General features: G+C 41.9%; 2 protein-coding genes across 3 annotated transcripts in view; both read left to right on the top strand.

Annotated features, from left to right (window-relative positions):
• Positions 1 to 2,069: 2,069 nt before the first annotated feature.
• pank4 (pantothenate kinase 4 (inactive)) lies at positions 2,070 to 38,936 on the top strand. 2 transcript variants are annotated; one of them, XM_088339084.1, is made up of 19 exons: positions 2,070 to 2,215; positions 2,473 to 2,555; positions 5,664 to 5,872; positions 10,320 to 10,503; positions 12,537 to 12,629; positions 15,467 to 15,620; positions 17,379 to 17,560; positions 19,983 to 20,064; positions 20,932 to 21,032; positions 24,830 to 24,985; positions 27,417 to 27,529; positions 31,728 to 31,815; positions 31,895 to 32,046; positions 33,081 to 33,136; positions 33,213 to 33,262; positions 33,369 to 33,473; positions 35,854 to 35,954; positions 36,029 to 36,097; positions 38,329 to 38,936. In XM_088339084.1, exons 1-19 carry the CDS (start codon positions 2,086 to 2,088, stop codon positions 38,576 to 38,578), a joined length of 2,358 nt encoding a protein of 785 aa, XP_088195210.1. In that variant the 5' UTR covers positions 2,070 to 2,085; the 3' UTR covers positions 38,579 to 38,936. The 2 variants fall into 2 exon arrangements, with proteins under 2 accessions (XP_088195210.1, XP_088195211.1); XM_088339085.1 differs by lacking the exons at positions 31,728 to 31,815; positions 31,895 to 32,046.
• Positions 38,937 to 46,563: 7,627 nt separating this feature from the next.
• draxina (dorsal inhibitory axon guidance protein a) overlaps positions 46,564 to 60,948 on the top strand; it is a 25,280-nt gene continuing 10,895 nt past the window's right edge. The window contains exon 1 of the mRNA XM_088339083.1: positions 46,564 to 46,682. The gene's annotated coding sequence lies outside the window, so the exon portion shown is untranslated. The remainder of the gene's footprint in view (positions 46,683 to 60,948) is intronic.

Here is a 60,948-nt window from a genome sequence, read left to right as displayed (position 1 = left end):
AAAGGTTCGTGCATTCTTTTCATTTTGATATTCCACCCCAAAAGCGTGACTTTGTTATCTTCAGGGTTGGGTAGGGTTACTTAAACTGGATTACTTTCAATTACTTTTGGATTACTCCAATACCAAATATGCTAATAAAAAACAAAATAATCTAAATATGAATAAAATGACTCAATTTTGAGCAGGGTTGGGGAGTAACGGAATACATGGAACGGCAAAAATGATGTTTGGATTGATTTTCATTTTGTTTCTGTGGCATTTTATGTTCGTTTTGCCGGAGATCAAAGAGATCAAAGCCAGGAGAGAAAGATTACCACGTGTTGTGAGTCATCATTTGATTCCTATTTAGTTTTTTTTGTCTTTTATTAGCATATTTGGTATTGGAGTCATCCAAAAGTCATTGAAAGTAATCCGGTTAAAGTAACCCTACCCAACCCTGGAACTTATCTCGTGTAGCCAAATGCTGCTCACCACTATTTGATAACAACAGAAGGTTGTTGCTGAACTTGGTTACGTCAGAACTGTAGTTGGAAAATATACATTTGGATTTAACTGTTCTAACATTGGTAATAAACCATGTTCACATATTGTTTATATGCAGATAGAGCACCTTGTGTATCTTATCATGAGCAGGCTCTATATTTTCTAGACTTTCCTTGCGTAAAGGTAATTTATTTTCACATTTGTCCCTGGAGCGAATAAAGCAAGTATATTCCCGATAAAAATGTAATTCCTTTGAACATTATAAACATCAACAATTTTATAGGGCTGGTAGTGACTTAGTGAGCTCATAAAAATACGTATGGTAAAATCATATAAAATATACAAAAACAAGTGTAAAAATGGTATTTACATTCAAATGTCAATGATTTGTAATCCTATAACCGAAATCACAATATAAATTCATGACGAAGACTATTTTTAACGTGCAGGACCCCGCCCACCAGCAGTGATGGGAATTCCGGATTTTTTTGCAGAACGGCTTTTTCAGCTCGGCTTTCAAAAAAGACTGGCTCTTTTGGCTCCCTAACGACTCTTCTTCTTCTTTTAAAGAGAGAGAGAGAGAGAGAGAGAGAGAGGAGAGAGAGAGAGAGAGAGAGAGAGAGAGAGAGAGAGAGAGAGAGAGAGAGAGAGAGAGAGAGAAAGAGAGAGAGAGAGAGAGAAAGAGTGAGCGAGTGAGAGAGAAAAAGAATGACGAAGAAGGTGGGTGACAAAAGAAAGAGGGAGACAGAAAAATAGGGAGGGATTGATAGAGAGAGAGGGAGATAGAAAAAGGGAGAGGGTAAAAGAGAGTAAGGAAGAGAGTGGGAAAAAGAGACAGAACAATAGAAACAGAGAGAGAGAGAAAAGGAGAGAAAGTGCAAAAGAGAGAGAGAGAGAGAAAGATATAGATATAGAGAAAAAGATGGCGAAAGAGAGAGAGGGATATGGAAATTGAAACAGAGTGGGGAGTGAGAGAGAAAGAGCAAGTCGGAGATAGAGAACGGTAGAGGGTACAATGGAGAGTAAAAGAGACAGAGAGAAAGAGACAAAACAATAGAAACAGAGAGAGAGAATAGAGAGATAAAGAGAAAAAAAGATAGAGAGACAGAAAGCCATTCAATGAGAGAGAAGGAATAGAGAGTGAGAATGTGAGAAAGAGAGTTAGGGAAAGAAACTGACGGCGAGAGAAAGAGAGAGCGAGTGAGAAAGAGAGAGATTGTGAGAGGGACACAGAGAGAGGAGAGAGTGCAGAAAAGAGAGAGAGAGAAAATGAGAGAGGGCAAGAAATAGCGAGAGAGTGGAAAGTGGGAGAAATAGGGAGTGGGAGAAAAAGAGCGATAGAGAAAAATAGAAAGAGGGGCTAAAAGAGAAAGAGAGAGTAAGCAAGAGAGAAAGTGATGAGAGAGCAAAAGAGGGAGAGAGAAGAGAAAGAGAGGGAAAGAAAGACAGAGAGTCTTTCGAAAGCAGCCGTCTCTCGTCGCTCACTTCAAAGAGTTGGCTTATAGAGCCTATTTCTTCGCGAACGTCCCACTATAACCTGCGTCTTCGCTGATTGGCGGAGCCAACTTAGACCTTCCTGTCGACGTAAGCACGTGCTCGACTATGGCGGAATGTAACCAAACTGTCATCATGGACGCCCGCCGTCATCATACCATGGATAAAAGCATCACTCTCCCTCCGGACGAAATATTCCGAAATCTGGAGAACGCCAAGCGTTTCGCCATAGATATAGGTACTTAAAAATCACTATGTTTATTAGGCGTACTCACTGTTAGGCTACAAAGACAGACCACATAATAAGCGGTGTTGCGTTCAAAGACTGCGGGTATGCACACTAGTCTACTTGAGGAGATTATGTTTACCCGATTTGTTTGGTAAACTAATCACAGAGGTTAGCGGCTGAAGCTAGTTAGTGCTATGTTTCTAGTGACGACGAGACTCAATTCCTAAACTGGTTGCATGATTCAGCTCTTGACTTTTTCCCCACAGGAGGATCTCTTACCAAACTTGCCTACTATTCTACAGTTCAGCACAAAGTGGCCAAAGTTCGCTCGTTTGACCACTCTGCAAAGGTACTTATATTTCCTGCACACTATTTGGTAAACAGTTCTTGTTCTTGCCTTTGTAGAGCCTAATTTCACAATTACCGTATTTTCCGCTCTATAAGGCGCACCTAAAAGCCTTTATTTGTATCGATCACTATTTGCTAAAGTTACTCGGAGGTAAAGGGGGCGGATCCTTTTTATCATTTACAGGCTGGCATAGGCTAAAGGGGCAAAACAAAGTCTGCAATTGGCCGAAAAAGATGAATGTGAATAGCATGTTGGGTTGACGGCATAGAGACAGTATTTTGCTATTCTGTATTGTATTTGTAAATATTTTACTCTCCTGGATTTACTACACTCACGGATATAAGAGGACCATGGTTGCACATTATTATTGAACACAACGACTTCGGTGAGTTACTCCGGCTATATATTTTCCCTGTATCTTGTTTCAGACTGAACTCTATGTTTCTGTGATAAGCGGTGCAGATAATGGATGGAATGGAGTGTCTATTTTTAAATTAAACTCAATTCCACGTGTTTATTGTCATATGCACAGTAAAGTTGTGAGCTATAAAGAAAATAGAAACTAAGGAATGGTTGGCATTTTTGAATCCCAAGACTTGAACCTTCCGAATGATATTTGGAACGATGCATTTGAGTGACATCGTACGGACACCGCATCCGCACGTGTCTACGACACGTATTTGCTTCTTTGCAAGCTTTTGGAATGTTAAGGGGGTAATCGGTTGGACTCAACTATCTGACTGTTTTGCCCACGTTCCCATTGTGAAATGATGACTCACAACACGTGATAAGCTTTCTCTCCTGGCTTTGATCTCTTTGATCGCCGGCAAAACGAACATAAAACGCGACAGAAACAAAACGAAAATGAATCCAAACAGCTTGCCAACATCATTTTTGCCGTTCCATGTATTCCGTTACTCCCCAAGCCTGCAAAAAAATTGAGTCATTTTATTCCTATTTAGTTTCTTTTGTCTTTTATTAGCATATTTGGTATTAGAGTCATCCAAAAGTAATTGTAAGTAATCCAGTTAAAGTTACCCTACCCAACCCTGCCTGTACAGTACTTGGTAAACAGTTCTTGTTCTTGCCTTTGTGGAGCCTTATTTCACAATTACCTTAAAATCTGTCGATAGTTTTTTTCCCTTTTTATTTTCTTTGTTATTGTATGTGTTTGTCTTGCTGTGGGTCACCCCTCTTGAGGGATATGACCAAGGTAGATAGATAGATAGGTCAACCACCAAAACATTCATTATCTGTACCACTCATCCTCAGTAGGGTCGCGGGGTTCTGAACCCCATCCCAGGTATCTTCAGGCACTGGGCAGGGGACACCCTGAACTCGTTGCTAGCCAGTCGCAGGGCACATTGAGACAGACAACTCACTCGCTCATTCACACCAACGGACAATTTGGACCGACCGATTAACCTGACATGTTTTTGGAATGTGGGAGGAAGTGCCCAGAGACAACCCACGCAAGCACAGGGAGAACATGTAAACTCCACACAGGAAGGTTCGATCCCATGACCTCAGAACTGTGCCGTACACGTGCTAACCACTGCGCTGCCGTGCTCACCAAAAAATGTTAGTTAGAAATCAAATTCACTAGAAAATTGCAATGAACCATCACTGGTAGGTTGTTGTCACAACCTTTTTTGTGGGCTGCCCGAGGGCACCGCGTTGGAGACCCCAATTTTAGATGATGGCATGCATAAGGTACAGGTCCTGGTCTAATGGCTCAGAACGCATGCACCATGCAAAACCCAGGTTCGTCCTTCTACTTTAAGGACAACAAAGGTATGAGGACAAAATCACTTACAGGCTATAGAATATGAGTGTGCCATAAGTCTGGATTTAAACATTTTAACTGATGTTGCAGATCTTCTCTCAGAGGGCAGAGCATTCCACAGCTCCCAAATGGCGAACACTCTTGAACCTGCAGATTTTTTCTTGGCTCTTGGAATCACTAGTCGACCAGCATTTTCTGAGTAGAGGCTCCGAGCAGGAACATGCAGGGTGCAATCAAATCAGAAAAATAAGCGGGCAAAAGTTTAAAAAATTGCATTATCGTGACCATTTACATTGGCAACGTAATTCCTGGATAAATGATTCAAGTAGCGTTTTTATTGAATTAGTGTCAAATAAAGTACAATTCAAAAGTATTAGTCAACATTTAGCTTTCTAGAGTCAAGTCAAGTCATTTTCATTTGTATAGCCCTTAATCACAAAGAGTCTCAAAGGGCTGCACAGTTTATTGCACAGACTATTATTATACCATCCCCTGATCTGAAACCAACATGAGGGCAAGGAAAAACTCAAAAACCTCAACATGAGGAAAATGAAAACCTTAAGAATGGACCGCACATGTGGCATCCCCCTTTCAGGATTACCAGATAGCAATGGATGTTGCAAATACAAATAGTACAGAGATATTGTCAACAAAAAAATCTAGGTTATACATATGCTATAGAGTAGAAGTGTGTTTAAATCTTAGATTTAAACAGTTCCACTGAGGTTGCAGATCGAATCTGAGAGGGAAGAGCATTCCACAGCACCGGTGCCCGGATGGAGAACGCTCTCGATCCTCCGGATTTCTTCTTGGTTCTTGGGATTATAAGTGGACCAGCATTTTCAGAACGAAGGCTTGGGACCGCAACATAAGGGGAAATCAAATCTGAAAGATATGAGGGAGCAAGTCCATGTATGATTTTGTACAATAATACCAGGAGAACCTTGAAATCACATCTTAGGCTAACAGGGAGCCAATGCAGGTTGGCCAAAATCGGCGTAATGTGATCGGACTTCTTGTCTTAGTTAAAAGCCTCGCTGCAGCATTTTGTACCAGCTGAAGACTCTTGATTCTGAATTCGGGAGACCGGAGAGTAGTGCATTACAGTCATCGAGACGGGAGGTCACCAACGCGTGATTTATAATCTCCGCATCCGACTGAGACGGCATAGTGCGAATTTTAGCAATGTTGCCAAGATGGCGTTTTAATGTTGAAAAAGGTAGTTTGAAGACAGTGATAAAGTTGTAAGTGCTGCGTTATATTGACATTTTATTTAGGATTTAATATTTGAAATGTATTTGTTTTTTCTTTTTGTCTCCCAGGAAGCGGCCGATGATAAACTTTACGAAATCTCGGTTCAAGAGGAGGTGACGGCCCGCCTGCACTTCATCAAGTTTGAAAATGCGTACATCGAAACCTGCTTGGATTTTATCAAAGACCACCTGGTCAACACCGACACCAAAGTCATTAAGGCCACGGGCGGAGGGGCGCACAAATTCAAAGAACTGCTGGAAAGAAAACTCCGACTCAAGTGAGTTTATTGATATAAAAAGTTTCTTCCAGGCTCATCGTGACGCTTATTGTGTTGAATGTAAGCAAACCATGATAGTGCTGCCATGTTGGGGTTTTAAATTTGGATTTCAAATTGGGGTTAGGGCAGGGGTCTCCAAATTTTTTCAAGCTGAGAGCTATGTTTTGTTACCAATTAGCGCAAAGGCAACACCCTTTTATATGCATTCACATCTGATCATGCTACAGTGGAACCTCGTTTTTCGAACGCCTCTCAGTTCGAACGAATGGGAGTCCGACGAAACATTTCGAGAAATTCTTGCTTCCCTGTTCGGTCAAAAAATCGGAGTTCGAACGCCGGTAATGCGTGAGTGCGTACGCTAGGGTGCCATGCTGAGCGGCGTACGGGTGTTTTAGCCCCTTATTATGCCTCCGAAGAAAGTCAGTGCAAGCAGCAAAGTTGCTCCAGGTAAAAAAAGAAAAGTAGTGCATTTAAGAAAGAAATAATAGCCAAATCTGAAGGAGGTGTGCGAGCGCCTTCTGCTGACCACCACAATGGTAAGAAATCCTATTCAAAAGATTACGATAACGCGAACGTACGATTAGCTTGGGTTAGCTTTATGTGGGTGTTGGAACGGAGCCCCCTTTCCAATGAACCGCTCACCACTTGTTGCGGAGACCCGTGTGCTAAATGACTTGTAAACGACCTGATTTTTTTATTTTTACACGTTCATGTTAGCGTCATCTTTCATACGGAAGATTATTATCTCAATACATAGCACTTTTCATTCGGAAGATTACGATAACGCGAACGTACGATTAGCCTGGGTTAGCTTTATGTTTACGTTAAACATTCATGGTAAACATTCAGGGTGTTGGAACGGATTAAAACGATTTACATTATTTTTAATGGGAAAAAAATGATTTCCGTGATCGAACAAATCGGACCAGGGTTCTGGAGTGGATTATGGTCGAGAACTGAGGTTCCACTGTATTACTATGTCACTACTAAACGCGCTATATAAATGCAAACCATTTACCAAAGGAAGTCGGGTTTAATAGTCAACAACTTCAACAATAATATAAACTAACAATGTCCCAAGTTCCCAACACTGTTGAGCAAAACAAGTCCGCTGGACCCTTAGCAGTCCTAAGGGGCCACCATGTTGGAGACCCCTCGGTTAGGTTATTAAACCAACTTTATGTTTCAATGTAGAGTTTTAAGGTAAATTCAGTTTTTTTCTAGTAAGGGGTTCATATGTGATGGTTTATACTGTTTTTAATATTGGACACTTGCTAAAGAGATTGCATAGGATGCCAGTCAGTTATGTTGACTCTTTTTTTCCTCACCGTTGTCAGTTAATTATGACATTTATGAACTGTTTACATCATTGTCACTATCGTCCGATAATGTTGCTATTCTTTGATTTCCTACATCAGGGGTCAGATATAGAATAGAATAGAATAGAATAGAATATACCTTTATTGTATATGGCTCTTTTCATGAGTACATCTGGTTCGGAGATAAAACAAGGATCAGAAAAATCTTCTCTGCAACTTTCCAATTTGAGTGTTCGTAAAGTCGAAGCAACGCGGTCTGTCCGGTCCAAAATTTAGATGGCAAAATTTCAATTACAGTTTACACCTTCTGTGTTACACCTATGGGTCCCCAAAATTGAGTGTTATCGGGGTTGAAATTGTAAATCGGCGACAAATATATAATCTATATATTCCTTCAGTTTTAATCATCACAGTTTATTGGTAATACGAAGCAGTTATCACTTCAGATTTTTCAGTTCACAAAAATATTGTACATTATACAAAATAACATTGCTGAATTATTAGTCCATATATTCTTGCAGTTTTAATCATCACAGTTCATTGGTAATACAAAGCAAGTTATCACTTCAGATTTTTTAGTTCATATATTCTTCGTAGTTTGCTGTCCCGCCACAGTTGTAATGCCTTCTCAAGGTCCAATTGTTCGGCATGATGTATTATTTTGTTTATTTTCTTTTGTTGAATTGTTGGCTTCAACACACGTGTTTTCCTTGCCTCTGCGATCTTCCGAAGAATTTCTCCGCCGTTTTTTCGTGCCGGAATTATTGCCCTTGTTATCACTTTCTGCATTATGTTTCGACTTATTACTGACACTGAAGAAATTACCATTTTTGTGTTGATTTTCACTTAATACTAACTGTTTTATCGGAGGCATACTTAACCTTCACCACAACAATGACGTCATCTCGAAGCAACGAGATCTCGTTTGCTGAGATCGGCGTGCGGACGAAAACTCGAACCGCGTGACCAAAACAACAATGGCAGATCTGCCTGATCAAAAGTTTGGAGTGCGGTAAATCTTTGTTAAAAAATGTAATCGGGTAATACTGAAAATTTTGTGTCCCGGGGACGCACGTTGATTTGACTCTATGCGTCCCCAGCAAAGATCATGCGTCCAGGACGCGGGCAAACGAGAACACTGCAAGTCACGATATATTATATGCAAATAATATTTCTGGTTTATTTGTTTGTTTTAATTGTCCTGTTTTGTCGCCTAGGTCTTAAATTTCATTTCAAAAGGCATTAAAACGTCTTAAAAAGTCTTGAATTTAGCTTGCCTTATGTTGTAGGAACTCTGTGTGTAACCTAGCGATTACAATGATCTGTTTATCAGTCGACATCGATACAAGTGCAAAGTGCTAGGAGTGTTTTACAGCTGGAGCAATGGCAAATACAAGTCGAAATACTTAACGAGAATGTGAAAGTAAGTGTGAAAGACTCTGGCCAAAGGGTCTTTCATGAAGATCGATATTCATTTGGCAAATCACGCAAAACTACTGGATTACTTTCTGACATGAGATTTTGTTTTGCCTGAGTAGGGCACAATTGTATTTGCTTGCAGTGGAGCAACTTCAAATTCCTTCTCAAAGACACACTTTGACCCCGTTTTATGGTTTACTGCTACATCTGTTTGTATATGTTATGCTATGCTAGTCAAGTCATTTTTATTTGTGACGCCCTTAATCACAAAGAGTCTCAAAGAGCTGCACAGGTTATTGCACAGACTATTATTTCAGACTATTATGACACCATCCCCTGATCTGAAACCAACATGAGGGCAAGGAAATACTCAAAAACCTCAACATGAGGAAAATGGAAAAACCTTGAGAATGGACCACACATGAGGTAATCCCCCTTTCAGGATGACCAGGCCAAAATGGATGTTGCAATAACAAATAGTAGAGATATTGTTAACAAAAAATCTAGGTTATTCATATGTTATAGAGTAGAAGTGTGTTTTAAGCTTGGATTTAAACATTTGATCACCCCTGAAAAATCTATCAAACCTAGACTTCCACTCTTATATTATGCCAAAAAGCCCCTTTAATATTGTTTTTAACGATTTGTATTATACTTATTTGTTAGTTTTCCAGTCCTAAAAAAACAATTATTGCCAGATAAAGGTAAAAGAAAATGGCCAAATCGCTGTTAGTATGGGACCAGGCAAATGCTGATACAAGAGTTATTGGTGCTGACACCAGGCTTTTTTTAAGGTGCCTGTGCCCTAGACTGTCTTCTTGTCACTATGTAATACATCGGTAGCACGAAATTAAAGGAATGGTAAATATCCTTAAATAATTGCAATTTTGACACCATCCCCTGATCTAAAACCTACACGAGGACAAAGGAAAACTCAAAAACCTCAAGTCAAGTCCTGTTTATTTGTTTGGCCCTAATCACAAAGAGTCTCAAAGGGCTGCACAGATCAAAGACTATTGCAAACTCCAGACTATTATGAGACCATCCTCTGATCTAAAACCTACATGAGGGAAAATTATACACATATTATCCACATAAAACATAGGCTATTCATATGATATGGAGTAGAAGTGTGTTTTAAGTTTAGATTGAAACATTTCCACTAAGGTTGCAGATCGAATCTCAGGGGGAAGAGCATTCCACAGCACCGGGGCCCCCAATGGAAAACACTGCCGGATTTCTTCTTGGCTCTTGGGATCACGAGTAGACCGGCGTTTTCAGAGCAAAGACTCCGAACCGGAACATAGGGGGAAATTCAATCTGAGGGAGCAAGTCCATTCATGATTTAGTATACTACCAAGAGAACCTTCAAATCACATCTTAAGCGAACAGGGAGCCAATGCAGGTTAGCTCAAATCGAGGTCATGTCATCAAACTTTCTTGTCTTAGTTAAAAGCCTGGCTCCCCAAGCCTGCACAAAATTTAGTAATTGTATTCCTATTGAGTTTCTTTTGTCTTTTATTAGCATATTTGGTATTGGAGTCATCCAAAAGTCATTGAAAGTAATCCAGTTAAAGTAACCCTACCCAACCTTATTCTTATGAAGGCACCTGATTCAAAAAGTTGCACTGTATCTGTCTACTGTTGGGTAGCTTCATGAAAAAAAATCCAAAAGGACGAAGCCTAAGTGTTTGCTTTTGTGGTGTGAGAGTGGACAAGGAGGACGAGATGACGTGTCTGATCAAGGGCTGCAACTTTGTGCTGAGGAACATCCCCCACGAAGCCTTCGTCTACGCCAAGCACGCCGACTCCGAGTTCCGCTTCCAGACCACTCAGCCGGACATCTTCCCCTATCTGCTGGTTAACATCGGCTCCGGGGTCTCCATCGTCAAAGTAAGAGTGCTTCACCGGCCGTTCAAATGCTCTGAGCTCGCATTGCGCGACTCGGAGGAAAATTTCACTAGACCTTGGGGGGGGCATTGAAAGCCAAAATGGTTTGAAATGGCTGAATTTTCCTCAAGTGCTGGTAAATGCTTGAAATTGTTGCCATGTTTATTGGCAGTCTGACTCAGAGCTAAGATTGGGGCCTGAAAGATCCAACCCGAGCAATGTTCCCTGTCATTTTCCTTCCGGGTCTGAGCGTTGACACAAAGTCGGTGAGCAACGCTTGAAACAACAGTGAGCCACCATAATCCCAAGTGTGGCAAGATAATTCATTATCAAACATGTCCAAATTTTGACATCAAGTTACATTTTGCTGAGTTTCCGGCAATGCAAAATGATTTTTCTCTTTTGAATGAATTGACTCATGTACGATTGTAAAGGTTGCAGGGCCTACAAACGTCATTTGTTTTTACAATTCTTTCACAAGATTTCCATTTCTTTTATTCCTGGTATCTTTTCATACTAACATTTTTGGGGGCTTATCTAGTTGGTTGCACGATACAGAACTGTATTTAATCACATTTTTTAGTGGAAGTACAATGTTGGCAACAAGATTGACTTGGTATAATCCGAAATTATTTGAATGCAACACAAATTTGTTCTTCTTTTTCCCTGTTTATTTCTGTTTTTTTTTTTAATTCCTTTAAAATAATCTCATTGTGTTTATTTTTTCCGAGCTGTTACTTTTTTCTTTTTATTCTCTATTTACTTTTTTTCCTTTGTTTATTTTTCTTTTCTTTTTTTGGGGCTTTTTTCTCAATGTTTCCTTCTTTTTTCTCTTCCTTTTTCTTTTTTTCTCAGCTTTTCACTACTTTTTCATTCTGGTATTTTTTTCTTTTTTGTTCTATTCCCCCCTTTCCTTTAAGTCATTTTGTGCACAATTTTACATAATATTCGGTCGTGTAGGGATGAAATAAGCAAAAACAACCTAAAGAGCCTTCTATGACCCGAATGAGCCGGTTCCTTTTAGTGAGCCGAGCCGAAGAAGCCGGTTCTCGACAAACTCTACTAACTTTTACTCAACTTTGTTCTACTTCGACTCGACTTCAAAATACCGCATTTAGGACACAACGCCAGGGGAACCCTTGTACTCTTACCTTCATGCACTGTAACTTTGACTTAATTTGCTTCTTAATTTGCAATTTCGAGCCCTGATTTTTGTGAGCTGGCTCGATTTTCTTGTGCGCGGAAAAGCTCTGTGTAGTGCACAATTACGCACACACACAGCTTAGAGGGAACATTGAGCCTGACCCAGCCCGTGCCAGACCAATTAACTTGATTTGCAAGACTGAGCCTGAAACCACAATTTATTTTATTTTTGAGGACTCTGGAGGAGGAGAGGTGATTTATGTTAAAAAATTAAAACAAAAGCTAAGTAAGACAAGACTACATATCTTACAGCTCTATATTTCTGTGTCTGCAGAGGTTACATGAACTCAATTTTCCATCAATGACGTTTTTTTTTAAAGAGCTGAAGGGGAAAATGTTAAGATCTTCCATAATTTCGGCGGGTTGAAAATTAAGATGCAAATCATGGCAGCGGTACGTCCTTAAGAATATAGCGTAGCACTTTGAGAGAAAGAGAGGCAAAGAGACAGAGGGGAACCATGAATGGCAAAGCGTAAAGGTTTTTTTTTTTTTTTAATTTGGTATTCACTCAATAGTTTTAGTTTACATTTTTCCAAACAAATTTATTTCAAAAACATTTCAGCCAGAGAGGAGCTCTGCCCTACCCAGACGTAATGATTGACATTTTCAACCAAAAACTCAAGTCGGCTCGGACTCACGTTTGGGCTTAAGATCTTACCTCTGCGTTAAAAAAGTGCCTATATTTGGCCGTTAAAAAGGTGTAGAGACCCTGCAAAATGAAAGTCTCGTGAATTTTCTAAAATTGGATGGATTTATTTTGAAAAAACACATTCTCTGTACTGATAATTATGCATGTAGCTAGCTTACCTATTACTGTCTTGTCCCACTGACAGGTGGAGTCGGAGGACAAATTTGAGCGTATTGGAGGAAGCTCGATCGGTGGAGGGACCTTCTGGGGCCTTGGGGCCTTACTTACTCAAACTAAGGTATTTTCTTGTTTTAAAACTCAAACAAGAGATAGCTCACCTATCTAGTAGGGGGTGGGTGGATCGATGAAAATATCGATATTATTGAAACTATGCAAGTACTTGGATAGGATTGATACTACTGTAACCCGCCACCAATTTCCTTAAAGCCCCCCTTTTATATGTAGATAGTTGACCCACTCTTTAAGCCATTCTCTAAGTTTATGTGTGACTGAAATACTTGTAGCAGCTTCCCCTACCAGGCCTGCTATTGTATTCTGTCTGCCAAGGAGAAAAGAGGGTCGAATCGATGTGCCAACCCATACCAGAACCTAAAAATGACAGAGGCAAACAGGAATGACTTTTTTTCAACTACTGAAAAGCACAATGCCAGGTGTAATTTGTGTGTAAAGTGGTCTGCTACTTGGGCAACACAGCGAATTTACATAAACACATGAAAAAACTCCCCTTAATGAAAGCAAAAAGGAGACAATCAACACTTTATTTGCATTACTGATTTTATTTTCAAAATATTGTCAAAGGATTTTTTTTTTTACTTCTATAGCTAACATTGTGATTCAATGTTTTTGTTACATTGCTACTTTTTGGGTTTGACTCTCTTGGCCTTTGTTCTGAGTTATAATAGAAATATTTAAATTATTTTTTATGCGATTAAAGTTTGCAATGTAGTTATGTAACAAATTATGAAACATTTTAAATGACTTAAATTTATCGTCATTATAAACTATCACAATGGGGGAGGGTTTAATTATTCAACAATCATGACATTTCCAAGCAAAATGTATCAGATCGGTATCGATTGAAATACATTTCATTTTATGTGTTGCGTTTTTTCTTTTCAGCCACAAAAAATAAATATCTAAAACATAAACAAACCTACTTCTCCAAATTTGTCAACAAATTGTTTTTTTTGGGGTTAAATCTTGGAATATGATAAACATTCCCAATATGAAAATGATATAGGCTCAAGAATCTGCCCCTTCTGTAGAGTTCAACTTTTTTTCTTTTGAATTTTTACTTATTTATTTTATTTTCAGTTTTTTCTCTCTGCAGTACTGTCCCTTCCCCCGAATATTGTTAACTTTGTTTTGTGATAAAACGGTCAAAAACTACAAAGTTGAAACTTTCATGCCAAATTTAGATTTAATGTGGCATTGTTAAATATTTTGAATTTTTAAAATGTAAGATAACCTTTTAGAAAAACGGCCTTGGAGCTGTCTGCAGGACCAAAGCGGTACTGCAACTCCCACAGTCACAACGGGATAGTGAGCGCTTATTGTATTGATTCAAACACTAAGTGGCTCATAAATCGCGTGATACAACGAAACCATGATCAAATAATGATTTAATCATCCATTTAAACCGATTTTATCGATTAGTTGTTGCAACCCTGGTGTCAATCCTGTGGCCCGACTTTTGGAAAATTTGCCAAAAGGATTCAAGAAAAAAATTTGAATTTTCGAAGTAATTGATAAAATCAATTCATAACTGTAATCATCCAAACTCCAGAAAGATTTTCTTTTCTAAGCCTTTCAAACGGCAGATGCCACTTTATGTATAAAGCGATTTTCCACCCAACTCGGCCCTCAAAGCTCTTAACATTTGACTACTCATTTACCACCGATATCGCCGTATCAGGAACAACTCAGGGTTATGTACCATGCTCAAGGATACTTGGTCATGGTCACAGTAGCAGCCTGGGAATAGAATCAAAATTCTCCGTTAAGATCAGGCTTAGCACTGAGCCACTCCACAATATCAGAATAAAAATCTGGTTGTTCCTGTTCATTGGATAAACAAAGCAACTATCCAGCTAAGTCGGGTGGGCAAACCTTTTTTTAATACACCATATTTCCAGGGTTGGGTAGGGTTACTTTAACTGGATTACTTTCAATTACTTTTGGATTACTCCAATACCAAATGTGCCAATAAAAGACAAAAGAAACTAAATATGAGTAAAATGACTACATTTTGTGCAGGCTTGGGGAGTAACAGAACACACGGAAGAGCAAAAATGATGTTGGCAAGCTGTTTGTATTTATTTTCATTTTGTTTCTGTCGCATTGTAGCCTAGATGGTAAAGCGCCCGCTTTGAGACTGGGAGGTCGGTGGTTCGCGCCCCGGCCGAGTCATTCCTAAGACTTAAAAAGTGGTCGGCGGCGCCCTCTGTTGGCTGCGGCTGCATCGGCTCGCTACAACGGGTCAGGTGCAATCGACATTTCGTTCTGTGTACATTGTTACACAGAATGACAATACAAGGAAATTATTATTATTATTATTATTATTATTTTATGTTCGTTTTGCCGGAGATCAAAGAGATCAAAGCCAGGAGAGAAAGTTTACCACGTGTTGTGAGTCCTCATTTTATTCATATTTAGTTTCTCATCTCATCTCATTAGCTGCACTGCTTATCCTCAGTAAGGTCGCGGGGGTGCTGGAGCCCATCCCAGCAATCTCCGGGCAGTGGGCAGGGGACACCCTGAACTGGTCGCCAGCCAATCGCAGGGCACACAGGGACAGACAACTCGCTCATTCACACCTAGGGACAATTTGGACCGGCCAATCCACCTGAAATGCATGTCTTTGGAATGTGGAAGGAAACCGGAGTGCCCGGAGGAAACCCACGCAAGCACAGGGAGAACATACAAACTCCGCACAGGAAGTCCGGTAGCTGGATTTGAACCCACACAGGAGGTTCCCAAGACCTTAAAACTGTGCCGCACACGCCCTTTCTTTTGTCTTTTCTTAGCATATTTGGTATTGGAGTCATCCAAAAGTAATGGAAAGTAATCAAGTTAAAGTAACCCTACCCAACCTCGCATATTTCATTCTTGCAGAGGTTCGACGAGCTGCTTCAACTGGCCTCAAAAGGCCAGCACACGAGCGTGGACATGCTGGTCAAAGACATTTATGGCGGATCCTACGGCTCGCTTGGCCTTACCGGCGACTTGATCGCCAGCAGTTTTGGGAAGTCCGCCACGGCCGACAAAGGTGAAGCGCCCACTCCTCATTTTACAGCCCTCGCATATCCAAGGCTAGGCTCACACTGCTGAGGAATTTGATTTTCTTTACACAGACGCAACCTGTATCCGATCTGTTAAAGTCTGCTTTTTTCCCACCGGACCCAGGCCACTTTCATATGTGGTCCTAAATCCAATGCATATCTGATCTTTAGGAATGTGACTTCTCTGTGAACGTTCGAGGCGCTGAAAGCAGATCATTCAACAACCACGGCGGACAAAAACACGGAGTGTTATGACATCCTGGAGTGGTAGTTAACAATGTTTAAATTGCACTCAGTTCGGTGAAAACAAGGCTTTGGATTCAATTAATATTTGGGGGGGACAACACTCTGCCGTTAACATCCATGAGTACTTTCTTAATCATGAGCGCATTTTTTCTGACGTCATGTGTCTTGATTTGCGCATGCGGACAAGTTGTGGTGTTCAACCAGGAAGGTCAAGTGGCTTACAAGTAGTGTTCCCTCTTACCTGCAAGTGTGCGCAATGGCGCGCTTTCCAGAGCTTTTCCGCGCACAAGAAAATCTTGCCAGCGCACAAAAATCAGGTCTCGAAATTGGTAATTAAAAAGCGAATTAAGTCGAAGTTACAGTGCATGAAGGTGAAAATACACGGGTTCCCCTGATGTTGTGTTCTAAATGTGGTATTTGGGAGTCAAGGTCGAAGTAGAACAAAGTTGAGTCAAGTCAGTAGAGTTTTTCGAGAACCGGCTTCTTCGGCTCGGCTCACTAAAAGGAACCAGCTCTTTCGGGTTGTTTTTGCTTCGTTCATCCTTATATGACCAAATATTATGTAAAATTATGCATAAAATGACTTAAAGGAAGGGGGAATACAACAAAAAAGAAAAAAATACCAAAATGAAAAAGTAGTGAAATGCTGAGAAAAAAGGAAACAAATGGAAGAGAAAAAAGAAGGAAAAATGAAGAAAAAAAGCCAGAAAAAAATCCAGAAAAAAAGAAAAGAAAGAAACAAAGGAAAAAAAGTAAATAGAGAACAAAAAGAAAAAAGTAACAGCTATGAAAAAATAAGCACAATAAAAGTAACAGCTATGAAAAAATAAACACAATGAGATTTTTTTTAAAGGAATTACATAAAAAAATAGAAAAAAACAGGGAAAAAGAAGAAAATGTTTGTGTTGCATTCAAATAATTTCCAAATATATCAAGTGAATCTTGTTGCCAACATTGTACCTCCACTAAAAATGTAATTAAATACAGTTGTGTATCGTGCAAGCGACTCAATAAGCCCCCAAAAATGTTAGTATTATGCCACAAAAGATATCAGGAAAAAGAAGAAATGGAAATCTTGTGAAAGAATTGTTGTAAAAACAAACGACGTTTGTAGGCCGTACAACTTTTGCAATAATACATGAGTCAAATCATTCAAAAATGAAAAAAAAAAAAGTGCATTGCCGGAAACTCGGCAAAATGTAACGTGATGTCAAGTTTTGGACATGTTTGATGATTAATTATCTTGCCACACTTGGGGTTGCCGTTGCTCACTGTTGTTTCAAGCGTTGCTCACCGACTTTGTGTGAACGCTCAGACCCGTAAGGAAATCGACAGGGAACATTGCATATAAGTCGCATTTAGTTGGAAATGTGAACGATCTCAGAAAAACATGGGATTTCACCCCCAAAAATCTAAAAGAAGAATTAAGCTTTTCTCTGTGAACCTAGCCTAATGTTTTGTCCTATTGAGTTTAGCGCTCGTTTATAATGCGCTTTCAGAGTTTTCCAAAGAAGACATGGCAAAGAGTCTACTCCACATGATCAGCAACGACATCGGGCAGCTGGCTTGCCTGTATGCCAAACTTCACCAGCTGTCACGGGTATATTTTGGTGGATTCTTCATCAGAGGGCACCCGGTCACCATGCACACCATCACCTACAGCATCAACTTTTTCACTAAGGCAAGGACTCTTCTTAGAAATCTCGTCCCGAATCAATTGAAACACCGAAGATTGGAGCAGACAATAAAACAATAGGGCAGCTGCTGGAAAAGGCAGCCGCTCGTGGCAGCGCCGCTTTGATGATAATATACTGATTAAAAGGGATCACCACAAACCTGTTTTTTTTTCATTTTCTCCTTTTATACTTCCTTTTTTCTTAACTTCTTTATACAACATCATCATTCGTAATATATTGCATCAAAGATAGTGAGCCGTTGGAGAGACGGCTCTTTAATGAGTTGAGCCGAAAAAGCCGGTTCTCTAAAAAGAGACGGACTTTCACTACAAAACTCGAACTGGAGATCGGCTTGCGGACGAAAACTCGAACCGCGAGACCAAAACAACAATGGCGGATCTGCCTGATGAAAAGTTTGGAGTGCGGTAAATCTTTGTTAAAAAATGATGATGACAATTTGGTGTCAAAAAAGTTGCGTCCCGGGGACACACGTTGATTTGAGACTATGCGTCCCCAGCAAAAATCATGCGTCTAGGACGCACGGACGCGGGCAAACCAGAACACTGGCAGAGACATTCGTAGTTAGAGGTACCACTGCTCTCAAGCTTGGTTGCGTGCCATTTGCATTCAAAATTTCTGCAAACTTCATTGAAGTGATCTTGTCTCTTCAGTTGCCCTCGAAACCTAAACCCAGCAGCCGGGTACACTTTCACTGCCCCTTTAATGTGGGGTTTTGAAATGATTATCATTTTATTTATCTTATTACTCTATTATTATGTTCAAATACTGTTTGAATGTGTTTTAGTGATCAGGAAGATGTGTTTTATAGCTATTTAGGGTTTACTTGGATGTCACTAGGAGGCCAGGAACAGATTACCGTATTTTCCGCACTATAAGGCGCACCGGGTTATAGGGCGCACCCCCAAAAAATAGTTTTTGGTCCTATATTTTCCATACATAAGGCGCACCGCATTATAAGGCGCTACAATGGGAATGTCGACAAAACAGTCGGATAGTTCAGTCCAACTGATTACCCCCTTAACATTCTGAAAGCTTGCAAAGAAGCAAATACTTGTCGTAGACACGTGCGGATGCGGTGTCCGTACGATGTCACCAAACAAACATTTCTTAGTTTCCATTTTATTTTTTGCTGGCTACTGTGTGGACAGCAAAGTAAGAATTTTATTGTGCAGGGAAACAGGGTTCTTTACCGTGCATATGACGATAAACACTTTGAATTGAATTGAGTTTAAGAATAGACTCATCATAGAAACATCAAGATGGTTCTAAAACAAGATACCGGGAAAATATAAAGCCGCATAGCTCACCTAAGTTCCCTTGCAGCCTTCACGTTCATTAATGATACGTAACCATGGTCTTCTTACCACCGTGAGTGTAGTAAATCCAGGAGAGTATAATATTTACAAATACAGAATAGTAAAACATGTTTTCTCTATGCCGTAGCGCAACCCAACATGTGATTCACGTTCATCTTTTTCAGCCAATCGCAGTCTTTGTTTCGCTTCTTTAGCCTATGCGAGCCTGTAAATGATAAAAAGGATCCGCCCCCTTGACCTCCGAATGACTTTAGCCAATAGTGACTGATTCAAATGATGATTGACACATTGGTTAGGAAATGAAACGCCGGTATATAAATCCCAGCACACATCGCGGACGACTTCTCTTTCGGGGGAAAATCGAGTCGGCGGCTGCTTGCCTTAGTTGCAAGACTTTGCGACTTAATATTGATCCATATATAAGGCGCACTGTATTATAAGGCGCATGGTCAGCTTTTGAAAAAAATAAAGGCTTTTAGGTGCGCCTTATAGTGCGGAAAATACGGTAATTGGTTTTTAGTTATTTCATATAGAGAAAATTCGCTCGAAAGACGAGAGATTTTAATTGTGAGCACAATCCGAGAACACGTGAACCTCATCTAGAGGTATCACTGTACTTCAACTGCATTCCTCACGATTGGTATTCGAAAACCAATGGTTAGCGCCCAAATTAAAAAAAAAAAAAAACATGTGTTTATATTTTTCTTATTACACGCTTCAGCTGCAGTTTTTAAGACACACAAACTTTTCGAATGAAATAAGCAGGCTCTGGCAAACATTCTCATCAAAAAGGAGAAGAAACAGAAAAACGCTTCTTAATCTCAGGGCACTGAAGTTGTCATTTGGAGTAGTGTTCCTCCGTTTTGTTGGTTTACATAAATTGGAAAATATTGAAATTCATGTTTATCTTTGTTATAATTGCACCGTTGTTACAAACCGCATGTGTATAAATCCTAGTGACTGTAAAAATATTGAAAAAAACGATGCTTCTATTATCGTTTCATAATCAGAATTGTGAATTGTAGTCTAATCATGAGGTACTTAAAGATGGCCACTCTTATTTAAAATGTAATATTCTGTGTGTGAGCAGGGCGAGGTGCAAGCCTTGTTCTTGAGGCATGAAGGCTATCTGGGCGCCATCGGGGCTTTTCTCAAAGGAGCAGAGGAAGACAGTAAGAGCTTCACACTCACTTTTCTACTATTTGAATTGTCTTTATTGTTGTCTGTTACTCTGGGGAAATACACGTCATAAGTACCGAAAAGAGAGTAAATTATAAAAGAAAGCAAAAGAGTGTCAAAGCAGTGCCTAAAGTCTGGCCTAACTTAAGAGTGCAATAACGATCAGCAGCAACATAAATTCCCAAATAAATAAATTAGAGTACCCATTTTTCCAATCAACTAGCAAGTTATATGATTTTCACAGTTTTGCTCGCTCATTAAGGGTGGTGATGGCGCTGGGGAAAAAGCTGTTTTTTAGCCTGTTCTCTCTTTTTAGAGAACCCGTAGCGTCTTCTAGAGGGCAAAAGTCAAAAGTGGTTGGGACCAGGGTGGGAGGAGTCTCCTATAACATTCTTGGCTCTAGTGCGGTATCGCAAGCTAGCAATGTCCTCCAGACTGGGCAGAGAGCAGCCAGTTATTTTCTGGGCTGTGTTGATTGCTTTCTGTATGGGTTTTCCGTCCAGTTTAACGGATATCTGCGTTAAAGGAGGTTCCCACGACCTCAGAACTGTGCCGCACACGCGCTAACCACTGCCCCGCCGTGCTGCCCTCCGGCATATATATATATATATATATATATATATATATATATATACAATTAAAGTATAAACTGCTTGATGAGGGTATGAAAAAAGTTCTTTTCCTCCACCAACACTAATCCTCATCAAATCCAACTGAAAAGTATTTTTCAAAAAGTCGGTCCAGTTTCTAATGCAGTATTGTGTAAATAAGGCACCTTAAAGTGAGTGTTGAGTGACGTTGCCACACACTGACATTGTCCAAAATCCGAAAACACAAATTTTTGTATTTCTTGGCTGCAGATCCAAACCAGTACAGCTGGGGTGAGAATTACGCCGGAAGTTCGGGCCTGATGAGTATTTCCCCGGAAATGAATCCCATGCAAAGAGCACGGAGCGGAACGGTGAGAACTTCCCACAAAAGCAATCTAAATCACTCTCCATTTTCGCAAATCAGACTGAGTTTAAAATCCCCGAATGTCAAGATTGATTTACCTGAGCGTATGATTTCATCCTTCCTCATCATCACATCATCTTTTCTTTTCGCCTACCTTCTCTTCTGTTTCTCTAACCTTCAGTTTGTCGTAAGTACCTCCGCCGGGATTTGCCTTTAAGCTCTGCTGCCTTCTCTTGCACATGGCAGAAGACAATCTCACATTTTTGGCTTTGTTACTTCTTAGTTCTGTGTGCTACATTTTAGGCATTCTGCGTTAACTATCTAACACGTTTTCCTGCCTTGTGCTGTTTTCCTTTCAAAAGAAACATCTACTGTAAATTCCGGACTATAGAGCGCACCTGACTATAAGCCGCACCCACCACTTTATAGGTAATTTTCAACTTTTGTACTTACGCAAGCCGCACCCATGTATAAGCCGCGTGCGCCCGCATTAAAACTTGTGACACAATCACAAGTTTAACCCGGACCAGCCTGTAAGGTCCACAATTTTAACTACGGGGGTTTTTAAGGGTTATTGTTCTATCTTCGTTATTCATTATCCATTATCCGTTATCGGTCAGTTCATAATACGCTACAAAGCCTAGGAGCCGGGACACTTACTCTCAGCCAAAAGGCCAAGCTAAGAGCCTAGCCCTAAAGCCTTGCTGCGATCATTGCGAATGCACCGTTCCCGGCAATACCGGGCCGATGCGTAGGCCAAGCTAAGGACCTAGCATCAAACTACACAGAGTGTACACAATCTTAGAACCACAGTTGGCATCACAAATTGAAAATGATACCCGTAATTAGCGTATGATGCAGACTTGTAAAGTCTGGGTCCCGTTGAAAGTAATCCAAGGAAACAAAATGTATATTTCCAAATTTAAGGGTGGGAAAAATATATATCCACTATTGTCCGCTGCGACAACAGACAGATCTACCGGTAACTCAGCTTTACCCCACTTCCCATCAGCCCGCGTTTGCTCCGCCCCTTCTTTTTGATTTGTCCGTAGAACACATAACAGAATGAATCTCTAAAAGAAACACATTACCAAAATATACAGTTGCAAATACATATTATACATGGTTACACATATTTTCGAAGAAAGACGGTACACCGAGAGAGTTTTCAAAGCTTTAATAATAATAATATAACTTTTTCCCCAAACCATGCCTTTGAAAGGTACCAATACGCTAGTTAGGATCCCGCTCGCAATGTATCAAACGTGCCTGTTAAAAAAAAGCATCCGGTAATTGTGAAATTCACGGTAGATCGTCTTCAACTTCCTCCTCATAACTATCGCCATCAAGGGCGTCTTCCTCATTACTGAACGAATCTTAACTTTACAGCTTAAACTTAGAGGTTGCAGTCTTTCTTGGCGCACATATTCTACTGGTCTTAATCTTACCTTTTATACTCCAGCGCCGCCGGTGGCCGGTAGAAAAATTCCATAAATTGGCCGCTTCACTGAATAAGCCGCAGGGCTGAACATTTGGGAAAAAAATAACGGCTTATAGTCCGGAATTGACGGTATTTCAAAGGTTATGTGAACCGTGTAGGCATTAGTTTGGGTGCCTTTTAATTTTAAAAAGTACCCCCTCAAATGAAAGTCAACCAAGGCATTTTTAAAGGGACGGTGTTTCTTATTTGACCATTAGATGTTGCTGTATTGGGTAGTGCAACCCAAAACGGGCGCTATAAATCACAGGGAAGAATCCAAACTCGAGAGACTCAAGGTCCAAAGAACACAATTTTTCTTCTCAAGGTTTTTGGTTTCTCTGGTTCCCGTAGCAGGGAGCTGTCGAACAATTATGCCAACTACCTCTAGGCGAGGCTGATGTTATGTGAAATAAAAGCCAATTTCTCGACCTTTGAGTATTTAAAAACAATCGGACATTTATATGATAGGTTGTATAATTTTGCTTATTGTTTAAATCAATATTGTTTTTTCTCATGGATTAAGTTTTTGTTCATGAATAGGAGGCGCTAAACAATACATCATTTCCCTCTAAGAACAAATTGTTCATATGCCTCAACTCTTCCAGAGAGTTTGATCCAAACTGTTTAATTTCAATTAGAATTTCAATGAGAAGCAAAATCCAACTGTTTGTACACTTCTCAGTGTTGCTACTTGCTGTCCAATGAAAATGACACCTATTTGTCTCAAGCCTCAGGTGACCAATCATAACTGTGAAACGTGGCCAATGGGTAGCAAAAATGCAGCCCACTGAGATAGATTAAAGACTGGTGGTTATTGCTTCTTAATGATCCTATTTTACAAACTCAATATTCATCAAAATGCCATGTTGGGGCCTACAGAACATATTATAGGCAATGTTCCCTCTAAGCACATTCTCAGCGCACAAGAAAATCTAGCCAGCTCACAAAAACCAGGGCTCCAAATTGCTAATTAAGAAGCGAATTAAGTCAAAGTTACAGTGCATGGAGGTAAAAATACAAGGGTTCCCCTGACGTTGTGTTCTAAATGCGGTATTTGGAAGTCAAGGTCGAAGTAGAACCAAGTTGAGTAAAGTCGGTAGAGTTTTTCGAGAACCGGCTTCTTCGGCTCGGCTCACTAAAAGGAACCGGCTCTTTCGGGCCCTAAACGGCTCTTCAGGTTGTTTTTGTTTCTTTCATCCCTATATGACCAAATATTGTGTAAAATGATGCACAAAATGACTTAAAAGAAGGGGGAATAGAACAAAAAAGAGAAAAATACCAAAATGAAAAAGGAGTGAAAAGCTGGGAAAAAAATAAACAAAAGGAAGAGAAAAAAAGAAGGAAAAATTCTGAAAAAAACTGAAAAAAAGAAAAGAAACAAAGGAAAAAAGTAAATAGAGAACAAAAAGAAAAAAAAGTAACAGCTAGGAAAACATAAACACAATAAGATTTTTTTTAAAGCAATTAAAAAAAATAGAAAAAACAGGGAAAAAGAAGAAAACGTTTGTGTTGCATTCAAATAATTTCTAATTATACCAAGTAAATCTTGTTGCCAACATTGTACTTCCACTCAAAAATGTGATTAAATACAGTTGTGTATCGTGCAACCGACTCAATAAGCCTCCCAAAATGTTAGTATGATGCAACAAAAGATACCAGGAAGAAAAAGAAATTGAAATCTTGTGAAAGAATTGTAAGAACAACCTTTGCAATAGTACTTTAGTCAATTCATTCAAAAGTGAAAAATAATTTTGCATTGCCGGAAACTCAGCAAAAATGTAACGTGATGTCAAGTTTTGGACATGTTTGATAATGATTTAGTTGCCACACTTGGGATTGCCGTTGCTCACTGTTGTTTCAAGCGTTGCTCACCGACTTTGTGTGAATGCTCAGACCCGTGAGGAAAATGACAGGGAACATTGATTATAGGACATTTTTTGGGTTGGCTTCCGCTTTAAGAGTCGTAGAGAAGAAAAAGGAAATCAATATCAGGACATTGTTGGCACATTATGTTATTTGTAGAAAACCTCGTGGGGGTTCGTTCCATCAAATTTCAAGTCTTCCAGCATGGTTTTTACTTCAATTTTTACTGACGTAATAAACAACCGAGACGAAAAAGAGTCATTTAGACACACGTTCTTCTTCATTCCTACTATACATAACCATGCTATACGGAGCCACCAGGCTTTCTATGTTGCTGGATCTACTTATTGCTTTATAATTATCAGCATACATTCAGAATGCCCCCCAAAAAAAAAAAAATTATTGTGGTTAATTTTTCAAAGTCCGCCGTTGGATTTACTGTTGGCTCTGCCGCCGTCCAGTTCGACATGCTGGAGATGGACCGCCTGGAGAGGCAGCTGGTGAACCTGCATCTGCTACAGGACCCGTCTTCCTACATCCCCGATACAGTAGACCTCACCGAGGACGCCTCGGCCCGCGAATACTGGCTGGACTGCTTCGAGGAGGCCCTTGACGGGGTCAGATCGCACTCTGCCAGGACTGTCACAATCCGTGTCGGGGGCGTTACTGAAAAAGACTCATTAGTTACAGTTACTAGTCACTTCATTTAAAAAGTCAGTCGGGTATGAAAAGGTTCCATTAAAACTACATTCATGGTCGTACTCAAAATTTCTGAACAAAAAGATTTTCCACGGTGATTTAGGATCTGGTATCAGTATTGTCACACTTATAACCAGGGTTGGGTAGGGTTACTTAAACTGGATTAATTTCAATGACTTTTGGATGACTCCAATACCAAATATGCTCATAAAAGACAAAAGAAGCTAAATAGGAATCAAATGACTCCATTTTGTGCAGGCTTGGGGAGTAACGGAATACATGGAACGGCAAAAATGATGTCGGCAAGCTGTTTGGATTTATTTTCATTTTGTTTCTGTCGCATTTGATGTCCGTTTTGCCGGTGATCAAAGAGATCAAAGCCAGGAGAGAAAGCTTACCGCGTGTTGTGAGTCATCATTTTATTCATATTTAGTTTCTTTTGTCTTTTATTAGCATATTTGGTATTGGAGTAATTCCAAAAGTAATTGAAAGTAATCCAGTTAAAGTAACCCTACCTAACCCTGCGTATAACAGAAGTCGATCTGGGGTGACTGCCCATAAAAAGCCGAGGTCTGGCTTATCTTTTAAGAGTTGCTAGATGATCTGACTGAGTCAGATCAGGAGGCTTTTCTTGCTACTAGTAACCATCAAAACTAGTGTTATCTGTTTTATGTGGCAATAAAACTCCTACCTCAAAAATTTGGCCAGGAGAGAGATTGATGGCACCATGCTGTACTTGCCCAAGACACATCACAGGAAGAGTTCCATCTATCTATCTATCTATCTTATCTATCTTATCTATCTTATCTATCTTATCTATCTTATCTATCTTATCTATCTTATCTATCTTATCTATCTTATCTATCAAAAGGCCAAATATCAAGAACTGGTCCAACAGTGCAGGGACAAGGGATTGCAGACCTGGCTATTCCCAGTGGAGGTCGGGTGCAGGGGCTTCCCAGCACAGTCAGTATGGGACACATTAACAGCTCTGGGAATAAGTGGAAGGGAAAGGAAGGCAGCTGCCCATAGGGTGGGGGAAGCCGCGGAGAGAGCCTCTTGCTAGCTCTGGAGTAGGAGAGGAGGCTGAAGGTCGCACTGTTCCAAGTGTAGAGTGTTTTGGCTGGGGAATTTTGATAGTGGGGCGCTGACGAGGGAATTAGGCCTTGTTTTGATATTCGCTTGGCATTGCTATGAGCTTTTAAGCTTTCTTGTTGCGAGCCCTTCAGACACGGTGGCGTCTTTTGGCGAGGAGGTGGCGACTGGGTGGAAGCCACGTGAGGAGTTTAGCTGGGGACCAGGAGAATATTGGCAGTGAGTGGCCATCACTGCCGGCCTGCCAACTCGAGGGCGTTCTGGTTTAGGGTCGAAACGCCCAGTGAGAGTTGGACACCACCTGATGACATCTTCTCCTGGTCCAAGGCTACAGTCACTGTTTGAGCGACTGCAAAGTTGGCACTGCTTAGAAGTGCATGTAATGGAGTGAAAGTGGATTCTTCTGCTTAATAATAACGATAATCAGCAACTGTAAAGCCCCTTTAAACAACTTATTTTGTCAGCGACTTGAACTTTTGTCGGGTCTAAAAAAGGGAAGACCCGGCCCTAAAGGCCCAACGGCTGACCAAGGAATGCAGGACAAGGCAAGATTGAGAGTTTTAGCTACTGCAGCAGGAGAAGGATCATCAGAGGGTACAAAGTTAAGCACGCTTGGTTCTTCGGTTCCTTCTACCTACTTCCGGTGCAGCAGCGCATATTTATTGTAGAGTTACGCATGCGCAGATCACACAATGGAAAAGTACTGGAATGTGAAACCATTTGGTGTGTGTCTGTGTGAATGATTACTCTTTGGTGAGGCTATGTGTATTAACCAGCTCGGTGGCCTTGGGGGTATGGCGCCCGCCCCGACACTGGGAGGTTGTGGTTCAAGCCTCGGTCGAGTCATACCTAAGACTTAAACATTGGTACCCGTTACCTCCCTGCTTGGCGTTCAGCATTAGGGGTTGGAATTGGGGGCTTTGCTCACCTAATGACTCCCAACACCTCAGTTGGGTTGAGCGAGGGGGCTGGGAATCCCCTCCTCTGAATCAATCTCCCAAAAAGAGTCAGAAATGACTCTAGCCACCTCCCACTAGGGGGATATGGCTGTGGCATATTTATAATATATGTGTATTAGATGAAAAACAGGTTGAGGAAGTTAATTTCATCAAGTTGAGCAAGTTAATCTGTAACTAGGACTCTGAAAAATACACAATAACTTTTTATGCCATCATTTTGGGATTAAATGTCAATGGGAAAGAATGCCAGGTGTAGAGAATATAAAAGCCTTTTTTTTTCGCCCGCTGTGTATAGGTGGTGAAGCGGGCAGTAGCCAGCCAGCCCGACATGGCCAAGTCGATGGAGCGGGCGGAGAAGTTCCGCCACAAGTACAGACACAAACTTCAGACTCTGCGCCACCAACCATTGTAAGAAACTACGGAGGGGTAACGAAAAATACATGTGTGGAATTGACTCATTTCCATTTTGTCAAGTTATTGCATGAAACCAAATACCGTATTTTCCGCACTATAAGGCGCACTATAAGGCGCACCTAAAAGTCTTCATTTTTTTCAAAAGCTGACCATGCGCCTTATAACACAGTGCGCCTTATATATGGATCAATATTAAATCGCAAAGTCTTCCAACTAACTTGCAGCCGCCGACTCGATTTTCCCCCTAACGCCAAGTAGTCCGCAGTGTATGCTGGGATTTATTTACCGGCGTTTCATTGGCTAACCAATGTGTCAATCATCATTTGAATCGATCACTATTGGCTAAAGTTATTCGGAGGTAAAGGAGGTGGATCCTTTTTATCATTTACAGGCTCGCATAGGCTAAAGGCGCAAAACAAAGCCTGCAATTGGCCGAAAAAGATGTGTCAATCATCAGTTGACTCGATCACTATTGGCTAAACTTATTCGGAGGTCAAGGGGCGGATCTTTTTTATCATTTACAGCCTGGCATAGGCTGAAGCGGTAAAACAAAGCCTGCAATTGGCCAAAAAAGATGAATGTGTATAGCACGTGGTTGACGGCATACAGAAAGCATTTTTTTACTATTCTGTCTTTGTAAATATTTTATTCTCCTGGATTTACTAAACTCATGGATATAAGAGGACCATGGCTGCACATTATTATTGAACACGATGACTTCGGTGAGCTACTCCGGCTATATATTTTCCCTGTATCTTGTTTCAGACTGAACTGTTTCTGTGATAAGCGGTGCAGATAATGTATGGAATGGAGTGTCTATTTTTAAATTCAACTCAATTCCAAGTGTTTATTGTCATATGCACGGTAAAGTTGCGAGCGAAAAAGAAAATAGAAACTAAGGAATGGTTGGCATTTCTTGAATCCCAAGACTTTAACCTTCCGAATGATGGAACGATGCATTTGAGTGACATCGTACGGACACCGCATATGCACGTGTTCTCGATACGTATTGGCGTCTTTGCAAGCTTTCGGTATGTTAAGGGGGTAATCAGTTTGACTGAACTATCTGACTGTTTTGTCCACGTTCCCATTGTAGCGCCTTATAATCCGGTGCGTCTTATGTATGTCAAATATAGGACCAAAAACTATTTTTTCGGTGTGCGCCCTATAACCCGGTGCGCCTTACAGTGCGGAAAATACGGTAACCCCAATTTTCTTTTTAAAGCTTAGAAAGTTAAAAAAAATGCTGAGTGAGCATGTCACAAATCTTGATGCAGATGATTTTATGTCCAACTGCTTTGGGAAAAGAAGTACTATAAATTCAAGACTACATTGTGCACCTGATTGAAAGCCGCATGCTCAAATTTAAGAACAAAACTCAATTTTGTCTTTGTACAAGCCACTCTGAATTTTAAAACGCGGGCTCAAGTAGTCCTAAAAATAAGCTAATTGACGTCATTTAGTTTAAACCAGGCATACCTGGAAATCCCAACAGCGCTGTTGTGCTCTGAGTTTTTGACATCACGTGTTTTCGGATCATGTGACCATTCAAGACGGCGATTACAAAAAACAGCACAGCGCGGGAAAAAAAGCCACTGAGGGTTCCCTCGATTAAAATGTGAGCCCCTTTATTTCTAGACGACAACGCCGGGGCAACCGTACTGTGGAAAATAGTGCCAGATTGCAAGCAGATGTGTCTTTTTGCGTCGTTGTCATTGATGGTTTCTGCGGTAATTGACCAAATTACATTTGCTTGTTATCAGTCCTGGAGGATTCAAGGAAACTTCAGTGACCTGACATTGACGCCGATGATACGGAAAGAGAAGTGTAGCATTTTGAATGGAGAACTTCCACTGCTGTATAAATTGAGCACTTGATTTGTGGGTGAAAAAGTTGAAATATTGGAAATATTCGGTACAGTACTGTTAGGGTTGGCTAGGGTTACTTTAACTGGATGGCGGCGCAGTGGTTGGCGCATGTGCGGCACAGTTCAAGTCATGGGAACCCCCTGCGTGGGTTCAAATCCAGCTCCAGATTTCCTGTGCGGAGTTTGTATGTTCTCCCCGTGCTTGCGTGGGTTTCCTCCGGGCACTCCGGTTTCCTCCCACAATCCAAAAACATGCATTTCAGGTGAATTGGCCGGTCCAAATTGTCCCTAGGTGTGAATGAGCGAGTCAGTTGTCTGGTTCCCGTGTGCCCTGCGATTGGCTGGCAACCAGTTCAGGGTGTCCCCTGCCCACTGCCCGATGATTGCTGGGATGGGCTCCTGCACCCCCGCGACCCTACTGAGGATAAGCGGTGCAGCTAATGAGATGAGATCCAATAGCAAATATGCTAATAAAAGACAAAAAAAAAAAACTAAATATGAATAAAATGGCTCAATTTTGTGCAGGCTTGGGGAGTAACGGAATACATGGAAGGGCAAAAATGATGTTGGCAAGCTGTTTGGATTGATTTTCATTTTGTCACATTTGATGTTAGTTTTGCCAGGGATCAAAGCCAGGAGAGAAAGCTTACCACGTGTTGTGAGTCATCATTTAATTAATATTTAATTCCTTTTGTCTTTTATTAGCAAATTTGGTATTGGAGTCATCCAAAAGTAATTGAAAGTAATCCAGTTAAAGTAACCCTACCCAACCCTGAGTACTGTCAAACGTCCTGTATTGCTCCTGTTATTTAAATAATTTTGGGAAAAAACAAAGTTCTTCAAAGTGCGTCATAAATGCTTCCATACGTCATTTAAAGCGCATATATTGGGGAAAAGAGCAGATTGCAGTTTTGTTTTTTGTATTGCCACAAAAAAAGAATATGCTGCTCAGTATTTAGAGCCACAGTGTTGCAAAAAAATAGTGACTTGGATCTTACGGTAATTTAAAAGCTTTTTTTTTTTAGCACGGGCCAATATTTGATTTGCTTTCGAATGATGTTATCAACAATTAAGCTTTAGGAGCAAGCGATCTAATATTTAAAAGACCAAATTTTAGCTTTGCTGAATCATTTGACTTAGCTGAAGTCTTTGTAGTCTTTGTAGAGATCGTCACAAGATGTCGCCGTTCGTGAGCATTGAGTTTAAAGCGTCGGTTGTCCGGCGAGGAATGAATGGTGGAATGAGTCACGTCTTCGCGTCCTTCTCGCTCCTTCGACTTTGCGCGCTTCACACATCTACCCGCACGGCAACCACGCTTCTGTTTCCTGTCTTTACGGCGCCTTTGTCGTCGTTTAGTAGGAGGAATAGTTGTCCACAAAGATGCCGGATCTCTTTGAAGCTGGTTCAGGATATCATAGGCGGTGTAAAAAGTGCCCGAAAAGTCGAAATTTAGACGCCCACTGTTAGGTTTAAGTCCCCAACATTTTTAATAAAACGCTCTGAAATAAAAGAAGACATAGAGAATCGGTCATTGAGAATTGGTTATTTTATGAATCATTATAAGGAGAGCGGCGGAGACCGGGCTGTTACAAATCTCCTCCTCACTCTGAAGAAGTCTCCGATCCCTCCCTTCTTTTCATTAAGGTTCTTGGTGAAAAACAACTTGAGTTATGGCATGCACAGGTCAGGGTGCACCCACTGGAATGTAAAACAGACTGCACAAGGCCTTGAAGAACAGCTTACGGCTGAAAACAAAAAGGGCTGAGAACACTTATAGCATATTAATGTCAACTGTAGGATAAATATAGGTATATAATTCCAACACCCACCCAATCGAATAAGTTCGTCCCTACTGTAAGTAATTTTGGCCACGCGTGTGTCCAAAAAAGAAAGCAAAAAAGACAAGAAAACGGTAGTAAATAGAAGATTTGCTGGAGAGCATCAAGCCGCAGCATCCATTGTATGCGCCGCCATGAAATCAAATATTGGCCTGTGCGTTCTCCATCCGGTGCTGTGGAATGCTCTTCCCCCTGAGATCGGATCTGCAACCTCAGTGGAAATGTTTCAATCTAAGCTTAAAACTCGCTTCTACTCCATAGCATATGAATAACCTACTCTTTTCGTCGGCTCCAGAGCAGGGGAATGTATGATAATATTCTGAAAAATAGTCTGTGTAATATAGTGTAATGATCTGTGAAGCCCTTTGAGACTCTTTGTGATTTAGGGCGTCACAAATAAAAATGACTTGACTTTCAACCAGCTTCACTTTGCTATATATATATATGTACTGTGTTGTTAACCTGGCATATTTCCTCCTCACCCAAGCGCTTACGGCTCTCTGACGGTCAGAAGTCTTTTAGACACAAGGGAGCACTGTTTAAACGAGTTCAACTTTCCCGATCCTTACTCCAAGGTTGGACTACTCCAAATCTTTGTTCTTTTTATCAGCGGTTCCTTTTTGAATGTTTAACAATGCTCCTTTGCGCATTCAGATCAAACAAAAGGAGAACGACTGCGCTCTCAAGTACTACCTGAAAGCCGTAAGGTCTCTGGAGTCGCTAGGCTGGGAGCAGAGACAGTTTGCGCTGGTCCGAGGTGTTCTTGCTGGGAATGTTTTCGACTGGGGAGCTAAGGCCGTATCTGAGTGAGTGAAAGATTGAAGAATTTGTGCAGCACACATTCAGTGTTCATTTGACCTATGATAAGTGACTCGCATGCTCAAAAATCTGGGTCCCAACAGAGTTCTATGGCTCCCCAAAATATAGTGTTATTGGGGTTGAAATGGTAAATCAGCGACACATATATAATACAAATATATATATATTCATTCTGTTTTAATCATCACAGTTTATTGGTAATACAAATCAGTTATCATATCATATATCAGTTATTATCTCATCTCATTAGCTATACCGCTTATCCTCAGTAGGGTCGCGGGGGTGCTGGAGCCCATCCCAGCAATCATCGGGCAGTGGGCAGGGGACACCCTCAACTGGTTGCCAGCCAATCGCAGGGCACACGGGGACAGACAACTCACTCGCTCATTCACACCTAGGGACAATTCGGACCAGCCAATTCACCTGTAATGCATGTTTTTGGAATGTGGGAGGAAACCCACGCAAGCACGGGGAGAACATACAAACTCCACACAGGAAGTCCGGAGCTGGATTTGAATATGATATGAATCTATATTCTTTTGTTTATTTTTTTTCATGGAATCGTTGGCTTCAACACACTAGCCTCCGCGATCTTCCGAAGAATTTATCTGCCGTTTTTTCGTGCCCGAATTATTGCCGTTGTTATCACTTTCTGCATTATGTTTCGACTTATGGCTGACACTGAAGAAATGACCAATTTTGTGTTGATTTTCACCTAATACTAACTGTTTTTTCGGAGGCATACTCATACCTGTCAACCTCCACGGCTCCATGCCCTTACAAACTGTCGTATTTTTTTTAGGACACAACGTCAGGGGAACCCGTGTATTTTGACCTTCATGCACTGTAACTTTGACTTAAGTCGCGTCTTAATTAGCAATTTCGAGCCCTGATTTTTGTGCGCCGGCTAGATTGTCTTGTGCGCTGAGAATGTGCGAGCAGTGCGCGATTTGCGCATGCGCGCAGCTTAGAGGGAACACCGGTCTCAACTGAATCCCTCTTCTCCCTCCTTCATGCGCAGCGTCCTGGAATCGGACCCTGAGTTTGGCTTTGAGGAAGCGAAAAGACAGCTGGAAGGTGGTCATGTCAGAGAAAAGAGTCCAGCCGAAGACGCTCCGTGGAAACTAACCTTTTCTCGTTGTTTTTCCTGTAGAGCGACCGTGGCTGGTGGATTCGTACGACCAATGGCTCCAGAGACTTAAGGTCAATTTCCTGTCGTAAGCTAGCTCGTCCTCAAAACCTCTTTGTTTTTGCTCACTTGGTCGGCAACGAGTGCTTGAACGCAATCCATCCCGGTTGTGTCTTACAGGGGCGTCCTCACAAGTGTGCCTTGTTTTTCGTAGATAATAGCGGCGTAGACATCATTCTAGGAGTTATGCCTTTTGTCAGGGAGCTTCTCTCTCGAGGAACCGAGGTAAGACCCGTTAGGGAAAAAAACTATATCGTAAATTTAGCATTGACCAAATTGTTCGGATTCGTTATCTGACTCCATTAACCAAACACAAACTTTATCCTCTTAACAATGCGTGCTCTTTTCTTAATTTGGGGAAACATATTGACAAGAGACGGGCTTTTCCACACGGGGCAGATTTATTTTCTTAGATTATTTCTTAAGTGATTTTAGCCAAAATATTGTCAAATTAGTCTATTTAGTCTTGTCGAGCCCCCCATCTTTTCGTCTCTGCTCCTGTCTGTCTTGTCTCTTCTCCGTCTTCCGTGTTCCGTCCTTTTGATACGTCGGGGCATCGGCCCCTCCCCCTTGGGCAGGCTGACTCCTCCCCTGGGCGTGCCAGGAACTCCCCCCCCCCTGGCCGACTCCTCACGTGGCTTCCACCCAGTCGCCACCTCCTCGCCAAAAGACGCCGTCGTGTCGGAAGGGCTCACAAGAAAGCTTAACAGCTCAAAGCAATGCCAAGCGTTTATCAAAACAAGGCTTAATTCCCTCGTCAGCGCTCCGCTATCAAAATTCCCCAGCCAAAACACTCTACACTTGGAACGGCGCGACCTTCAGCCTTGTGTGAAAAATCCCCACCGCCTTTGACAAAATTGAATTTGTATTATATGAAATCCCTTATAGTCAATTAAATAAAATAAAAAATCCTTCAGACCCAAGAATGGTGGCCGCTCATGTACGCCACCTGGAAAAACGTACTAGGGCTAGGGACACTACTTTTTTTGTACATGCATTTTTGGAATGTTTGACTCTTTTATTGTTGTGTTTTAATGTTGTTAAATGACATTTCTACATATCTCTGACTACCATAATTTATTTCCAGCAGTGGTCCGCGTCCTTTTCTTTACCAGGGAGCGGTTAAATTTTTGACCTATTTTCGCTGCCAGGACAAGTCATAACATCAGTAATAGTGACAATAATAATCCCAAATCCACTGATTAATCACTAGACCACGAGCGATCTCTATGACATAAGAAAAAGCATTCCATTTTATTTTGTCATCACGGTATTTTTTTAGGCACCATGTTGAACAGCGTGGTTTTAGCTGAACTCTTTCCCACAATGCTCCTTCACAACATTGTACGACGATGCACGGTGAGTAAAGATAGTGTGAGGATAAGATCAAATCTGATGCCTTTTCTTTAACATCAACAATCCTAGTGGCCTTGTTAGGAGTCACTGTTCTCACAGCCACGATCTGGGTTCGATTCCTGTGCGCCCATTGCTTGGCAAATGTGATCACCGATCAATCAGTGCTCGAAATCTGTTTATACATAATTAAACACGGTGTTTGTGCGGCCTGCTGGTTTCCGACCACTGCTTTACATCACAGAGCGGGACACCTCATCTGAAGTTGGAGGTTTCTCTCTTAGGGCTGCTGTTTTGGTTAACATAAAAATATGTGATGGATAAATTGTAATTACACTGGAATGGAGTGCGAGGTATTGCACAGAGGGAATCAAGGAAGCAAGAGTATGAGTATGGATGTCAAAAGGGGACCGTATGAGAGTGTGATTGTGCCGACTGTGTTGTATGGTGCAGAGACTTGGAGCCTGAACGCAGATTTAAGAAGGAAATTGAATGTTTTTGAGATGAAGTTTTAAGGAGTATGCGAGACAAGATTGGATAGATTGAGAAATGAAATTGTGAGGGACAGAACTGGTATAGTAGTGGAACGGAGCAAGCGTGTGGATAAGAGAGTACTCGGTTGGTTTGGACACGTGGAGAGGATGGATGAGAAGCAAATGTTGAAGAGGATCTACAGAGCAGAAGTCAATGGAAGGAGACCAAGAGGAAGGCCGCCATTGACGTGGATGGATGGGGTTATGAGTGCACTGCAGGAAAGATGTTGAAATATAATGGAAGCTAGAGCTCTTGTTGTCACCAGGAATGAGTGGAGAGGTGTTGTGAAAGGATAGTGGGATTGTGGACGCATTCTCAAGGATAAGCTGGGCACCCGTATGATGCGGCAGGGGTAAACCAGTGAAAGCTGTCCGGCCCTGCTGAATAGAAGAGTGTGTTGTGTCACCCTGACCCGAGTGACACGGCCGCTTTCTGGTGTCCCGTTTCATCTGGAGGGACGAAAGCATGACCGACTTTGGTGCCGAGGTGCCTAACTTGTTTGGGTGTTTGGGCAATTGGGTTGGCCATGGTCCAAATTTTTTTTTTTTCAATAATGATGCGTCTAGGACGCTGGGACAGGGGCAAACCAGAACACTGCCCCTACTGTAACACGTCTTTGTTTGAATTGAGTATGCTTGTGTTTTTTCTGAAGAAAGTTAAATTATTTGATGAGTCAAATCATCACTTTTTATAACTGTATGTCGTTTACTTGGTGTAGGTGGTTCTCGCTAGCAACTCTGGTCCAGCCTTGAACGATGTCACCAATGGCGAGCTGCAGATTCTGACGGAGAGGATCGCCGCCATGGATCCGGTCATTCGGTGAGTGCCGAAGAAGACGTCTTTGAATTTGCCATCTTGTGGCTTTGAGTTCATCCGCTTGCGGTCTTGTGCAGGGAAGCGCTTCGGGATGACAGGCTGATCCTGATTCAGAGCGGTTCCAGTTCTCCCTGTCTGGATTTAAGGTAGGTCGCCGGGAGGCCAGTAAGGTGTCAAACAAAACCCGTCTTTATAGTTATCGATGGCTTAGGACCGATACAATCATCCCTCGCTGTATCGCGGTTTACATTTCGTGGTTTTCCGACTTGGCGGATTTTCGGCGTGCATAGTGTTCTACATTCTGATTGGCTAAACGGTCGTCCCGCCCCTTTTCTGCCTGTGTCCACGGCGTCGCGGTCTAAGTTGTACACGTACCTAAAACGACCGATACGTACGCGAACATTTTGAGTTTCTCTAACAGCCGTGTCACCCACGCTCAAAGAAAAGTGGATGTAGTAATGAGGGCAGTCTGTGCAGTGCATAGGCGATCCCATTCATATAATATTGTGTATGTCAGCGGACATTAGAGTGGACTCTCCTGCCCTCCGACAGCACACAGTGTGGGGTCAGACCCCACGGAGGGAGCAGCCCTTCTTTTCTGGGTAAAAAACTTGGAGGGTGGCACATTTTTTACATGGGAAGTATTCAACCGGACCAAAATCTGAATAGAAAACATGCAAATAAACATTTGTTTCAAATTGCCGTTAATTCATTTGGTGTTTTTCGTTCTGTTTTGATGGTTTCCATTTTTTTTTTGTTGACTAGGTCTTAAATGTAATTTCCAAAGGCATTCAAAAGTATTGAATTTAACTTGCCCTAAGCTGTAGGAACCTGCGTACAGTACTTTTATCTTTTAAACGCTTCAGCCTGACAATAAGACACGTTCTTTGGACTTAACATATATTGCGTAACAGAGTATTTAGTAGATTCTCATCTCATCTCATCTCATTAGCTGCACTGCTTATCCTCAATAGGGTCGCGGGGGTGCTGGAGCCCATCCCAGCAATCATCAAGCAGTGGGCAGGGGACACCCTGAACTGGTTGCTAGCCAATCGCAGGGCACACAGGGACAGACAACTCGCTCATTCACACCTAGGGAAAATTTTTTCACCGGCCAATCCACCTGACATGCATGTCTTTGGAATGTGGGAGGAAACCCACGCAAGCACGGGGAGAACATACAAACTCCGCACAAGAAGTCCGGTAGCTGGATTTGAACCCACACAGGAGGTTCCCAGAACTGCCGCCGTGCTGCCCATTATTTGGTAGATTAAAAAATAAAATTTTCCACTTATCCAAACGGAAGAGCAGCTTCAGCGACAGACAGCTGTCACAGTCTTGTTCCACCGACAGACTGTGGAGATGATTTCTTCCTCATGCCATGAGGCTCTTTAACTCCACCTCGGGAGTAAAAGCCCACATGAAACCACACCTGCTCATTGCATATTATCGTATTTTTATTACAGTGTGTATTTTATGTAGCACTATCTAAATCACAGGCGGCCGCGGGCCGGATCAGGCCCGCTAAGGGATTGAATCTGGCCCGCCAGACAACACTCAGAGAAGCGCAAGAGAAAAACAAGCTGTAGGTTAAAATATGTCAACTCGATGTTGCCAAAGCCAAGTGCCTCGAACAAAGACACTGTACTTGTATTTATTTTTCTCTCTCTCTCTCTCTCTCTCTCTCCCTCTTTTCCATCCCTTATCTCCCACTCTCTGTCTCTGTCTATTTCACTCTGTGTCTCTCTTTTTCCTCTTCCTTTGTTGCTCTTTGTCTCTTTCTCTCTCTGTGTCTTTTTAACTTCTTTTGCTCTAACTTCCTTTTTTCCTTTTCTCTTTCTCTCTTCCTACCCTTCGCGCTTTCTTTTCTCTTTTCTCTTTTCTCTCCTTCTGTATTTCTTTCTCTTTGGATTTCTTTCTTCCTCTCCCTTTCTTTTCCCCCTCTCTCACAACTTTTTATCTTTTTTTTCTCACGCTCTCTCCCTCTCTCTCTTTTTCTTTCTTTGTTCCCGCCCTCTCTCCTTTTCCCTCCCTCTTTCTCTTATTGCTCTATCTCTTTTTTCTTTTTTTTTTAATCGACTAGTCTGGCCCCCGACAGAATGTTTGTTCTATGGTGTGGCCCCCGACTTACAATGAGTTTGACACCCCTGATCCAAATACTCTATATCAACACGTTACTTTGGGTATTTATGTATTCTATTCCTTTTACTTTATTATTGTTTTCAACACAAGGATACGGGGATTAATAAAGTATCTATGTTATTGGATTGAAAATGTTGCGGGTCCCGCTTAGGAAGCAATCGCTGCGAGAAAGAAGGGATTGTCGGATTCGGATGAGTCTATATGGAATATTTAATGACTGGTGTGTGACTTTCAGCCGGCTGGACAAGGTTTTGGCCATGGTGGCGCGCGAGCGGCACACGGACTTGGTGATCATGGAAGGAATGGGCCGCGCCATCCACACCAACTACTACGCCTCGCTCAGCTGCGAGAGCCTGAAAATGGCCGTCATCAAAAACTCCTGGCTGGCCGATCGCCTGGGAGGGAAACTCTTTAGCGTGGTCTTCAAATACGAGCGGCCGGACGGCGCCGTCGGAGCGCCCGCCCGTCTTTTGGACTCGACATGAGCGAATGTTTTATGGCCAAACTCCATGACATTGACCTCACCGTTAATCCGCTTCACTTGCCAGGATGTGCGCAAGCGACCCGGCATCCAGTTGATCCACTGTCTCGTTTTTAATCGTTCAGTCTTTTTAGTCAACTACCGCGATACACGCCTCCCGGGAATCTTAAAGGGACCGTGTGTCTCGTTGAATGCCTTTTGGCGGTAAATGAAAACCGAATGCATTAAAAAAGAATATATATATATATAGAGGTTAAAATAATAAGCAAATATACATGAACTTTCATGAAAATGTGCATTTTTTAAATACTCTGTAGGATGACAAATTGGTATTTTTATTAAATAACATGATGGTCCACCAAGTTTAGCCCCTCATTCCTTTTTTCTATACTCATGGTTTTTACTTTTTTCCTCTTTTTTTCTTGTTTTCATTCTTTTTGTTTTTTTTCTTTCCCATTTTGTTTTCCTGTTTCATTCGTCTGCCCCTTTCTCTGTTCTTTCCAGGTTTTCATTTTTTTATTTTCTCATTTCTTTATAATGTCCTTTTTTTCTTGCGTTTGCCTCGCTTTTTTTTAACATTTTTTTTCTTCACATATTTTGCTATTTTTTTTCCTCTTACACCTTAATTCTTTTTTCCATTGATTCACAAGGTTTGAGCAAAAAATGAGAAGAATGTCGCATTTTGGTCACTTTGAGTCGCCATAGTTTGTATTTTTTCCCAATGCATTTTGGCACTTGTTTTCATCACCTTTTATTGGAATATTACACACTGTATGGATGCTACAAGATGGCAGCAAACAAACCTTGGGTTACAAATCATCAATGCATTGCATCTAGCAGTTGTCGGCAACTTGGGGTACAAACCGTTTGGTTTCCCTTCCGAGTCGAGTCGAGTTGATTTGTTTGGCCCTTAATCGCAAAGAGTCTCAAAGGGCTGCACAGACCACGGATTAATGCAAACAACAGACTATTATGACACCATCCCCTGATCTAAAACCTACATGACGGCAAGGGAAAACTCAAAAACCTCAAGTCAAGTCCTGTTTATTTGTTTGGCCCTTAATCACAAAGAGTCTCAAAGGGCTAAACAGACTATTGCCAACTACAGAGTATTATGACACCATCCCCTGATCTAAAACCTGCATGAGGGCAAGGAAAAACTCAAAAACCTCAACATTACAAAAAGTAAGTTGCAAAACCCTTTTGACATTTTAAGTGAGGAGAAGTGAACTCAACAAAGCTACACAGAAAATATTTTATTCTTGCGTGTAATAAAATATATTTCAATGAGAGAGTATCCATAGCTATTTAAATCATTGTATCATGGGAAATAATTCAATACCTATATTACACACTGAATCTGCTTTCATTGTCTTTATTTCTCATGGATAAAGCTTAAGAGTCAGTTGTCAATTTGAATGACCTTCCCTTTAATTTGACACTCCTGCTCCTGTTTATCTTCCTAGTTTCGACCTGTGTGTCATGCATTTGCGGTAAATACACTAGAAAATTAGAAACAAGTATTTGGGGGTTTCTTGAGTCGCCTCTTTAAGCTGCCTTATCCATGAAAAAGTTCTCTTTAATACTTTTTAATTAGGCATGTTAATTGTTTATTAATTCAGCTTCGCAGCGAGAGACTAAGGACTTCCGGAATGGGATGTAAACTACAGCTTCTCCACAAGGTGTCAGTGTTGCACTTTGGTGGACAAAAATGGCACGAAGCTTCACTTCAAAAGTGAAGAGCATCGTTTGAGGTGTCATTAAAAAGGTAAAGGTTGAATATTTTCTCTATTAGAAATTTGTCACCAATGTCCAATCTCGTTCAACGAGCACTTATGCTTTATTTTCCACAGCTCCTTCTGTTTTTATCTTACTTTTAGCGGAGCTGTTCAGGGCGGAACACATTCGGTTCGAGGACTGGGGACTTGGGGGGAGTGCTGGAGAATGACGTTGTACTCGTAAGCAGTGTTCCCTCTAAGCTGTGCGCAATTGCGCACTGCTCGCACATTCCAGTGCACAAAAATCGGCTCAAAATTATACTAAGCGACTCAAGTCAAAGTTACAGTGCATGAAGGTAAAAATTCACGGGTTCCCCTGACTTTGTGTCCTAAATGCGGTATTTTGAAGTCGAGTCGAAGTAGAACAAAGTTGAGTAAAGTTAGTAGAGTTTGTCGAGAACCGGCTTGTTCGGCTCGGCTCACTAAAAGGAACCGGCTCTTTCGGATCCTAAACAGCTCTTCGGGTTGTTTTTGCTTCTTTAATCCCAACATGACCAAATATTATGTAAAATTGTGCACAACATGACTTAAAGGAAGGGGGGAATAGAACAAAAAAGAAAAAAAATACCAAAATGAAAAAGTAGTGAAAAGCTGAGAAAAAAAAACAAAAGGAAGAGAAAAAATTAAAAATTTAGAAAGACAGAAAAAAAAGAAAAAGTAGGAAAAAAGTAAATTTAAAACAAAAAGAAAAAAGTAACAGCTTGGAAAAAATCAACACAATGAGATTTTTTAAAAGGAATTTAAAAAAAGGTAGAAAAAAAAATAAGAAAAAGTTCGTGTTACATTCAAATAATTTCCAATGATATCAAGTGAATCTTGTTGCCAACATTGTACTTCCACTAAAAAACGGGATTAAGTACAGTTCTGTATCTTGCAACCGACTCAATAAGCCCCCAAAAATGTTAATATTATGCGACAAAATATATCAGGAAATCAAAAGAAATGGATATCTTGTGAAAGAATTGTAAGAACAAACAACCTTTGCAATAGTACATGAGTCAATTCATTCAAAAGAGAAAAATCATTTTGCATTGCCGGAAACTCAGCAAAAATGTAACGTGATGTCAAGTTTTGGAGATGTTTGATCACGAATTATCTCGCCACACTTGGGATTATGGTTGCTCACTGTTGTTTCAAGCGCTGCTCATTGTCTTTGTGTGAACGCTCAGACTTGTAAGGAAAATGACAGGGAACATTGCTCGTAAGGTTTTGATTTGTAAAGGAAGCATAAAAATGATGAAAGGATCGAGAGGAAAGTAAAGTCCAAACGCTTACACAAACCCCAAGAAGACCAATAAAAGGACTTGTTTTTCCGAGCGCATATAAGAAATACAGGTACTTGCACGCACGTCATGAAGGAGTTGACAAAGGCTGCAATCATAACTTTGAGCCAGGAGATGGCAGCAGAGAGTCACAAGTTCCAAATTCCATACAGCTTACTTTAATTCAGGTGAGCTCACAAATATACGTGCCTAGCCAGTGCACCTGCATTGTATCGTGTTGAAGTCGTATTAGTAAATTAAAATATATAGATCTAAAAATAACTACTGTTAATCTCCTGGATTGATTCATTCTATATCATTGTGCTATGAAAGTGAATCCCAAGCAAGACCACCCGCGCTGGTGATCCTCCAAACCTATGAAATCTTGACTCTGCACCGCATGAGGCGTTTGATGCCTGCTGAGGAGCTGCTGGCTGTGAATGTTCGAAGAACCCCAGTGGGTGGTCTTCTCTAAAATTCATCATCTGCATTCCCCCACACACACTTAAAAGCACATTTCTGCCTGACCCTGCCCCCGATACGCTCAATCAAAATTTCAATCACGTGTGGATGAATACGCTTATGTGCTTTGGAGTTCGGTGCCCGAATCCTATTTTCCCTGGATAATTATATATATGTAACGGGTGTCATAATAACTTTTGTTTTGTTGAAATTCCTGCTGAAATATGTTTGGATAGTTTTTGTATAAGCGTCCTGCAATGATGAGTCCAACAGTGCCACCTGCTGGTATGGGGTAAGGTTTGGTTTGGCTTTTGATCTTGTGACCGGAAGGCGGATGCCGTTGGCAGTCTACAGCGCGCTGCTAACAGTAGGCCACGATCTTTTGGTGCTCCGCAAAAATGTAATCTTAAACATTAAAACCACAGCTGACAATTCTCTCAACATGCACAGTAATGTGATCGATGTTGTCAAGCTGTTTGGATTTATTTTCGTTTTGTGTCTGTCGCCATTTATGTTAGTTTTGCCGGATGTTGCACGTTGTGCTAAAATGCTAATTCCCCTTATAGTGTTGAAAGCCAGCGGAGGTTCTAACCACATGTTGTGAATATGTTGTGTGACTCATTGCAGGTAAATTGTTCCCGTTTTTACACTCATTATTGTAATTATTTCTTTTTTTCTCATATATATAAAAAGGATGATGTTGGTTAAAATTCAGTTTAATGAAAAATATGTTGAATTCATTGTAAACGTTAAGAAAACACTATACGATCTCTTGTTAAAAGTATCTGTTAGGTTTAAGTCTCCAACATTTATGATAAAACGCTCTGAAATAAAAGAAGACATAGAGAATCGGTCATAGAGAATTGGTTATTTTATGAATCATTATAATGAGAGCGGTGGAGGCCGGGCAGTTACAAATATCTTCCCTCACTCTGAAGAAATCTCCGATCTTTCCCTTCTTTTTATTAAGGACTAGTTGAGACTGCTGTCTGACTGTTGCTACGCGGAGTTAATTAATCTTCTTTCGCACGGCCTGCTTTCCACCTGATGATCACAGCTGGCCTCTGTCCTCCTTTCTTCTTAAAAACAACTTGAGTTATTGCATATTCCAGTTCAGGGTGCACCCATTGGTATGTGAGACAGACTGTACAAAAAACAACTCATGGCCTTGAAGAACAGCTTACAAACTGAAAACTCTACAAAAAGGGCTGAGTACACTTATAACATATTAATGTCAACTGTATGATAAATATATGTATATAATTCCAACAGTATCTTGTTAAAAATGGATGTAAAAATGTATTGTGATGGTTGATATTCTAAAATGTATTTGATCCAAACTGAGAAAAAAGCTATTTGATATGTTGCTGCTTTGTTGATTGAAAATCCTGAAACCGTCAGTCTTTTCCTACCTGGTTTGTTGATCTAGAATAGAATAGAATAAGATTAGAACAGAATAGAATATACCTTTATTGTCATAGTTACAAAATGGGTTTTCGTTGTCACAAAATGTTCATATTGTGACAACGAAATTGGGCGTGGTACTCCAGGTTCACATTTAACAGTGAGGAGAAAAGAAAACAAAGAAGATAAGGTTATAATTTACACAAGAAATCTGAGCATGTAGGATGTTACATACGGTTTTGGGATCGTATTAGTGCAATTTGCGTTAAGAGCAAAAATAGTCCACATTGTGCAAAGTGAGCATAGGCAAAAACTGTCTCTGAGTCTGTTTGTTTTTGTTTTGTGTGACCTGTAGCGCTTGCAGGAAGGCAGCGGTGGTGGCAGGGGTGAGAAAAAGAAAGTTATTAAATAAGTCATTTCTGCTTAGTCTCCAGGGGGCGCCACTGCAACCAGTCAAGCGTTTGATGCCAAGCAAAAGCTGGACAGGCTTCTCTTTGCTTTGATCCAGCAAATTGTTTTGCATCTTCAGCCACTGGTACAATAAAAGCCAGTGTGGCTTTGTATCGCTCAAAGGAAATCCACTATAGACGGTAAATACTGCAAAACAACCAATTTGTTTGGAGCGGGGATGTTTCTCTAATCGGATTGGTGCTAGCTTTACGGCGCTACATGGACGCGTTTGTTATCTCTCAATGCAGATGGAGCATAACATTGGGCTTGATGCATTTTTAGCAAATGAGACAGTTTCTAGGAATAATACTAACAAGTATTTCCTTCAGTCTGACATTCCAAAAGCCACACAATCCCCAACAATTCCCTCCAGGTTCACACATTTGTGGATATTAGCAGCTAAATTCTCTATTAGAATAGAATAGAATAGAATAGAAGAGTAGAAGCTTTAGCAGCGGTTGCCCATTGCCCTCAATCTGCCCTGCAAGTTTGACGCCAGTTGTGGCTCGTTGCCTGATTGGCTTCCCTCCTATTTAAGCTCAGTGCTCTCAATCACCCTTTGTCAGTCCATCAACGTGACATTTTGACTCTGTCCGGTCCGTCCAGTATCGGCTCGTGTATCTGGTATCCATCCCGTCTATCTCATCCTGTCTGATATTTTGCTCCAGTATCCGGTATCGATCCCGCCTGTCTCATCCTGTCTTATATCTTGCGCCAGTATCTGGTATTGATCCCGTCTGTCTCGTCCTGTCTGATATCTGACTCCAATCTCCAGTATCTGGTATCGATCCCGTCTATCTTGTCATGTATTATATCTTGCTCCAGTCTCCAGTATCCGGTATCGATCCCGCCTGTCTCATCCTGTTTTATATCTTGCGCCAATTTCCAGTATCTGGTATCGATCCCGTCTATCTCGTCACGTATTATATCTTGCTCCAGTCTCCAGCATCCGGTATTGATCCCGTCCGTCTCGTCCTGTCTTATATCTTGCTCCAGTCTCCAGTCTCCAGCATCCGGTATTGAACCCGCCTGTCTCATCCTGTCTGATATCCTATGCCAGTATCCGGTATCGATCCCGTCCGTCTTGTCCTGTCTTATATCTTGCTCCAGTGTCCGGTATCGATCCCGCCTGTCCCATCCTGTCTGATATCCTGTGCCAGTATCCGCTATCAATCCTGTCCAGCTCGCCCTGTCCGGTATCGATCCCGTCTGTCTTGTCCTGTCTTATATCTTGCTCCAGTGTCCGGTATCGATCCCGCCTGTCCCATCCTGTCTGATATCCTGTGCCAGTATCCGCTATCAATCCCGTCCAGCCCGCCCTGTCCGGTATCGATTCTGTCTATCCGGTATCTGCTCGTGTATCCGGTATCGATCTCGTCTGCCTCCTTCTTCCTGTTTTTCCGCGCCGGTCTTCTGTCTCACTTCTTCTGCCTAGCGATCGCCGAATCACTGGCGTTTGCGTTCACGCATGACTGCCCCATTCCCGTAAAATAAAGCTTGTGTGAATACGTTACGCATCTGGGTCCTCCGTCTGTTCTGGTTCTGACAATGTTACGTGGTTAACAGGCAACGAACCAGTAAATAAATATGTGCACAAAATAATAGAATTTTTTGTCTGACAAATATTGTCCTTATATTTGTCAGTTGTATGTTCAGTAACTTGATGTGCTTGTGTAGAGGGAAGAGTGCATTTTATTGAGGAATAAAATCGGGGACATTTGTATCTACATATATTATATGAGGAATTATAATGATTACTCTAGACAATTCTCGCGGCAATTGTAAGAGTTGTGATTAATCTGGAAGATGATCCCGTCGTGTATATATAACCCCGGTTGTTAGTATTATGAGTTAGCATTACATTTTTAACCCAGAGAGATGTTTCTGTCATTTTTTTACTTGGTTCTGTGGGGGGACTCCAAAATATACATGTTCAAATAGAATGGGCCGTTCGATTTGAGTTGGCCCATCCGGAATCCAGTTAGCCCATTCATTTTGCTAATTCGTTAGCATGTGGCCATTAGCATAATCAGAGGGCACACAGGGACAGACAATTCGCCCACTCATTCACACCTAGGGACAATTAACCTGACATGCATGTTTTTGCAATGTGGGAAGAGACCCACACAAGCACGGGGAGAACATACAAACTCCACACAGTAAGACCGGTAGCTGGATTTGAACCCACGCAGGAGGTTCCCAAGACCTTAGAACTGTGCCGCACACGTGCTAACCACTGCACCGCCGTTCTGCCTAGTATTATATTCCTTTTACTTTATTATTGTTTTATTTTCAACACAAGGATACTGCTGGAAGTGTGAATTTCCCTACCAAGATGAATCAAGTATCCATCTATCTATATATCTGTTTATACCTTGCTGGGAGATATCGTCACAGACCAGAAACGGACACAGGACCCAATAGAGCAATCGTTTTTATTGATAAAGAGGGAGAGTAAGGCTCTGACCTGTGATGCAGGCATGCTTCCCAATTCCAATCAAACCTCCTCTAAGTCAATAAGGAGCAGGCCCCTCCCACTTCTCTTCACCGGGTGTCGACGTGCTCCCTCTAGGGTCCGCGCCCGCGCGCGCACGTTGACAGAGCAGCTCGCGACTCCTCTGCAGACCGCGAGTCTCTTTTTCCGTCTTTTGCATCCACAAGAGGAAGCTGCAGACGAGCAAAGCAGAAGCAAACTGCCGTGTCGCACATCCACAGCCGCCGTCATCTTCTCCCTTCGAAACAACAAACGCAGGTCAGAAGGCTTTTACGGTTGATGAGGCTTTTGGAGTTTCTCTCGCTCTTTTAAGCGGAGACGCTCCTGCGCTCGATTGATTTTTATTGTGTCGAGTAAAAAGTAGATCTTCTTTTGTAAACACTGCTCGTTTTTCCCATATATTCCAAACTAATGTATTACAACAACCTGATGATCAACAATATTCTACTGCCTTAAAATGGTTCAAATGGCACAACCTGTCATCGAACTTAAGCCTCCTCTGTGAAAAATCCTCATTACATTCAATAAATGTAACTTACTAGCACCGCTCTTTTATAGTATTACTCTAGTTGTATTGTTGAAGTATTTCTGTAGTATTTTTAGATTCAGATCCAGATATACTTAATTGTCATTCTAGTACACGTGTATACAGAACGAAATGTCGATACATCTGACCCGCACAGTTTCCTTGAATGTACAGATAGAAATCAAATGTTGTATTGAGTTGGAGTATTGAAGTACTAATAATATACTAAATCATTATAGCTATGAGTATTATACAGTAGTGCAAAGAGTGCAAGAGGAGCAGCTATGTGCAAATTGGGCAGTCAGGTAAACAAGTGACTATACAATTTACTGTGACACTATTACATTTTTACTGTATTACTTTACTTGTATTTTGTTGTTTTTTCACAGCAACATTTTTGTAGTATTTCCATTGTATAATTGTTGTAGTATATCTAGTATTTCTGTAGTATTACTCTAGTTGTATTTTTGTTGTATTTCTGTCAGAATCATTCTGTAGAGGTATTTTTTGGAGTATTCCTCTTGTAACATTGATATACAAGTATTTTGTATTAAAGTATTACTGTAGGGGGGCAGCACGGCGGTTAGCGCGTGTGCAGCACAGTTCTACCAACCTTCCTGTGTGGAGTTTGCATGTTCTCCCCGTGCTTTCATGGTATTCCACCGGGCACTTTGGTTTCCTCCCACATTCCAAAAACATGCATGTCAGGTTCATTGGCCGGTCCAAATTGTCCATAGGTGTGAATGAACGAGTGACTTGTCCGTCTCTATGTATCCTGAGACCAGTTGAGGGTGTCCCCTGCCCACTGCCCAAAGATAGCTAGGATGGACTCCAGCACCCCCGCGACCCTACTGAGGATAAGCGTGCAGATCATGGATGGATGGATGGTATTTCTTTAGGGGTATTTTTGTAGTATTTCTGTGCGGTGGACAAGCTTCTAAGCCCAATTTTGAATTTTTTAATGTTTATCTCCAGTCAGACAGAGGGAGGCACAACACTGGCAGGGTGGAAACCTTAAAGTATTCTAAGATTTACAGTGACCATTTTTTACAAGGCACGTTTGATCCACCTCCGAGCAATTTTATGTTCGGGAAGTTACTAGTCACGTCAAAGACACTCAATATAATAGGTCTGTCAAGGAACGGACCAGGAGGCAGGAAGTGTGAACTCATTTTGCGTGTACGATCTGTCACTTTAATTTAGAAAATAAAAGTTGTCCAACACGCAGGGACCAAAGACAAAACAAAACAGGCTTAAAGCCAATCAAAAGTTCAAACTAGGTAATACAAACAAAACAGGCTTAAAGCCAATCAAAATCACAAACTAGGCATTTACTCAGAGCAAACGGGCATGAACAGGTTTTTCCTCAAGTTAAGCAATGGTCTGGCCACGGGCAGTCCCAAAAGGAGCGCTTAAGTATCCCACACGCAATCAAGTTAATGTGTCTCAGCCGGTGTCAAGGGGTGGGGCCAGCTGGGTGCCATGACGACCGTGCAGGACATGACAAGGTTAGCTAGTGCCAGGGTAATCTACGCCGGGGTTTAATTAATCTGCAAAACGAAGCACATTAACCCGTACCAGCTAGGAAGAACTGGTAAGCATCCAGACCTTTATAGGCTTTTAGATCAGCACCGATGTATGGGGATACTCCAATTACAATAAATTGGTACAGATGGTCTGGACTGAGTGAATATGTCAATATTCGTTTGACTAGTCATTGCTAATGGCGTTGAATAGCATAGCTGTTTTTGTTGCTGTTGTCTACTGTTTACTCACCTCGTCCACTATTTACTATGGTTTACTGCTGTCCATCTTGGTGTCGTCACGTGGTTAGGTCACGTGCGTGCAAAGGGTCCATAAACTGCAAAAACAAGTCAAGTCACATTTACTTATATAGCCCTTAATCACAAACATTTCTCAAAGGACTGCGCAGCATTACAATGACACAATGACCTGATCTTAAACCAACATGCGGGGAAGGAACAACTCAAAAACCTCAGTGTGAGGAAAAAGAGAAACCTTGAGAAGGGACTTCACAAGTGGTATCCCCCATTCAGGATGACCAGGGTGAATTACATGTAGCGTTACAGAACACAAACAGTAAACACTAAACAAGTTGAAAAATTTGTCCGGATAGTGCACGACAGCAACGACGCCCCTAGCCTGTAAACTAGTCCAGAAAGTCTATGACGGCCACGACGCAGCTTCCCATCTCTGCCAGCTGGTCCATACAGGCGTTCACATGCTTCAGGTCAAACGCTGGTCCGCTGACTCATCTCAAATCCTTCGTATCACCACCAGGCAGGCAGTCAGAAAAAGACAGGACAATACAGAATATGAGGTGGGCATCAAACTGACATTTTCTTGGGCAATAAGGACTGAAGCTTAGTCTGGGTCTTTACTGGTATGACTCTAGCTTATGTAATTTCTTTTTGGGGTGTTCTGGCTTCCTCACATTATCAAAAATTGGCAACGCTTTTACAAGTTAAATGTACCACATATAATTATTCACTTAAATGGTTACGATCATAACATTAGCCATAATGATTTAAAATAGGTATTCATTAAATATATCATACTAATATTTGAGAAAATGCTCCATGAGTATGTTTTTTTGCATTGTCTGTCTGTAACAACCGAGGCTGAAGTTATAATAGCTTCTCCTCAGTATGCCAATTGTGTTTACATCTTAAAACACATATGTTGTCACGGGAAGAACGGACCAGAACGGAGGCAGGAAGGGAGAACTCATTCGCATTGACGATCAGAACTTTTATTTAGCAAAATAAAAGTCGTCCAACTCTCAAGGACAAAAAAAAACAAAAACAGACTTACAGGCAAACAGGAACTAAGACCAGGGAATACTCACACAACAGGTTTTAACTCAAAAACGTGCAAACACAGGTTTCCTCCGACTCAAACAAAACAGGACAGAGCAAAACAGAACAGAAAATGCAAATGAACCAGCCCCCACAATACCCACAACCCACCCTTAAGTAGCACACACGCAATTAGCTGATCTACTACAGCCGGTGCCCAGGAGGCGGGGCCAGCCGGTCGCCACGACGACCATGCTGGACACGACATATGTCAAATTCAATCTTCACGGGCCACATCTTCTTTGGCCACAGAGATTACCTTGATTCATTATTGTATCATACACCAGGAATCATTGAGTTTTTGTTTTCTATGTATGTAACTTCTCCTTGTACTTCATTTCATTGTACTTTAGTGAATAATGATAATTTACTACAATTGAATTGACCAAGGCAGCACGGCGGCGCAGTGGTTAGCGCGTGTGCGGCACAGTTCTGAGGTCATGAGATCGAACCTTCCTGTGTGGAGTTTGCATGTTCTCCCTGTGCCTGCGTGGGTGTCCTCCCTAGGCTGGAATCGAGCGAGGGAATTGTCTGTCCCTGTGTGCCCTGCGACTGGCTGGCAACTAGTTCAGGGTGTCCCCTGCCCACTGCCCGAAGACGGCTGTGATGGGCTCCAGCACCCTTGTGACCCTACTGAGAATAAGCGGTGCAGATAATGGAGGGATGATTTGACCACACATAGGGTTTTTAAGGGTTATTGTTCTATCTTCGTTATTCATTATCCATTATCCGTTATCGGTCAGTTCATAATACGCTACAAAGCCTAGGAGCCGGGATACTTACTCTCAGCCAAAAGGCCAAGCTAAGGTCCTAGCCATAAAGCCTTGCTGCGATCATTGCGAATGCACCGTTCCCGGAAGTACTGCCATACCGGGCCGATACAGACCGTGCCTTACAAGCTCAGAACCTAATTGCACCACTCCCGGAGGTAGTGCAATTCTGGGCCGATATGCTAAGATATAAAATATAGGCTACTAATGGTGCCTGAATAATAATGTTTTCTTTCATTTCATGTTCATGTAACACCCAAAAGGTCCCCGGTACGAGACCGAGTTGGAACATTGGTTGGCCTGGACAGGGATTGGTACCACCAGGCTCATACCTGTCAAGCTCCAGGGCTCCATGCCCGTACAAACTGCCGTATTTTCCCTTACAAAATACAAAATAATCATACACCTTTTTTTTTCCTGAATGATGCATGATGGGAAATCCCCAGGCGGCAGACGCATGCGTACGTTAGCATCAAACCGCTCGCTTTGTTTGCAATGAAAAAAAAGGATATCGAGATAAAGGCGACCGCGGCGAACTCGTTAGACTCGATTGATTTGCCGTTTGGTGATCGTCGGTGTTTATCGGATGGTAGCCATCATTGACAAATTTGCGTTTTTCCGTACATATTTCCTTGTACCACGTACACATCTTAAAATGTATAAAAAACGTACTTTGTACGGCAAAACCGTACAGGTTGTCAGGTATGCTGTCATGTCCTGCACGGTTGTCATGGCGCCCAGCTGGCCCCGCCCCTTGACACCGGCTGAGACGTATTGGACTGATTGCTCTTGGAGTACTTAAGCGCGCCTTTTGGAACTGCCCGTTCCCAGATCATTGCTTAACCTTGTCGAAAACCTGTTCATGCCTGTTTGAGCTGAGTAATGCTTAGATTGTGATTTAGCCTGCCTTTGAACCTGCTTTGTTTTGTTTTTGGTCCGTTTGTGTGTTGGACAACTTTACTTTCTCATTTAAAGTGACGGATCATCTACGCAAATGAGTTCCGACTTCCTGTTCCCCGGCCCGTTTCCTGACCTATGCAGTAGTAGTTCCCCTATGACCCTAGTTGTTAGGGGAAAATTGGGATTTTTAAAGCAAGGACATTTGCACTTGGTGCCTCTTAAAGATGACTGACAGAGCCATAAGAAAATGTTTATTATTCTGATTATATTAGAATATATTTGTTAGGTTTTTAGTAAGATACATTAGGATCATTAGATTATATGTAGGCAGCACGGCGGCGCAATGGTTAGCGCTTGTGCAGCACAGTTCATGTCATGTTCAAATCCAGCTCCAGACTTCCTGTGCAGAGTTTGTATGTTCTCCCCGTGCTTGCGTGGGTTTCCTCCGGGCACTCCGGTTTCCTCCCACATTCCAAAAAAACATGCATGTCAGGTGAATTGGCCGGTCCAAATTGTCCCTAGGTGTGAATGAGCGAATGAGTTGTCTGTCCCTGTGTGCCCTGCGATTGGCTGGCAACCAGTTGAGGGTGTCCCCTGCCCACTGCCCGAAGATAGCTGAGATGGGCTCCAGCACCCCCGCGACCCTACTGAGGATAAGCGGTACGGCTAATGAGATGAGATGAGATGAGGCTATATGCACCACTTGAAAATCTTTCAACATGGCTTGTAGCTTAATTTCTTATTTGGCCCTTTCATATCTTCGACTCTCTTAAAACAGCATTCGAACATTTTACACCGGTCGACTACCGTATTTTCCGCACTATAAGGCGCACCTAAAAGTCTTAATTTTTTTCAAAAGCTGACCATGCGCCTTATAATACAGTGCGCCTTATATATGGATCAATATTAAATCGCAAGGTCTCGCAACTTACGCAACAGCCGCCGACTCGATTTTCCCCCGAACGCAAAGTAGTCCGCGGTGTATGCTGGGATTTATATACCGGGGTTTCATTGGCTAACCAATATGTCAATCATCATTTGAATCGATCGCTATTGGCTAAAGTTATTCGGAGCCTCGGATAGGCTAGAAGCCGAAACAAAACCCTGCAATTGGCCGAAAAAGATGTGTCAATCATCCGTTAAATCGATCGCTATTGGCTGAAGTTATTCGGAGCCTCGGATAGGCTAGAGGGCCAAAACAAACCCTGCAATTGGCCGAAAAAGATGACCGAATAGCAAGCTTGTCATAAAGAAACATGTTTTATTAGTCTGTATTTGTAAACATTTTACTCTCCTGGATTTACTACACTCACGGTTGTAAGAAGACCATGATTGCGTATCATTATTGAACGTGAGAACTTAGGTGAGCTATGCGGCTTTCTATTTTCCCGGTATCTTGTTTTAGAACGATCTTGATGTTGCTGTGATGAGTCGAGTGAATTCAACTCAATTCCAAGTGTTTATTGTCTTATGCACAGTAAAGTTGCGAGCGAAAAAGAAAATAGAAACTACGGAATGGTTGGCATTTCTTGAATCCCAAGACTTTAACCTCCCGAATGATATTTGAAACGATGCATTTGAGTGACATCGTACGGACACCGCATCCGCACGTGTCTACGACACGTATTTGCTTCTTTGCAAGCTTTGGGAATGTTAAGGGGGTAATCAGTTGGACTGAATCATCTGACTGTTACCGTTGTAGCGCCTTATAATCCGGTGCGCCTTATCTATGGAAGATATAGGACCAAAAACTATTTTTGGGGGGTGCGCCCTATAGTGCGGAAAATACGGTAATTCTTTGATTTAAACAATAGATGTGGTCATATTTTCAAATGTGTTGAGTTTTATCAATTGACCATAGCTGATTACCCTTTCAACAGAGGTTTGGTAGTGCCTTGTTCAATCAGTAAATCGACAGTATAGGATGAGCTGGGACATGTTCCACAGGAAAAACGTAAAGTGGTAAAGTAAATTTATAGATAATGAAGCGGCAAAATGCGTTTGATCGCTTTAAAGGAAATGGAGAAGTCTCAAACGAGACACAGAAAAGCTGCGATGAGCTTCGTCATGCCTCATTTGCTTGGTTGTTGGACCCGCGTCGAACAGGTGTCCAAATTTCATAGGTAGCTGAGCACAAAGTTGGTAAAAATCCTCCCGTGGTTTCCACCCCGTTCTCAAATCTTCCGTAGAACCGATGTCCTATTTAAAAACGTCTTTAAAAACCGCCTTTGACTTTTTTTCCTGGTCTTATTTCTTCCTCTTCCATCCCCATCCTTTTGTCTCTTTGTCGCTCTGGGCTCAGCGGGAAGCATCGGGGGAGGATTTTATTCAACAAAATATTCGAAGGGGGGTAGGGAGCTCGCCCCCCGCTGTGCATGCGTGTGCGAGGCCTTGGCACGCGCTCCATAAGAGCCCCGTTGGGGGATTTTTCGAGTGCCACTGTGCAGCAGACGCAAAATCTCCATGCGTTGGACCCGCCAGCAATGTTCAATCGCACACTGCCCGCACATTCACAGCGCACAAGAAAATCCTCGAAGCTGCGTGTGTGCGCAATTGCGCACTACCCAGAGCTTTTCCGCGCACAAGAAAATCTAGCCAGCTCACAAAAATCAGGGCTCCAAATTGCTAATTAAGAAGCCAATTTAGTCAAAGTGACAGTGCATGAAAGTAAAGATACACGGGTTCCCCTGACGTTGTGTTCTAAATGCGGTATTTTGAAGTCAAGGTCGAAGTAGAACGAAGTTGAGTCAAGTCAGTAGAGTTTCTCGAGAACCGGCTTCTTCGGCTCGGCTCACTAAAAGGAACCGGCTCTTTTGGGTCCTAAACGGCTCTTCGGGTTGTTTTTGCTTCTTTCATCCCTAAATGACCAAATATTATGTAAAATTATGCACAAAATGACCTGAAGGAAGGGGGAATGGAACAAAAGAAAAAATACCAAAATGAAAAAGTAGTGAAAAGCTGAGAAAAAAGAAACAAAAGGAAGAGAAAAAAGAAGAGAAAATTCAGAAAAAAGCCAGAAAAAAGGCAAAAAAGAAAGTCTGTAAAAAAAAAGTAAGTAGAGAACAGAAAGAAAAAAGTAACAGCTAGGAAAAAATAAACACAATGAGATTTTTTAAAGGAATTAAAAAAAAGAAGAAAACGTTTGTGTTGTATTCAAATCATTTCCAATTATACCAGGTCAATCCTGTTGCCAACATTGTACTTCCACTAAAAATATGATTAAATACAGTTGTGTATTGTGCAACCGACTCAATAAGCCCCCAAAATGTTAGTATTATGCGACAAAAGATACCGGGAAAAAAAAGAAATGGAAATCTAGTGAAAGAATTGTTGTAAAAGTAAATGACGTTTGTAGGCCGTACAACCTTTGCAATAGTACATGAGTCAATTCATTCAAAAGTGAATTTTTTTTTTTTGCATTGGCGGAAACTCAGCAAAATGTAACGTGATGTCAAGTTTTGGACGTGTTTGATAATGACTTAGTTGCCACACTTGGGATTGCTGTTGCTCACTGTTGTTTCAAGCGTTGCTCACCGACTTTGTGTGAACGCTCAGACCCGTAGGGAAAATGACAGGGAACATTGCTCGCCAGTCCGATTGGTCCTCCTCGGTCTCTTCTGCGACTCGATTGTGGACAGATGGAGCGTCGCGGTCTTGTTTTTTCTACTGCTGCTGAATACATTCTTCAACAACTAACACGCTCGGAGTAGTCGTTAAAATGAGTGTAAAATAACTTTGACGTGCCAGTGATGATGTGCTTGTGTTTAAGGAGAGAATGGTTTTAATGAGCTTTAGCTTTTTATGTTCTATTTTTTTAGTTGCACCTGTTCTTGTCAGGAAGCGGACCGGGAAGCAGGAAGTCGGAACTCATTTGCGTAGCCGATCTGTCACTTTAATCCGGAGAGAAGAGTTGTCCAACACACAAACGGACCAAAAACAAAACAGGTTTAAAGGCAATCCAAATTACAAACTAGGCATTACTCAGATCAAACAGGCACAAACGGGTCTTCAACAAGGCAAAGCAATGGTCTGGCAACGGGCAGTCCCAAAAGGAGCGCTTAAGTACTCCAAAAGCAATCAGTCCAATGCGTCTCAGCCGGTGTCAAGGGGCGGGGCCAGCTGGGCGCCATGACAACCGTGCAGGACATGACAGTTCTCCGCAGTCCTGTCCCTTATGTCTGCCAATCAGGTGCCTCCAGGCAAAAGGTTTGGTCTTGGCATTGGTAGGGACACATCACATTTTTTTAAGTGATCATAAAATATTAAATACCAAGTCAAGTCAATTCACATTCATTTGTGACGCCTTTAATCCCAAAACGTCTCAAAGTGTTGCACAGACCACAATGACAACACCCCCTTCAATGCCTGTCAATCAAGAGTTTATGATGAAAGTCGTGTATGTGGATGGAGTTCGGTTTAAAGATGAATGACTTTTCTTAATCGGCGTGTACGTTTATCATGATTGCTCAAAAATGATTGGGATACGTCCAATGTTCCCTGTCATTTTCCTTACGGGTCTGAGCGTTCACACAAAGTCGGTGAGCAACGCTTGAAACAACAGTGAGCAACGGCAATCCCAGTTCAACTATCCCACTGTTTCCAGCAACAGGTATCAGGCAGGAAACGGGTCAAAACAGGTCGATGGTCGGGAAAGAAGAGCAGGGTAGAATCTAGTCCAGAAACAGGTCGGCAGCGGGTATCAGGCAGAAGAAAACAGGGCAGGAAAATGTCAGAAGGTTGCCTAGCTGGGAGCATAGGTTCGCAGACGGTCTGACAGCTTCCTCTCGGAAGCTGGGGGTTTAAAAAGAGTCCATGAACCAATCGGCGCTCAGGGCTGTTAGCACCAACGGGGCAGTTGCCCTGAATCAGCAATCATGACAGGATCGAATGCAATTCGGTCCGTTAGATTTTTCACGTCTGTTTTACAAGTCGGCACCATTCTCCACAGTATGGTTGTCCTGGCGCTGTCGTCTAAAAATAATAAGGCTCACATTTTACTCGACAGAGCCCTCATTTGCATTCTCTAGCCTGTCTAGCCTAGTAATAAATATGTGCTCGTCTTCGTAATCCGTGTCTGACTCTGTGGTAGTTTTTATTTTGAATGCTCACATTGCCCAAAAACATATGACATAAACAACTTGCAGTCGAGCTGAAAACGGCAAAGCTGAAAATAACTTCTGGTGTGCAGGGGCTCGCCGCCATTGGTGTTCTGCAGCCAGATTCCTAATGCAGTCGGCGCCAGCGTCGAGCTCAATAGATGAAGTGTTTCCTATTAAAACATGTGTAATGAAATGATCTGCACTTATATAGCGCTTTTCAAGTCAAGACTTTCCAATGCGCTTTACAGTGTGCTTCACATTTCCCAATAGCGGCCGTGCAGCCATGTCAGGCGCTAACCTGCTTATTGGGGGTATTAGGGGTTCAGTGTCTTACCCAAGGACACTTCGACATGTAACACGGACGAGTCGGGGTTCGAACTGGGATCCCTTGAGACGAGCGCTCTACCTCCTGAGCTACTGCCGCCCCTAAAAAAGTAGCGGCTTATAGTCCGGAATTTACGGTAATATGTTATTCAACCAGTTTGCCAATCGACTACTCCGCATTCTTATTGTAAACTCACCGACCTAAATAAGGAAGACTTTCTTAGAGGAAAATAATACATTTGCAGTTTATATCCTCACAGTGCATGGCTTGACTCATGACAACCTCTGGTTGGACACCAGCAATCACCAGAGAGGTTTTGGTTCCTGGTTGGGGGAGGGTCCGGAGGAGCGATGGGCTCCTTGCTTCTGTATTCTTTTGTCCGCGGCATCCTTTTGGTTGCCAGAGCTCTGAGGAAAAGCAGCAGATGGCTGTTGGTTTGCCGTCGCAGCAGAAGTCGCTTAGAATTATTTATTCATTTTTAACCTTTCACACTTCCTAGTCGCGTCCTCTTCTGTAGGTTTTTTGCAATTCCAACGCTTCACACCTATGTATCTCTCGCTCGGATGCTCGCCTCCCCAGAAAAGGAAAATGTCGCGCTTTCAAGAAAACACAACCTGTTATGTCATTGAGGCGGGTCAGCCTGGGTGAAATACAACTCCATTTTCAGGATTTCATTATGTTGTGAGTAGGCCGTGCACATTTTCCACCTGGATCAATAAAGAGGTTTAAAAATTTTATGAGATTGTGTTGGGGATCCTAAAGGACCCTCCAGGGGGCATGAGTGGAGTGAGTGTTTTGCTGATGGAAAAGCTGGTATGAGGATAAAAGTCATTGGCCCGCCATCTCTGTAACAGATGCTCAATCTGCAACAAAGTACTTATGAGGCGAGCCACTCGAAAGAGGCCAGACGCTTGAGTTGCGTTAAAGTGGATGGCTAGAAGAAGCTCTAAAATGGTGGTGCATCTTTGAGGAAATGAATGCACACTGTGTTTAATAGCAAGGGATTCATCAAAGCTCTTCTGCTATTAGATAGATAGATAGATAGATACTTTATTCATCCCCGTAGGGAAATTCACACTTCCAGCAGTCTACCCCGTTGTTTATTTACAGATGAACATGATGCCCTAGGGGTGCTTGTAGCGGAGTGGATGACGTCACGCTAGTCCAAAAGTTCGACATCCCTGCGGCAGATGGAAATCTTTTCTTTGTGAAAATAAAGGGATACACCACCTCGTGTTAGCGAGTCCGCCTCCTCTCCGATTCACCCCGGCTTTCGTGTCTCTGTATAGCGGCGTTGAAGCCGGATAGCTCCGGGTAGCTCCGGGTGGCTACACGTTAGCGTCCGGATTGCTAAACGTGAGCCACGTTTCCGCAAAACACAGCAACTGCGCTCCCTGTGCGCTTCGATGGTTTCCACCAGCACTCGATGATCTTATTTGGTCGTGAGTTCGCATTTACCATGATTACGGACGGTACCGAAGACTTATGACGCCGCTAGCCGCTTCGCTAGCTCCGGCTCTTCTTCCACGATAGGCCCCTTCATCACGCCGGCACGAGAATTCTTCAGGGCAAGGAGTTGATTCCTTGAATTAACGCATTTTTGTGCGCTAAAACCCATGTCCATAGGATAGAAGTAATCCATAGTGTAGTTGTCAAAACGGGAAGAAAAAACACCGAAGATAGGAGCAGACAATAAAACAATAGGGCAGCTGCTGGAAAAGGCAGCCCCTCGTGGCAGCGCCGCGTATTATCGTACGCTAATCAAGATTTTGTGCTTAGCTCATTACAACACTTTTTGCAAACTATTGACAAGGTTGGAGCTTTAAATCCTTGAAAATGCTTACATTTTAATGTTGGGTTTTCAAGGATTAAAAAGTGCTTGAATTTTGGGGAATGTACCGTATTTTACGCACTATGAGGCACACCGGGTTATAGGGCGCACCCCGAAAAAATAGTTTTTGGTCCTATATTTGACATATATAAGACGCACCGGATTATAAGGCGCTACAATGGGAACGTGGACAAAACAGTCAGATAGTTCAGTCCAACTTCTTACCCCCTTAACATTCCCAAACAGTGAAAATGTGATATATGATGAGTGTTTATGAAGCGTTTTGGGGAACAACAGTTAAAAAAAATGGTCTGTGTTCATTTTAATGAAAGTGAAAGAGCTTCCTTCTGACAATAACAACATACTTTAGCTAGCGGCATCCAACGGCTTTTACAACAAATACACGAAACCACACACAATTAGCCGTATTTAGGGAGTACAAACAACCGCTCGCTTTTGGTATAATAAAGTCAAATTTGAGATGAAATGTGACAGAAGAGAATATACTTACGTCGCGTCGCCGAGTTCCCTCCTTGATGAACTGAGCGCCACATACGAAAGGGGTGAGGTGGGAGGAGTTGAAGGAGGGGGGGGTGAGCGAAGCGGCAATGACTAAGCATTGTGTCGGGGCCTCCCCCTCCCCTTCACAATAAGAGTGTCCACACCGTGTCCTCAGTTGACATAAGCTCGCGCTCAATGGCGTCAAGTCAATACTGTAAATGCTTTTATTGAGAAGGTCAGGTATATTTTTTTAGACCTGCGAAGCTCTGAACCCGTAAAAGTGGAACCGCGAACTAGCGAGGTTCCACTGTAATGACAAAGTTCAAATCCTCCGCAAAATAAACCTATTCTATTTCTTTCTGGGTTTTTAATGTTTTTTACTGATTGATTTCTAATTCGTCACAGAAGAATCGTATTTTGCTGGGCTTTCACCGTTGCCATTTGGGGCGACTCTCTTCTGTGAATTCCAAACCGATCCGCAGAAGTAAACAGTTTCGATGAAATGGCCCTGAATGGAAAGCGGTCCCGATATCAAGTGAAATAGAATGCGCCAAGGATTTTCTCTTAGGACAAAGCAATGCAGACATCCTCCAGCTCGTTCCACTTCCGTCACACCTCGCTGATGTGTTGACTCTTGTGATAAAAAGGTAGCGAGCTCCATAAAGGGCGTGTGCAGTGACCGTTTTGTGTCCTTTTGCCAGGGAAGATAAGTTGTGTGAGGAAGGAAAGACATGTGGTCAACTCGCTATTGCTTCCCTTTTTGCTGGTCAGATACTCGTCACACAAACAGGAAGGACAGGACAGATTCTTAAAGTGTCGATTTGAAATGACTAGCACAAATGTGCCCTACTGCAAAGGTTTCTCCTATTTCCTTTTTTGCATTTTTTTTAGGTTATACTCAATGACCTTAACTTTAAATTCATATTTTTATAATTATTCAGGTGGAAACTCTTTACAATCGCTTTATGGCAGGGTCAGTCTGTCAAGTACAGTAAACCCTGGTCTTTTATTCAGGCAGTACACCGTTAGTCAGGTAATGATCTAAGTGGCAGGCGAGAGTTAGGTGCTTCAGTAAACCCCTTTAGTGAAGGCCACAGTCCAAGAGTTCATCAGGTGGTACTTGTGATCCAGAAGGGCAGGCAGGGAATCACTACACTGGAAGAACAAGGGGCTTAAACAAAAGTGCTTGGGACGGGAAGAATAAATCAACAAAGTAGCAAGGAACCAAGGGGGCAGAGTACCAACACAGGAAGGAAGAATTGTGATATGAGGATAAAACATCGAAAAATAAAGAAGTGACCACGGCTGTGAGGAGGAAAATTGGAGAGGCCAAAAAAAGCTAAGGTCGAGAGATAGAAGAGCAAAAAGAGAGGGAACCGACAAACCATGGTGCAGGATCCTGACACGGTCTCATTTTTACTGGTACAAAGAAATATTGAGTAGAATTTATTTCCCACAACATAACGAATGTCCAGGCTGCATTATGCCATTAGTCACTTTTCATATTTGTTACAAAAGCACAATAAGCTAAAATCAGAATTAAAATTAAAACAGAATAAATGATATGGGTGAAAACTCGTGCAAAACATATCAGAATAAGTGTCTGAAATAAATATATTACAAAAATATACAGTTGTAAATACATATTATACATGGTTACACATATTTACAAAGAAAGACGGTACACCAAGAG

Source organism: Urocampus carinirostris, chromosome 6, assembly GCF_059441175.1.
Source record: "Urocampus carinirostris isolate Australia breed hairy pipefish chromosome 6, RoL_Ucar_1.0, whole genome shotgun sequence".
Lineage (NCBI taxonomy): Eukaryota > Metazoa > Chordata > Actinopteri > Syngnathiformes > Syngnathidae > Urocampus > Urocampus carinirostris.
The sequence above is the reverse complement of the archived record's forward strand: the minus strand, read 5'-3'. Positions and strand labels throughout refer to the sequence as shown.

What these genes read in the sequence shown, in the direction of transcription:
- pank4 (XM_088339084.1), top strand. Translation starts at nt 2,086, where the DNA reads ATGGCGGAATGTAACCAAACTGTCATCATGGACGCCCGCCGTCATCAT. An exon ending in GTCCGCCACGGCCGACAAAG is followed by an intron (nt 15,621 to 17,378) that starts GTGAAGCGCCCA and finishes ATGCGCTTTCAG; the next exon opens with AGTTTTCCAAAGAAGACATG. An exon ending in CAAAGGAGCAGAGGAAGACA is followed by an intron (nt 20,065 to 20,931) that starts GTAAGAGCTTCA and finishes TCTTGGCTGCAG; the next exon opens with ATCCAAACCAGTACAGCTGG.